Raw genomic sequence first — 60,948 nt, 5'->3', positions numbered from 1 at the left:
TTAAATGTTTTTAAAACGTCGTGAAAAAAATTTGCTGCAAAAGTTTTCTGTAACATTTACTTACTTACTACTCATGCTGCAATAATTTAATTGATAGAAAAAACATCATAATCAAAGTGTGAGGTCTCATAGAGAGAAGACACATCCTGAGAACAGTTGTTATTATGTACGGAAAATGACTTTCATAATTCATCTCCACGACAAATATGAATCATTAAAGTACTTCATAAATTTGACCAAATTACTCAGGTGAAACTTATTTCCACAGTACACTCATTCCTTGTAGGTGGGTTTATTTATCAAATTTTAAAACGATGAATCATCTCTATGTATTAATCATTATTTTTAATGAAATAGGCTTTACTGCTATAGGTAAAATATATGTATGATGAATGATTTCTTGTTTTATCTTACAAAATTAGTAACACACGGAAAATCTTATTGCAACGAGTGTTCATTTGTTTATTATAAAAGTATGAAGCTTTCATACTTATTCAGATAAAAGATACTAGACAACAAAGACATTGGTAACCAATGTCCGACAGTAAATTTAGTAGAAAAAGTATAAAATGAAATGTTTACCGTATTCGCGGGGGCGGGCGAAATGGTTGGGCGCCGCCGCCCTTGCGCGCCAGTGCGCGCCCGCCCAGGTCCGACACTCGACGTCGGCTCGTCACACCACACACCCGCTAATAACGATCATTATTTAATCGGTAAGATCTAGTGATTCCTCGTGCAAGTGTACACAACTTCATTGTGGCTCCAGTGTTTTATCTAGCGTTAGGTGTAATTTGTATTGCCTCTTTAGGCGGTTCGACGGCACGTAAGTTGTACGATGACATAAACAAGTGTGTTTTTATACAGTGGGAGGGTAATAATTTATTTGACAATCGATTTGAAGACATTTGATCGATAATGAAGTTGTTAAGTCAAAATTGATATTATTTTTATAACTGATTAATTTACTTTGTATAAAATAAATAAATAAGTTCGATTTTGAAACGTAACTTCAATTTAGTCTAAAGTAATAAAAAATTGTATTGATAATCTTTCCACGTTGATTTCTTACACAATCTTGACTTACAAAATTTAAGCTAGTTTTTAACCTAATAACAATCTAAGTAATGATTAGACATTGCGTTCAGTTTTTTAATTTATAGATAATTAATAAAAATACATGTATAAAAGAAATTGTTTAGTGTAATTGGTGTTGTACAATATTATAAGTGCGACGTCAGTTATGTGTCAGCGGCTAACATTTGAATGCTGTAAATACGATCCGGCCACTGCGCAGCTATTTTTGGCCGCACACGCCGAGCCAAATTTGCAATATCCACCTATCGACGCGTCTTCAAGTATTTTTGTACGGTTTCACAACCGCATTTTTTACATCTCCACTTACTTACTTGACATTGACTATGTTCTAAATAAGTCGAAAATAAGACAAATCTTGTCATTAAACTTAATTCTCGAACCGGATATAGCATGATGAATAATTTTTAATGTCAAGTTTGCTTTATGTTAGTAAAACATATTGGACGTTTCTAGATTGGTTATAAGACTATTAATGTGATCTATACTCGAACACTTCTGACTGCACGTGAAATCAATATTTTTGACAACAACGATAATGCCAATAGTAATTATGCCAATTATTAATAAGCTGTCGATCTTACGTCCGGAATTTGATGAATGAAGCTTCTGCTTTCCAGGAATAGATTATTGACGCAAATGCGCGGATATTAATATGATAATAGCAAGGCTAGGTCCCGCTTCTGAATAATATTTCGATGCATCTGTTTTCAATAAATAATCATTAAATAAAAATAAAATATAAATTTCTTACTAATTGTAACTATCTTTAATAATCTTTATATGATCCTTAAAATTCAAGTCACAATCTTTTAAAAACCTTGAATTTTTAGTCATAAACTAAGCCTAAGAAATAGTAACAAGGTCGCTGAAAACTTGAAAATAGCCAGAGAATCATCATTTGTGAAAACGAGCATTTTAGTCGTCACTAGTAAAATTGGCGATTCGCCAAGTCCATGGGCCATTCGCCACGGCATCTAGCCATCGAGACGGCTATTCCTAGCGTTCACCTACGTCATTGCTCTATTTACGTGGTCATTGTATTATGTCACCTGATAACCATAAAGTATTATGCGAAAGTAATTTGTAATTGTATTGTTGCAGAAACGAGCACGACAAAGCCGTCAAAATGTTTAAAAATCATTTAGAAATGATTGGGAGAAATGAGACGCCAACGAAGAAGGCCAGGTTTTGGCAGTCTTACGTACGATCTCTAAAAGGTAAACTTTTATTATACTTTGACCTACCTGTCTTTTTAATCAGTTGCTTTTTTTAATACCTTCAACACTTTTTGGAAGAACAACAAATCTGCACTCATTCATTTTTCTCTCACAATATTATGATTAAATCCGAACGTGGTGTGATATGAGATAATAGTTTATCAACGCAACATCTGTTTAACTGTATCTTATACGTTGATCTTTTATTTCCAACAGGATCAGAAGACATTAGGGCTGAAGAGAGATACAGGCCAAGCCGCCGCAGCGTTTTCCCTGAGCTCCTCTCAACCTACCCCTACAGCAAATCCATCTACGACGACCCCGTTGGTGCTGCAGAGAGGATCACAGTCCCTGGATACCGTTACCTGCCTGTCCACCGTGAAGTCTACGGCTACTCCCCGAGGCCTATCTACGCGCACAACTACCCTCGCTCCCTCGAAGCTTACAGGCCAAGTTAGTAACGAAAATGCCTTAAGCTGCTCGAAATTTGATTCCGCATTCTTGCAACATTATTTGTAACTCATTTAAACCCCTATTAAATGCAACTTGTATATATTCAGACGTATATAATTCAAAATTGTTAAGTGTATAGTTATTTACATTTAAATTTAATGTGACGGCATCATTATTTTGATTGTTTCAGCGTCAAAAGCCGGAGCCGTTTATCCTTCCTAATTCTGCATATTGAATATGCTTAAATAAACATTCATATGTACTTAAAACTATGTATATTATTACTATTGCTTAAGCTATCCAATGTCATGTAATGATAAGTTGTATTTTTTAAATAAAGCCATACGCTAAAGTTTTAAGTGAGACCGGTAGAACGCTCGAAGATTTATCAAACAGTTAATGTCTCACGTACACCGACAACGCAGAAAACACGTTCATTAAATATTGTTTATTCAAATCAATGGACATCAAGGTTTTGTGTCCAAGGGTTTTAGGTAAAACAATTCTGTGGCAGAGGCCGTCAGTCCAAGTTGTATGGTCATGATCAATCGTGAGCTCTTAACATCTACACTGAGGTTCACGCTTGCCGCAAAATATTTTTACCTAGGACTCTAGTCCTTTTATTACCAACGTTCATTACATTATATCGGGCATAAATGTGTTTAGTCATATCTGCTTGCTAGTCACAACATAACAGCATGGCACATTAGAAGTCACCTCTACATGAAATCATCTACACTTGTTATAAATAAATCTGACTTCAAAACAGGAGAAAGTATATATAGTTTAAAGTTTAGTAGTTTTTATATAAACAGTATATGTCAGAATGCTCAGTTACCTATGTATTTATCTATATATTTGTCTTGGCAAGACTATCTATACTTTTGGATCTCTTACTTTAAATGGATGCCATATCACTTTTGAATCTTCCGTTTTTGAAGTTAGTTTTATTATGAATAATAATTCAATTTCATTAAATCTTCAAGCCTTCCCCAGGTCACATTTGTTAATTTATTCACTCCCCCTTCAATTCTGATTCATTTTTACCATTCCTTACTCTGAAGTGAGCCTTTAATTTTTTCAAAGTAAGGTTTGTATGAATCAGGGTTATCAAGTCTGCTGATATGAGGTGAGTTCTATGAAAAATATTTATAAATTACAATACAATCATTACTAAAGCTTGCTACGCAATCTAACGTTATCTTAACACAGTTCAATAAGATATACAAATATAAATCTTTTTAAGTTTTGCAATGTTTATATATTATACCGACGTTTCAAGTTTGGCATTTAGATTTATCTTTTATTATATATTTTTTACATAAAAGTCCTCTAAAAAGGACCTTGTTTTTTAAATTCGTATTTCCAATATCTAATTATCTTTAATATAACTGTTGTATTTTTTCGCGTAGTCTACCACGTGCCCAGACGCACCCGACGAGGCGTAGACCCCTTCGACTCGCACAAGGCTTGGCAAGACCATTTGGACAGACTGGCCGCTATCGACCGTCTGTACCCATCCCGTTACGGACTCTACCTGAAGGACAGGGCTTACCCCATCACTGACCTGAGCGCCCCCATTGTCGACCCCTTGAACCCCAAGAGCCTTAAAGGCATCGAATATGAACCCGACAACAAACCCCACTGGGGAACAGGTAAATTTTAATTTATGCACGACAATTTTTGCTACACATTAAGTTCAACTCACGGGAAACTATTAACATTGTAGCTAGCCATTAGGAAAACATATGAATCAGAGTTAGATAAAAATATACCGTAGTCTGTGGAGGCCCTGCAAGCCTTGAATGTAAATAGGATCTCGTGGAATGGACTATTGGAGCTACGTCGTTCGTGTAATTAGTCTTTTTCGGTGTCTCAAAAAGACTAGCGAATGGGTTGTTTCAAGATATTAGATCCGTGGTGCGATTTGGTTTTGAATGCGTCCAAATACGATCAATTTTGGATACATTCCTGCCGAAGCGAGACACGAGATAAATTATGTATTTAGATTTTTAAAGTAATAGTCAATACTCACCACGAAGTTCTCTCGTAGTGAATCACGTGCGTGGACTTGCGTATCTATTATATTTATATTTAAAATCTTAAAAATGCTTTTTTTAAATTTTCTGAACAAAATTTGTATACCGTTCAGTATCTAATAGAATATCTCTCTCATAATTCAAGATAAAAAAATAATTTCAGCAGTAATTGAGATGTTACTATTAATTTACTGAATATATGTAAGTTGTAATATACCGAGTACAAATTTATTTACATACAACTAACCAACCATTTTTTATTAAAATATAAAAGACAAAGTATCGTGTTTAATTTAGTAGTTTAGTACCTACCTTCCTCTCATTTGCATAACCATATCTCTAAATTCTTCACGAAAAATTCTGTCAAGCGGTGGTGTAATTTCATTTACTCGTAACGAGGATAGTTATGGATTGTTGGGTGGTTGCGTTTTCCTATGAGGCTTGATCTACTATAAGAATACCTGCCCAATTTTTACGCCACTGCTAACAAACTCATGTTACGTGCATGAACTGCATTGTAAATATACGCAAGAGAACACTATTGGGAATGTTTAACGCATCGAACAGTACACTCTATAAATATTTATAATTCGTCCCATTTGAGTGGTACTGACCATGAGACTTCAATGAAGGATCTTGGCCATCGCGGTTGTCGGATGAGTTCGCTAAGGATCCATTTTTCGCTGATGCCGAAAAATGGGCAGGTTTCGATCGGTCCCTACGAGGAAAATCGCCTACACCCGTGAAGCCCCGGATAAGTCCCACTCGCGACTGCGAGGTTGCTTTTGATTCAGATGGTAAGGGCACTTTCTCTTCGTCACAACCCTCAAATTCTTGTCTCTTGTAGTTAGCTTTTTACAAATTGGTGAATTGGAGTAAAGACGTCTACATTCACATCTTATTCCTCTGAGTGTACATGTTCATTAACAATGCACGCTAAAATGACACCTAAAAAAATTGTTACTGCTAACAACCATTTGAGTTATTTTGAGTTCTGACTTACACAACTAATTTACAATTATGGTCTTAGAATTTAAATTTTGATGCGCTTTATAACAATAACAATCTTTGATAAAAAATCCATAAATTTTATGTAGAATTTAGAAATATATAGAACTATAAATATAGTATAATTAGCTGAAATAACATTTGATGCTTGTGCTTGATGGTTTGTGGTAAAATAAGGGTGCTGACGAAAAGAGGGTTGCCTGGAATTAATTAGTATACACTATAGGTGCCCCGCTGTACAATGCTGGTGGACTAAGGCGCAGGCCGTGGGCTAACATTTTCAACCCAAGCCCATCTCTGCCCATTACCGCGATCACGAGGGATCCTTTCTGGTACGATTGGCCTGAGCTGAGGCCCATGGCGAGATGGGACCGCAGCCCTTCCTACATCCGCGACTCCTACTTGTCTCCAGTGAAACGCACCTTCCTTTGGGACAAACATCCCATCAGGCCCTTAGGTTAGTGGCTGTCGAAGCAGTGTGAGCTGTATATCGCCTTCTATCTTCTATTCTAACAATGTATTGGTTTATTTAATGCTATTCTCTCATCACGGCAGATTTAATGATGGCTGACATGTTCACTGTGGACGATCTAAGCAAGACAATGCCCTTTGTTCGTAGTCTATAGATTGTGAACATGGGTATATTTCATAGGTAAATTTGGACCCCGAGTAGCTAGATCGTTGTCAGATTTTGGACCCTTTGTTGAATGTTACCGATTAATATTGAGGATGCTTTGTTATTCAGTATTTTCATCTATTTTCTGTCTTCATAACTTGCAATATTTACTTTCAGTTCATGAAAAACTATATTCGTAAAAACCTGTATATATACTTTATTTTCATAAATGTCAAATCATCTGCACATTGTTTATCGTACCCTCACTAGTGATCTCCATAATATAACATCTCACTTATAAAACAAAACGTACTTTTTACATTACATTTGGAATTATATGAAATGCTAAAAAATACTTACCTTATTAACTAACTACAATTTACTTTTAATTATTTCTAAGATAAATGTCTAATTGACAGTAACATGCACGATAAGAAATTTTGTGGTATTTTTAATATGATGCCGCAAAAGTAGCACAAAACCTAATATTTAAGTTGGAATCGCTATAGCGATTTTAGTTAGAGTAAGGTATGTAGTAACAGCGCTGTTAGGAACTAGGCTCCTCTTACTCTCCGAATTATATCTGTAATATATAATTCGGATTCTATGAGATAAGATTGAGTTCCCACCATTTCGGGTTAGTTTCAAAATATATTTCTAGGTAATAATTTTATTTTATTTTTTCAGCTACTGCTTTTTAACGGCCGGTCAACGAAGCCACTATTTAATGTCGTGTTTAAATATTGTGAACACAAAGCACGAAAAATTGTTACACCAAACAGATAATTTCCATCCAAAATATTTTAATATCAAAGACTGCAATAACATAGTTACTGCCACAGTCACAAACTTTGTTAAGTAATTGTTTTTATTATATTTAAATATTTTTATGTACTACAAAACCCAAAAAAATAATAAAAGTTGAATATAACGAGTCAATATTTATTTTGTCCTGTATCGATTATTGTAAAGTAAATAAAAACATGCTTAAAGAACTTTATTACTCATTACAAACAATGTATTTTTATTTACATGAGAAACTTAATATTTACGAATGAGATACACGTCGCCATCAGCCATTCCAATTTGAGTCTACTAGGCTAATTCTGATGTATCTTTAATGCCTTTTTGAATTGGTTAAACGCGCTAAAGTTACGAATTTTAGACGGTATTTAACCAAATAATTGCACATTCTCATACTTAATAGGCTTTTTTCAAATAATTAGTACGCGGCTTAGCAGTGGCGTAACTATACCATCTGGGGCCCGTGGCAATTTCTTTTGATGGGACCCTATCAGTAAAAATCGTCACGTTGTCAGTTTAATTTTAATAAACGTCGAGATTTTCAGCGTACTCAATAACATGTTGTATATATCCCACTATTGCCACAATAATAACTCCTCTTAGGCGAGAGGGAATGGTTTGTAGTCCCCAAAACGTATTTTGATTACGATTAACGCTAGCCCAATGCGTATTGCATTCATCCATAGAACATAATATCTCATTCATCATCTATTCGCTAGCTTTTCGGTGAAGGAAACGTGAGGAAACCTGCATACATTATACAAGGAAATAAAAATAAAAAAAAGTTGAGCTCGCGGCCTCTTGGGCAGGGATCCTCTTGGGTCGGGGGCCCGAGGCATTTTGCCAGCCCTGCCACCCATATTGTTACGCCATTGCGGCTTAGGCAAGATAATAACCTAGTAGTAGTATTATTTAAAATTTGTTTAATCAGATACAGGTGCTATAACATATAGTGGTTTATAGGTCATAATTTTGATTTCTTGGTAGATTTTATTAGTCTGTGTTAAAAAATTATATCTAAATAGTGGTTTTATTCATTTATATTGTAGAGTTTGTATGTTAGAAATTTTATTTTTGCATGCTGTATGCGCATTTCATATATCTAATTGAAATGTAGGAAATGTGGCTTGACTAAACAATTATAAATTAAATGATGTTGATATTGACCAAAATCTGCTTATAAGTGATTTTAGTTTGGTAATATAAATAATAAGTAATATAGATTAAAAATAACCTTCCTGCTATTCGATTCCTGGTTCAAGCACAGTTTTTTATGCTCTCCGCCTGTATTAATGGTCAATGGTGAAAACTCTCGCAAGGCGGGTATAATGTAATATCTATACACTGTGGCGTATGCACTTCCCTGTTCATTACAATTATCTATAAATCGGTCGTATGCTTGGGTAGGAACCCAATACCAATTTGTATCCCATTGAAATTTTGTATAGTTAAAACAGTTCTAATTAGGACCGTAGTTAGATATTCAGTCTTCAGTCACACCTACAGTTTAAAAATAACGCTTAGCCTGTGCCTTAGGTTTCGTGACAATAGATAAATGATTAGATATCAATTCACGCATAATATTTTTCATAATAGGTTTAATCGTACTAAATCCCTACTGAATCCAAATAAAAATATTTATTAAACACAATAATGATAACGTAACGTCACTTGACTACGCGCCGCTTAATTTTTTTTGTCATTTTCTAAAATAAGTAGAATGTATAAATAAATATTAAGTACCATCATAATTACAATCCGTATAGCAGTGAGATTTGGAGTTCAGACCTTTCTTTAGAGACTAACATAAAATGAAGTAGGTATTAGCAACTGACAATGTTAAAATTTAATAATTAAAACCTATATTACTCCAAGCTATAGGTATAAATTATTTAAAACGTTGGGCTCAGTAAAAACGCAAAACAATGGCGCCTTCGTTTTTCATTGGTTTTCAATCAGAATCGCTATTGAAGACATTAATCGACCGTTGCAGTAAATATTAGGTCCTTACATATGAAATTGGCGTTTTGTCGTACTAGCCACTTTGACCTCAAATACCTCCTCTTTGGTTAGGAATTTCAAATTCAAATTTGTACAGCTATTTACTCATGTATTTGTGCTTTGATGACCGTCATTCATTTTTTTTTGCTTCTGTTTTTTTCTGTTTGCGTCACTCATTTTACACATTGGAAAGTATCGCATTATTTACGAGTACGAGTTCCACCGTGGCACTAGTGCTTCGGAAACGACTCGAAGGGTGAATGATGTGTATGGCGGTCGTGTTGCAAAAGAAAACACAGTTCGTTTTTGGTTCCAACGTTTTCGTTCTGGAAATTTCGAACTGCAGAACAAGCCCCGTGGACGGCCTGAGACCCAAGTTGATAATGAATTATTGAAGGCTATTGTGGAAGCGGATCCATTGCAAACCACGTCCGAGTTAGCTGCAAGCTGCGGTGTTAGTGATAAAACTGTTTTAATTCACTTGAAGCAAATTGGAAAGATTAAAAAGCTCGAAAGGTGAGTACCTCACGAATTGACTGAAGCAAACCGGCAAACGCGCGTCGACGGCTGCGTTACATTACTGATCCGGCACAATAATGAAGATATTTTAAACCGAATCATTACCTGTGATGAACAATGGATTCTTAACGATAATCGGAAGCGCTCAGCGCAATGGTTGGATCCTGGCCAGCTAGCCAGTATTATGGACTAGTGCCGGTATTGTTCATTGCAGTTTTCTCAAATCTAGCCAGACTATTACGACTGATGTCTATTGTCAGGAATTGCAAACCATGATGGAAAAGCTAGCGGCTAAACAACCTAGCTGGTCAATCGCTCCACGCCACTACTACTTCACGACAACGCTAGACCACACACTGCACAACAGACGGCTACCAAATTAGAAGAGCTTCAATTGGAATGTCTAAGACATCCTCCGTACTCCCCGGACCTTGCTCCAACAGATTACCATTTTTTTCGAAATTTGGACAACTTCTTGCAAGGGCTAATTTAACTCTGATGGGTCAGTCCAAATCGCCTTCACAGATTTTATTAATTCCCGTCCGACTGGTTTTTTTACTAAAGGGATCAATGAACTACCTATGAGATGGCAAAAGTGTATAGAGAACAATGGTTCATACTTTGATTAATTAAATATATTATATTTAAAAATATTCGACTTTTTGTTCCTCCCATACAAAACGCCAATTTCATATGTAAGGACCTAATATAACTACACATATGACTACGCTCTATGCACGATTGACGCGAAAATGGCGCCTGGGAAGTAAACAAAATGCCGGCCAGGCGCATTAGCAATTTGCGGGTGTATGTGTCGATTTGGCTAGATGTCAGTCGTTGCTATCAATGTCAAAATGAAATTTAAAATATATTGATATTTAACCGACATACATAAACAAACGCTCTTTTTAATTTTTTTAATTGCAATTACTGTTTAGTGTTAGTGAGTAGACGTTTAAAATCAAAAACTTTCCCAAAGGTCTAAGACAAATATGGAAAAAGAAAATATAATTGAAGAAGGCGATGCAAGTGTTTTTCAGAGTACATTTGACAATCTTTTTATTTTGAGAGAATTCTCTAATATATCAAGTAGCTTAAGGTGATTTAAAACTTTATATTAATATGAATTGTATATACTTAAACATAATAAGTTCATGTTATTATTTTTTATTTTAGTGATGAAGAATTTCTGGCAACTGTACCTAAAGAAAAAATTGAAAGTGTTCGTTGGATATCAGTATTCAGATGTATTAAACAAGATATTTTAGACATGATGGTTAGAGAAATGAATAAAATGTGGACTACTGAAGATATGCGTCAAAAGTTAGAGATACTGGAAACACAGAGAGAAAAATATGCAGAAATCCACCCTCATAACTCTGCTTGGTAATTTTACATACTCTTTATATTAGGCAGAATACCAATGTACTATATGTTTGGGCATCACAGTAGAAACAGTATTGTATTGGTTGATAGTGCACTAAAAACCACTTTATATGCCTTTTGAAATAAATATAATTTTTATAGAAACTGACTATACTAATGTAGTTAACATTGAAACTATAAAAAGATTTTGGAAAATATTTTCAACTCAGAATATATTTCTAAATTCTATCAATATTCAGTTCATTATTTAATAAAACTATAGTTTTATTCCAACAAATGTTTTTAATATTTTGTACATATTTGTTTTTATTAAATCTGTTTTAGGCGACCCCAGCATGATAGTGTAAAAAATCAATTAAGGGCTTTAGATGCTGGTATTTTAAGAAATCAAAAAGCATTACTAGAATCTTTATTAAATGAGTATGATGAGAAAGTAAACAAGTTACAGAAGACAGTTCAGGCTAAAAGGCAATATCTCAAAGCTGTCACAATGGATATTCAAAAATATGAAAAAAATGTTGAGGAAGTGATGTCCAAAATATGTGAAAAGATTCAAACTCATTCTGCATTAGGAGAAGAGATTATACCAAAGTTTGATAATGATGTTTGGTTAAGTAAGACCCAAAAGGATGTTGAGTAAGAATGAAATATTCAATAAAATTTATATTTCAGAAAAAATGTACACACTTGAGAAACATAACAAAAATTTACCTTATTCTAAATAAAATTAACATCAATTAGTACTTTGTATTACAATTGTGAAGAAATGTTAAGTGTTTCAATACTCCAAAGCAAATTGCACAAAAGCTACTGCAGTGTTATAAGCAAATAATATCAATAAAAATTAAATTGTTTTATCCTATATAGATTTTTTAATTAGATAGTTTTTTTCTTTGCACACATATTATACATAATTGATTTTGACATAGAATATATCTAGTATAAATCTTGGATAAAGCACATGGTTTAATGCAACTAAATAAAACAAAAATAAACATCTGATTTTTATAAAGTAATATTTATTAAAGATTAATAATTATTGACATTGTTAACATAGCTAAACAATAAATTGTACAATGCAAAACCTGCATATAATTTTTTATTTATAGCAATTGCACTATTGTTGCGAGGACTACACTGCTTTCTACAGTCATAATTTATATCAAGTAATGGACATGAAGATAAAGCCTCTTGAGGAGTTTTGCTAATTTGTCAATAATTTTGAAATATCTACTTATTATAAAGTAATACTGCATGACAATAAACATAAATTTCACTGGGGACATCAGCAAACTCCTATGAAATTGCAAAGACCTTTTTAAATAAACTTATTAGCTACTGGTGAAGATTAATATCATTTCTTAGGCCTGCTCCTCCTTTCAATTTGTCCAAATAAAAGATAACACGAAATATAATTTAGAACGACAGCAGTTTTTAGAAAACTTTGTCGTAAAAACGTATAATTTTTGTTTTAATCAACCAATTTTACTTAAGACCTATTATACTTTACATTATAGGCACATTAGTTACAGAATAAGAAACTCAAACGTCTTCGATCCACTAAAAGCTAAATCTAAAATGCCTCAACGCTTGTCCAATGCCCGCATCTGCCACTTTCACTAAATTTTCCTACGATGAGTCAAAGAAGAGGAAAGGCTTGCATAAGGGACCGAAAAAGCTGCAATCGAGAGACACAGCCGAACTTGATCAAAAAAGAGTAGTTCATTCTCAAAATAAAGGCACATAAAGTGGAAAAATAATTTACTATACAAATTTCGGCCTTGTCTTAGGATTGCAATATAATATTATGATACAATAAAATTATGTATTTGTAGCATCCTTCTCACTGTGCAGCACACTGGATCCCAAACGTCAGTTATTTCTTTTTGGGTGGCGACCGCTGAGGCGTGGCCGGCCTCCCGCTGTTGATGCCATTGTACTGATATTTAGCTTTCTTCTCGGATGGTTTCAGGATCTGTTTTATAATTTCTAAATTGTATAAAAAGTCTTACACCAACCTAATTAATAATTGTAATTATAGTATAAGTAAGTGTTGATGAGTTGTGTTGATCAAGGACTTTAGGTTTAGTATAAAAATTATAAAGTTTAGGTTTACTTATAAAATTGATTATTTTTAAATCTACAAATTGAATTGAGTAATTAACTAGTTTTATGACTTTGATAAAGAATTAAAAAGTAACAGCATGAAATATCCAGGAATAGAAATAATGAAGAATTTTAACTTTGTGAATGGCTAGGCCTGGCCTGGTTGCCAAACTGTATACAACAGACATATATATAGATATTACTCTAGTATGTACACAATATGTTCTATGTCATAGTATTTATATCCATATTGAAACTTTTATTCAAATTAAAATTCATGTGAAAAAACTATTTGAATTGGTTATGGTAATAGCTATTGGTACAAGAAGAGAAAAACAAACCTGAAAAGAGCACATAAGTGTCTCGTCCACAGACATCATACCACCGGCATTGTCAAATTCACCACAATAGTTAGGAGCTGAGAAGAGTGTTACTAGTTGTCGTTTGGCAAAGAATTCATAGCCATCTTCAACCACCTGACAAATATAAATCCTTGATTATTAATACTGTTTTGTGTGGACTAGTTTATATTCTGTATTATAAGTTTAATTTGTAGTTAAGAAATCAAATTATCATTACCGACTTCTGGAGAACTAGGTCAGAATTAAATGCACTATTTTAACTAAATTACTCATGTGTCTGTTTTTAATCACTATGTAAACACAATTCAACAGAAAGAGACAGAGTGCAATTAGACTAGATTTAGTTTGAATATGATTAATGATATGAATATGGGGTTAGCCTCCATATTTAATACAAAACAATTATAGTCATGTACCCCATACCACTTTTATTTAATTATACCAGTTTCACTACAGCAATACTAATTTGTTGGTAATGTGATAAAACTTTATGAAAAATTACTGATTAGTTTGTACATGAAATCACAATCCACTATCAAATAATTTTGTAACAAAATGATTAAAAAATTGTGTTGCATCAAGACAATGCTGTATATGCCATACAATAAGTTAATTTAACAGTATACTGTATCTACTTTATATTAGGTCCTTACATATGAAATTGGCGTATTTCGTACTGGCCACTTTAATCACGATGTTCTGTTTGGTAAGGAATTCCAAATTCAAATTTTTACAGCTATTTACTCATGTATTTGTGCTTCGATGACCGTCATTCCTTTGTTTTTTTCTGTTTGCGTCACTCATTTTACAAAATGGAAAACTTAAAGTATCGCATTATTTACGAGTACGAGTTCCACCGTGGCACTAGTGCTTCGGAAACGACTCGAAGGGTGAATGATGTGTATGGCGATCATGTTGCAAAAGAAAACACAGTTCGTTTTTGGTTCCAACGTTTTCGTTCTGGAAATTTCGACCTGCAGAACATGCCCCGTGGACGGCCTGAGACCCAAGTTGATAATGAAGTATTGAAGGCTATTGTGGAAGCGGATCCATCGCAAACCACGTGCTAGTTAGCTGCAGGCTTCGGTGTTCGTGATAAAACTTTTAATTCACTTGAAGCAAATTGGGAAGATTAAAAAGCTTGAAAGGTGGGTACCTCACGAATTGACTGAAGCAAACCGGCAATCGCGCGTTCAGTAATGTAACGCGCTGCGTTACATTACTGAACCGGCACAATAATGAAGGTATTTTAAACCGAATCTGAATCATCAATAACCTGTGATGAAAAATGGATTCTTTACGATAATCGGAAGTGCTCAGCGCAATGGTTGGATCCTGGCCAGCCAGCCAAATCCTGCCCCAAGCGAAAATTAACCCCAAAAAAGTTACTTGTAAGCGTTTGGTGGACTAGGGCCGGTATTGTTCATTGCAGTTTTCTCAAATCTGGCCAGACTATTACGGCTGATGTCTATTGTCAGCAATTGCAAACCATGATGGAAAAGCTAGCGGCTAAACAACCTAGGCTGGTCAATCGCTCCACGCCACTGCTACTTCACGACAACGCTAGACCACACACTGCACAACAGACGACTACCAAATTAGAAGAGCTTCAATTGGAATGTCTAAGACATCCTCCATACTCCCCGGACCTTGCTCCACAGATTACCATTTTTTTGCGAAATTTGGACAACTTCTCGCAAGGGAAAAAATTTGACACTGATGGGGCAGTCCAAATCGCCTTCACAGATTTTATTGATTCCCGTCCGACTGGTTTTTTAGTAAAGGGATCAATGAACTACCTATGAGATGGCAAAAGTGCAAGAAAACAATGGTTCATACTTTGATTAATTAAATATATTATATTTAAAAATATTCGACTTTTTGTTCCTCCCATACAAAACGCCAATTTCATATGTAAGGACCTAATACCTTAATGTCATGAAATTATGTTTAAGTAAAAGGTTACAACATCTTCAAAAGTTACCTGATGAGCTCTACAGATCAAGTCCAAATCATGTCTATTGAGGAATTTGCTGACAACATCTGGACCAAATGTGAATGATACACCGCGGTCATTCTCACCCCACCCTTGCACATCCTTATCAGGATCTGACCACAGCAAGTCACAAAGTAATCCTGCAAGATAATTTTTGTTATATTTATTTATAACAAAAAAAATAGTATCCACAAACCAATGAAAAAACTTTACACACGAAACAAGCATAAGAAATTAATTAACTACTATAGGCAGTAACAAATAATTCTTAACGCCCCATAACGCCTTCTGACGTTCCCATCAGGCCCATTATTGATGTGTTATGACATAAAATTTACTAAATTAACCACAACACAGTCTAAGAAATAAAATAAATAGTATAACATTGCTGCCTAATAAAAAGCCTGAAAGGCTATGATAAGTAAATAGGGCTCCTCCATTCACAGGCTATATATAATTAAAAGGCTAAGGCTTTGCAAACAGACTTGGATACATACTTGTTAAAAATAATAATAATAAATGTATAATCATATGTATTTTATGAGTAAAATATCCTCACCAGTATCAGGCACATCTGTGGGTCTCATAATTCGTCGGATCTGCTCCATGCCCTGAAGGTCTGGTGAAAGTCCACCATGACAGCAGAATATCTTCTCATCAATGATAGCAGCAATAGGTAGACAGTTGAAGCAGTCCGTGAATGTCTTCCACAGTTTTATATTGTACCGGCGCTTGCATTCATCATAAAATCCTGAAATCATTAAACTATATTTGTAATATATAATCTTGTAGTGTCGTATTTGGTCTCAGATACTCATTGGTTATTTAATTTTAAAAAATGATTATGTTATTTATCAGACGTTATTTAAATATATTCTTTTTATTTAATAAATACTCTCTGGGCATATGGAAAGCTATCAGCTTTTTTAGTACTTAAAATGTTATCTTTATACAGGTAGAATAAACAAATAGTTACCATAAATACGATTTATGCTCGCGCACTCATGGTTACCGCGCAATAGGAAAAAATTCTCTGGATACTTGATTTTATAAGCGAGTAAAAGGCATATGGTTTCGAGAGACTGTTTGCCGCGATCTACGTAATCGCCCAAAAATAGATAGTTTGCTTCGGGCGGGAAACCGCCATACTCAAACAGACGCAACAGATCTGTGTATTGTCCATGAATATCACCTGAAATAATTAACATATTTATATCATGTTGTACTTATTATCCATTAAATTCTGTATCTAAGAAATATTAAGAATATTCTGAAATAAATTTAATGCCACTGTCCGTGAGCACCCGCAATGTCGGTAGTCCTAGGCTATAGGCCTTTAAAACAAATAACCCGATTGAGCATAGGGTAGCTATAATTCTATGTATCCTGCATTGATGATTTTTTAAGGCTTATCAGACTTTGATCTCAACCAATGCAAAATATGTACAAAGTTTAAATTCCCGAAAAAAAATGTATATATGATATATGTATTAACATATATATTGAAGCTACACAGGTATAAACAGGTACAGACCATGTAAGCCATATTGTTTTTATACCTCCCAATGTTGATATAATTTAGGGTTAGGTTAAGTTAGTTAATAATTTCATATTTAGTCCATTAAAAAAGTAAACATGTAAATTAACTATGATGAAAATAGTTATTTTTCTTGGTTACTTGAAAAAAATTCCATTGACAAAATAAAACAAACTGAAGTCCCATTTAAATTGTTATCGACATTTTGGTTTGAATAATAATGAAGGCCATATTACTTCAGTTCTTCTGATTATTATGCAAGAAACTGATCAACTTAGCTTATCTGGTTGAAAATGATTTCATATAGGATTCCTTCATGCAACAAAATATATTACTGAGTAAGTCAACTACTTACATACCTTTAAGTTATATGGTTTGGAGTTAAAAATGAAACCATATAATTAAAATCGAGTAATTATTACAAGTAGCATGTGTATTTTGTATTTGCTTTTACTAAGTACATTTTAAAACATGTTTATTTCAAATGCATATGATAATAACATCTGAAATTTGTTTCTTTATTTATATAATGTTTTCATTTCATAATTTGATTTATATAATGTATAAAATTAATACATATTAATAATAATTAAATTAAATAATAATTTTATTAAATAATAATTTTATACATAATATAAATAATTTAATTTGTGTAAAAGGTTCGTAGTCGAAATAATCTTAATAGTTACCACAAATTTTGAGTGGTGCTTCCAATTCCAAAAGTATTGGTTGTTGTAGGAATATTTCTCTGGACTTGGTGCATAATCCCCGTACCTCGGATTCTGACATCTGCACTGTTTTCCCTGGGCGGCATCCTCGAACTGCCAATATATATAGTAAAGTAATAACAGATAGCCAAGATAGTTTAACATAAAGGTTTGTTATTATCACTAGAAGTTATAATATTATATATACAGGTATTTTAAATATAATTTTGAAACTCGTTCAAAAATAATTATCACCTCATTTTAAGTACTTAACTTAATTATTTTTATTTGAAATATTTATTCTACAATTTTTACAAGCATAAATTTTTACATTACATTTACAATCACAATTGAATTTACCGATCAGCTTGAGTGTTTTATATACAATTATAAGCAGATAATACACAAAAACTAATTTTGTAAATAGACTGTATCAGCAGTATGTATGTTGGTTTTATTGAACTAAATACAATTCAAACTAAAAATTATATTCATGCTATCTTTTTCAGGAAACCTGATAGATTTTAAAAGCTGAGCAGAAATTCTTATGAAAAATAAACAATTACAAATTCTTATAAGGACTCTAAAAATAACATTTGAAAGAAAATTTATTTTACAATCCATAATAGACTATGTTAAATTGAAAATAAAGCAAATGCTACAAAAAAGACATTAATTATACAATTTGAATACACATTTGAAGAACAAAAGTATAACTGAAATATCTAGCAAAGTACAATCTTTAGAAGTCTGGAATTAAACCATACATTCTCCTGAAAAGATGTCTTTGAATTTGCCTTTCCGCCGTGCTGTTTCCTGTTGCAGTCTGAATACTGATGTAACCCATAAAAAGCAGCATGATAAAGTGAAATCAAATAGTAAAGTAATACACAATGCTAACAAAGCACAACAATAAGCCGATGGAAATTGAAGCTATGAATTCCGTCAAAAATCATACGACATATCACTATTAAAAATGGACTCAACCTTCGTAAAATTAATTAGAATATAAAAACATATTAGTTTGCACATATTTTTTTCTATACTTTGCCAAAGTGGATTCATCTAAGAATCGGGATAATCGATTTATATAGAAGTTAAGACTAATTTACTATACCTATACACATAACACTGAATCACATTAATTACGCAATGTAGTACACATTACCACTAAAATTGTTTCATACACTTAATGCCACACGTTTTAATAAAGTTAAAACAAGTATTTATTACGATTATAGTGAATTTTTACCTTCTAAAAGTCTGTGAATAAGACTATCAACATTTAGTTCCTCCGCCATGTTTACTACACCACGAAATATTACGTCAAACGTGAGTCAAGATTCAAGAGAGCTGCTGATTGCTGAGTGATCAAGAGTATGCAAATAATAAATGGATACCATATCCATGAATTGTCTGTGTTAGCTAACAATAATTGTCTTTGGAATTTTCAAGTTTAAAAAAATGAGTTTTTACTGTTGGTTTTTTACCAAAAATATAATGTATTAGTAAATATACTTGAAACTGGCAAAAAGTTAAAACTATCGCCATAATATATATAAATGAAAAAAAAATAAGTAAATAATCTGACGTGTATTCCGTTAATAAAATTTGCTCCAATGTGCAAAATCTTAGTGGTTTCTAACAAAGACTCAAATGTTTTTTATAATGTCAGGCCTCATTTAAAAAATAGTTCAGAATAAACAAGAATACACAAAACAATCTTTCTAGATAAATATTTTAAACATCTATCCAAAAAGAAGATTTCGGTACCATTAATCGTACCGAAGTTGTTTGATTTATCTATAAAGTAACGTTGTAAGTAAATGTTGATTTATTGGGACGTAAAGTAAGAAAAGTTAAATATGATTTAGAAAAATTATTTGTTTGACATTATATTTAATCGCCGCAGACAACGTCATAGGCTTCAACTAGTTAGTAAAGGTACTTGTAGGAATAAAAAGTATGATAAAGTCTATAGCTTTATTTTATTATCTGTAAAATATATCCATAGACAAGTGCATAGACTGCCGTACTTCATAGATTATCCACGATATGCTTTTAAATTCCATTTCGTAAATTGTATGGGCAAAATGTCGCTGATCTTGGTTGTCAAGCTATTTTCTCATCGCAATGTGCCGTTCTGGCGCATAGTATGTATGAAAAATTTCAGTTTGGCGTGTGCGTTGTATTTTATTTTAGACAAGACTTGACGGCTATTTAAAAAACTCCATGGCTTTCTATTGGATACCGCTACATCGTTGGTTCGGATTTTCGTAAACATCGTATACGAAACAAGACTTATTTACAGTCTAATGGGAGTAAAATAGATGTTTATAAGAACTTATTAAACGAGGCTTACGTTAAAAAATAAGTATTTAATTTTGTTTTTGATCGAAGCCGTGATACTTCAGAACCATGGAAGAGAAGGTGGATAGTGATCAAAGTTTCAGTGAAGAGAGTAGCAGTAGTTCTTCAGATAGTTCTAGCGAAAGTTCTGAGAGTGATGAGGAGATTATGGAACAAGTTCGCATATTAGGTCATACATTGGAACTTCCTCAAGACCTCTGTGAAGACCCTGCCTTATTTAAAGAATTCTTCTCCATGAAAACCTGGGACAGTTTGGCTGACAAACACAAAGATCAGCTTAAAGAGTTATTGCCAAAATTTGAAGAAAACAATGAAGAGGAGAAGCAAACAACCCTGAAAATGCTTTTTAATCATGAACCATTTCATTTTACATCTCCTTTAACTTGTTTCTTTAAGAATTTAAGGCAAGGTAATTATAGGCCTGATATTGCAAGGATGAGAAAGTTTCTGACAAAAGCTAGAGCAAAACAACAAAGGCATAAGGTAAATATTTAAATTAAAATCTTTAGTTACTGTTTTTTGTATATATTAATGTTAGAATAATTATTCTTTCAGATAAAGTCATATTATGCAAAGTTGTTGCCTGAAGTACTCATATCCAGAGAACGATTATTAGCAGTGGCTAAGTCTTCACCACCAGGCGTAATTCCACCTATACCATTACTTCCACCTAAGCCATCATCTAAAAACAGTTACAAACCATTGTATGTAAGAGCAAGACACAGGTACTTTGAGGAGTTAACAGCTATATGGAGCGAAGTTGGCTGTCAAGGGTCAGATGATGAAAACTATCCAGAAGGCCCACCTGAACATTTCTCAAAGAGGAGGAAACGAAATAATGCAGTCCAAACACAGGTATTACACATAGATGCTGTTATAATGAGAGCTGACTAATCTGAAAAAGAAAACATGAATATAGTAATATTTTACTATGTTAAAAACTGAATAAGAAACTGGATTGTATGCAGTATAGGCCATTATTCCAAATATATCTATGACACAAACCATTTTCAATGATATTACTGTATTGTTACAGAGTGGTGATTCCAATGTATCTGGTACATTGGGTAGTGGGGAACTGGTCCTTCCATCTTTAGCATGTTTAAAAAATGTTTTGTCCACACATCGAGCAAGGCGACAACATAGGGAGGTAGTTTTAATGTTATATTTATTTCAGTACCTTGAAATATATGACAAAATCAAAGCGTATACAATTACTACAAGGTTCCTTTGTTTCAGACTCATCCAGAACTCAATACCACAGGTATAACATTAGATGATATTAAACAAAGAGTGTCTTTAATGAATGGAGCAAAGAAACTAATGTTTGGTGGTCCTAAAGCAGAAATACCAATTCAAAAAGTTAGAAAAGGCATAAAAAGAGAGCAGCATAGGGGTAAAGATTTTAAACAACCCCAAAAAAAAACAAAAGATGATGAAAATAGTGAAAATAAACTTCTACCACATATAAAGATAAAGTGTGAGCAAGAGGAGTCTGATTCAGAAAGTTCATTCTTTGAACAAACAAGCCCCAGGCATAAGAAAGTTATGGACCATGTCGATATAAAGCAAGAAGTTGATAGTGAAAATCAAAAGTAAGTTTCCTTCTCTTAGACGTAAGGTATATATTTAGTAGAACGTAAAGAATGAAAGAATCATTAATAAATGACTTTATACAGTCAAAACCATTTACGACCACATAGTTTAGAACAACATACTGGTTATATTGACCAAAATCAAAGGTCCTGGCTGAATTCTATTGTATAAGGTTCTTAATAACAACGTCATCGGCCGTTACGGCTATTGGTGTTTACGACCAAATATGAGTAGTCCTTTCGATGACGTTATAACAGATTTAAACTGTATTTTCAAATTTTATTAATTGAAATATGACAGTGCTTATTTTGAAATATTTTTTTATGCTGTAGTAGAATTGCAGCTAGACTTTTTCTAAGCAAGATTACATACTTATTAATTTTAAAAGTATTAGTTTATGCAAAATATCTTTTTTTGATGCAGTCAACCATTTTAGTATTGTTTAATAACTTTAAAATTGTTTACTAACTAATCCCCAAGGAGTAATTTATCAATTTGACATGTTATTATTTTAAACACAAATGTTTTATATTTTTGTCTAAAAAGTATATTTTAATTCCAGCTCGAGATTTGATCTGTATGAGAAAACTATTAAAAAGGAACCACAAGATTCACAAAGCAATTCAAAGACAAATCAGCCTGTACCAATTAAGTTGGAAGATTTGGATGGCATAGGTATACACTTTATTTATACTTTTGTATGCCGAGCTTTTTTGTTGTTAGTGCATATATTAGGCAGATGGCTATAGGAAATCTTTATTATTTATATATTTTTTAAATTATGTGGTTTGAGATAAAATACTACTATATATAAAATAATACGATACTTTGGAAGAAAATAAAATTTATTCACCTTTCAAGTGAAATATTATTAATGGCATAATTTATTTTGAACTAAACTATTTCCTGATATATACCTGATTTAAGTAAAAGAATCATCTCATAATGACATTCGGTTTCCGATAAACTTGTAGGCAAACATAAACAAAAATTCTTACGGAATGAAGCACACATTCTTCTGTCACTCAAATGTTACCCTATTTTATAAAATTCTTTTTAATGGCTGTTTAAACCCAAAGTTCGAAAAGTTAATTCTTCTATAGACATGATGGCGCTCCCAGTGGAGCTTGCCGACGAGTCCATGGATTCTCCGAAGAGTCCAGACGAAGCCCTCACAGAGACCACGCATGCGAACTTTCTGTCCTTGGTCCGGGCATTGTTCCCCGCTAAGTCAGCTCATCGGGCCTCTAAAAGGGAGCTTCAGGCACGGTGTTCGGCAGTTATGAGGTCGCCCATTGCTCCGCTTAATACTTGGTATAATTGTAAGTATTGTTTTTTTTCTTCTTTTTATTTCAATTTAACCGCCAAATACCGACTTGAGAATCACATTTTAAAAAGAGTGTGATAGAATTTTACGAGACTATACGGATCTTTCAGCGGAAGGGATTCGTAATCGTGCAATATGTGTGGTGACCAATATGATAGCTACAACGTTCCGTACGCCCTCAGAGCCCGTAGTTAACTTAATGTTATACAATAAGTAACATGGTTAAATAAATAAATCCCTATAGTCTAGTTTCGAGAAAGTTCTGATCTTCTCTCTGTCTCTCTCGTATCATTTCGTCCTTGTCTCACACCTAGAAAATTTGGTCTAGAATATTCCTTCATCAAAGGGTTATACCTAGGCCTGAAAACGAGTCTCCTGAAACCTGCACCACTCTCCTACACATGATCTGAAACGGACTGAAAAAAGGTTTCAGCTTCCTGAAAACTAGGGTAACATTATGGAAATTACAATTTTCTAATATGTGATTAACCCTCTCCTGAAACGGTCAGAAATCATATTACAGCCTGCTGAAAAGTTCTCTAAGTAGTGGAAAAAAATCTTGAAACATTGCAGTCGACCCGTCTTCGTAACAATATTTTATCAGCGGATCCGACAGACGTTGTCCTGTCTTGACTATGAATATTAATTTCGAATTGGTATAATTAACTATAAATGCTTTATGATATACAACATTCTGTGTTTGGTTTTTTGGCATATATAAATAGTTTCGTTGGTATTCCGACATGGGAACAGGCGACAAAAAAAGGTGGGGGCCATGTGAAAAACATGGATTTTCAAGATTAATGCCACAAGTAATTAGCGACTGTAATTATTTTATATGTATTTTATCAATATGATAACTCCGATCGAAGTATTTGTTTTAAACGATATTAATTTTCCTTTCATCCTCTTTGACGATATTTGCAGCACTGAATACTGACAATGTTATGTCAAACGCCATAAAATTACATAAAAAAAGTTTGAATGAAATGAAAAAAAATTGCTATCTTAGTAAAAGTATTCTTAAATTTTCTAATTTTTCGCCCAATTTTCTTAATTTTTTCTTTCATAAGAACCTTTTCCTCACAATAACAAACACAACAAAAAATAATTAAATAATTAACCGTGACCAAGGGAAGTAATATATACATAAATAAATAAATAAAAAATCAATGGCGCTACAACCTTTTTTAGGTCTGGGCCTCTGATGTCTGTATCTATTTCATGATGATTTGTTAATCTAATAGTAGCTGATCAGTCTTCTGTGTCTGACGCACGCCGTCGACTTTTTTGGGTCTAAGGCAAGTCGGTTTCCTCACGATGTTTTCCCTCACCGTTCGAGCTAATGTTAAACGCGCACATAGAAAGAAAATCCGTTGGTCCATAGCCGGGGATCGAACCTACGACTTCAGAGACGAGAGGCGCACGCTGAAGCCACTAGGCCAACACTGTTAGTTACATATATATCTATATATATATATAGATGTTATGTTGGAAACTTATAACCTGAGAGCTCCCTCACATTGCCTCACCCTACGTTTAAAAATCGAATCCCCTTCCTCTTGAAAACATTAAACAGTAGTGTTCTGTAACATCTGGGAAGATGGTTACATAGATTTATTGATATAGGATAGGTATTTTATTTACACAGCGCGGTTCCCCGACAGAACTCGTAGTGCATGATATTTTCGTAACCAATGCTTCGTTTCAGTAGCGTCTGAAATGTTCTTCAATAATGAGGTGCGCATAGGTGCGCGAGGTTTAGCGCATTACTGGGATGCAGGATTGCAATAGTTGTTTCCGAGGTTGGCAAGGTTGCAATACTATTGTTAGGAGTCTGGGTGATAGGATTGGAGGAACTGCGATGTCTAACACATGGGTGGCTGTTGTTTTTCTATTTAATTGTAATCTGTGCAAATAAATAATATATAAATGTTTCCGTGTAAAATTGTAGCAGAAAAATGGATTCTATAACTGGATGGCTATATTTTTAAATGTCTTATGTTGTGAATTAATATAAAAAATATTACTATTAACAATTGCTAAAAGTACTCGAAACGTCGATTTATGGTGGTTTTAAAGCTGAATTGTTGGGCCATTATTAAAGATCTACAGTCGTTGTAAACGTTATATTATTAAGATTTTATTATTTGACATTGCTGAAGTCTTAATAAATGGCGGCAAATGGCGCTTCATCTGAATTAAAATGTGGCGCCTAATGTAAGATACGGAGCAATGCCGCCGAAGTTTTATATAAAGGACTTGCGTCATTCTTCTATTATATATATACTTAACTGTTTACATTATATGCTAATATTATTTTTACTATTTTAAAAAATATTTTCCAATATTGTTTCTTATTATTAATCTTAATATATATAAATCTCCTGTCACGATGTTCGTCCGCGATGGACTCCTAAACTACTTAACCGATTTTAAATTAAATTGGCACACCGTGAGCAGTCTGGTCCAACTTAAGAGATTGGATAGCTTAGATCTTTAATTATTGTCGCAATTTTATTTTATTGCAAATTATTTGTCTATAATTAATTGACATGATGTCGATACTTTTCGACTAGCTTGAGTAAGTAATCAATAGATGGCACTGCTATAGTAAACCGACAAACGTGTCTTATAAGGTCCAATTCAATATCATGATTACCACGTGTTATTGAGGCTAAAGTATAAATTTAATTTAATTTTATAGTAAACGAAATACCGGGAAATTCAATTATTTCTACTTTTTTAAGACCGAAGTGTAAATCGAATTCAAATTATAGTGACGATAATACAGTAAAATTATTATTTCGTGTTACGTGTTAGTGTTTATTAAGGAGAAACGATGTGCGCGGGGGCAGCTAGTATGTTTATATTTCATTTTCCGTTTGTGAATATATAAATTAGTCTATTTTCCTAAGAGTAATTCAAATCAAATAATTGATTCATATCGGTAACTTAATGTGAAATTGTGAACGTCAGAGAAAATGTATTACATTTACTTTTAGTTCTTAAATTGAGAGCCTAGAACGGACGAAAGGAACTGGTTATAAACTCTGTCTTTATTTAAAATCGACAAGGTTGTTATTACAAAACCTTTGTAAGCACCTACAGACATCATGCTTATATTAAAGCAGTTAATTATTATCATTCATTTAAAAAAAAAACAACTGTTTCACTTTTATCAGCAAGGCACGTTCAATAGGAGCATGCTTCTTACTAATATACCAAAAAACAATATTACATTTAAATTAAAAAAATATTACATAAATCTAACAATTATAAATTATGCATAACAAAAATTATGCTAATCAGACATTATTGTCATTTAATACATATTCGAATATAAGAACTCATTCTGTATTCGATTGAGAATCGACAAGAACAGGCTTCTTGCATCGGCTATCTATGGCGCGTCTATGGTTTGATTGTTATAATGTTATAGTTTATATGTCACTGGCCTTAGTATATATGTTAATGATTTAAATATGTTGGACAGAAAAACTGTGTACAGTTTGTGTTTCCACCACACCAACTTCCTTTATATTAAGATCATTTATACAATAAATAATAAACACTTGCAACGAACACCTACTGCCTTTAGAAGTCTACTAAAGTTACTATTGTCGTCTATTAAAGGGACTTCATCTAACTTTATTGTATGTTTTTTTAGTATCAGATGACTGGTGTGTAGAGTTGAATTCAGCGCTGGATTTCTTGGCCGGAGAGCGGGGACCACATCCAGATGACTTTGTGCCATATCTCCAGTTCATACCAGATACTCAAGTAAGACAATAATTATTCTCAAGCTCATAATAACTTTATTCATATAGGTAACCAAGTACACTTACGAACGTCAATAGAAAAGTTGTTACATTGATTTTAAATTTACGTTTACTACCAGTTCGCAAGTCAAGGGCGTAGAGCGGGTAAGAAATACTGCCAAGAATTTCTCCGCCACTAATGGCTAAGTTTTGAGTCATACAAACTGTTTGAACTGGAGCAAATCAATCTCAAGAATTGGCATCATTTAAATATTCGTCAAATTTATTAAAATCTGTATTGATTAATTTACTTTTAACGAGATTTGAATTTATTCAGTGATAATTCCTTAATCCCAAGCGAAGGGAGTTTGTTTAAAAACAAATGCAATTTCCATATAGTAGTGGTTATCGTCTGGAGCCTGGTTGGTCGTACGCTTAGATATGTTCTGTTTCAAGTATTATATACATCGAAAGTCACAATTTGTTTTAAAAACGTTTTTATTTTATATACATACAACAAGGCTTCAAGAAAATATTGGCTCCGGTCGAATGTAATAATATTTAATTCCTTATACTTATTTATATATATTCACCCTCGAGTCAATAATTTCATTTTAAAAATAAGATTATTTCTCTTGATTCTTCACAATGTCAGGCATTAGCTATGATCTGTAAAGTAATATATTCCCTTTCTATTCGAAGATTGAAACATTTGAATTAGTATACTTTGATGTAGACAATATGTCTAACATATAATTAAGGGCGATTTTTATAATACGGTAAATTTTTTATATGTCGAAATAGTACTGCGATGCGACCTCATATACGCCTGTGGTATAAATCTAGTATATATGAATTTATTTACAGATGTATCAATGGATAGGGGCGGGTCGCGATTGTGATGCGATTCTCAATCGATTGTGCGAGAGATGGATGAGAGCCGCGACGCCTACTCCTCAGCAACCAGATGCACCGCCCCCACCCAGGTAAGGCTTGACGCAATACTGTGTCTGTAATACAAATATATGTGTGACGCGCACACATCCATAAATTGTAAGAGTATTTTTTTAAATTCAACACACATTTTATTATATTTTTAACAAAAAAGCTACCCTTAGATATTACTTCAATGCAGCCACTATTGTCATTATATTACATAAAAAAACAGCACAGCATTAAAAAGTAATCGATTAAAATATTTACAAAAAAGACTACTTCTTACATTTTTACAGTATAGACTTGAAATAAAGACCTTTTGTCAGTTCACTCATCGGACAATTAATAGCGTCTGTTATTCTATGCAGTTAATTAATTGTTTCCATATTCCTTTCCATATAGTTGTGTTATATGTAGAAATAATTAACGTTACGTTAATCTATAATTAAATACAATTCAATAAAACTTATATATAAAATATATATAACAAACACACATGTACCGACACCTACGATGTCGTGTCACCCTAAATCGAGTCATTCCGACCGCTGATATATAAATCGCGGCCTCAGCTACTGGGGTTTTCGGGACAGTCGGTAAGAACAAGGAAAAGGACAACATGCTTTTTACAGAAAATAATAACATTGTCAAAATCTACTTGATTTCTGATGCTTTTGGACAAAATTACAGACCATTAAAATGTAAATATATTTATAGGAAATATACCCTAATATAATATTTTAAAACCAACCAAAGGTTAAGAATAAAATAATCCAATGGCTTTTAGTGGATAGGCAATGGTGCTACAACGCTATATTAGCTTCAGATTGCATCAGTTTCTTTTTTTATGTCATAGACAAGTAGGTGATCAGCTTCCTTTGTCTGACATAAAACGTGCCGGTTTCCTCACGTACAAACGAGTGTTAGATGCGTACATAGACAGAAAGTCCACTAGTGCACAGCTGGAGATCGAATCTACGACTTCAGGTTAACACTGCTCGTAAAAAATAAAAATGGAATTAAACCCTTTACATATTTTTTTAACGCGCATAAAAAAATATAATTTGTATAAATTGTTCTTGCCAGGTATCCAACAAATTGGATAGTGCGACAGCCTACGAATACGGAAATAGCCGAATTTAGATCTCAAGAGCGACGCAGATTTGCGTCTGCATCTAAACCGTTTACATATCTACAATATGGGTATGTATGTCTGTTTTCACTACATATTAATAAAATAGGTTTCTTACAAATTGTTTTATGCAAAAGTTAGATTCAAAGTAAGGTTTGTGGTCTCAACCTTATTATAGAGTTTTGGTCAACGCTTTTTGTGTTGATCTTTTAATATAGGAAGCTCGAAACTTAAGATTCGAGACCTATAACTTAGACTTATGAATTCCGTATTTTGAAAACGTATTGGATTTCTACATATAGAAGTTATACACTGTAATTCTGGATCCTGACTTACCCTTAGGTCCCAATTAGAACGTTATTTGTAATTTTCTTCATCTGCTAAATATGTTCTCAATAAAGGTGAAAAATTATTAATGATATAAATACTTGAAAATTTTCTTAAATTAATAAAAAAAAGTGATTTGTTATAGCTTCTTTATTGTTGGGTTATAATATTTTATCTATAGGAAAGACTCTCAAATGTACTCTCTGTAGAAATGTCTACGACTCGTAACAATTACGAGTCGTATCTAAAACTTATGCTGTTGGGTGTAGATATAGGTCAGTAGTAGGCCCGGCGAGTGGCGTACGTGCTAGCGCGGGGGGGGCGTGTACGTCTCTAGTGACGCCTCAGCGACCTCGCGCTGCGGGATTTTTAGCTCTTCTGAGGGACGCATTAGCCAGACTACCTAATGGAGAGGGTACACGCCGGGACTTACTCATGATGCTTAAGTATGTATAATATTTAGTTAATAAAAGTATGTAGCGATTTAATAAAAAAATCCCTAAGGGGGGGGGGGGGGATTGTTGAAGTATTACGTAACGAATTTTGGGTGGCGGTGATCGAATTACGTTATTGTTAATATTATTTTCGACTTTCCAGTACTTTACACCAAGTAAGTTTTAGGTGTAAAGAGTCACTGGGTATGGTCACGAATCGTTTTACTATTGGATACAGAAAACGTTTCGGGGTGGGGGGGGGGGGGGGTTGTCGTCAAGAATCTCCAAAAATTGCGTGACGTAATAGTTGAACGCTCCCTAAGTTGGAATTGTCAAAAAAATTATAATTAAAAAAACTGTACAACATTAATTAAAAAAAAAACAATAAAATAATAATAACTATTTATATTTAAGAAATTAATTACCCTTAATTCTCCCTAAATTTAGGATTATTAGCGTAACTTTCATATCCTAGTCAATTATTATTCAATTTCAACAGTTGCTTTTTGAAAACATGGAAATTATTGACGGAGACCATAATTTTTCCGCAGGATGTCCCAATGGATTATTCCATGTACCGATCAAGCGCTATCGTCAGCTATTTCGACGGCATTGGACCGACTCGTTGCAATAAAAAGGGATCCCATAGTGAAATACGACCAGAGGACCGCTATTTGGACGTACTTGCATAGAAATAGGTAAGTTTTGTGGATTGTATGAACCAGACCAGGGCAGGGGAAATCATATAGATTTTAATAGAAATAAGTATAGACTATTGCTTTGTGCGCCACAACCCTGATGTTTCTTCTATGTGTGCATTTGTATAAAAATAATTATATCACGAAACCGATCTGAGGCTTTTTTTTAATGTTATAGGAGGCTGATATTAAGTGATACCGCGTTGCCGGCCTTTCAGGCTGAAGCGGTTGTAGCGCCAATGTTTATTTAACATATATTGTGGAACCAGCTGCCCACTGAAGTATTTCCGAACCAATTAGACTTATGGTCCGAAGAAAAGAGCGTACCAATTCTAAAAACCCGGCAGCGCGCTTGCGAGCCTTCTGGCAGTGTAAGTGTCCACGAGTTATGGTATCACTTAACATCAGGTGAGCCTCCTGCTCGTTTGCCTCGTGTAACATAAAAAAATGATCTAGCTATATATATATAATATTGTTAAATATATAACTTTACTAAATATAACTTTCTAGAACTGAAGAAGATTGGCTGAAAAGCAGTAATGCTCGAAATCGGGCGATCAAGTCAATTGCGGCAGATTCCTCGCCATCGCCAAAGACGCACCTCAATGTCAACAATGTACGTATTAATGAAAACTGTTTTTTTGCTGACTTTATTGTTTATGGGTCTAATTTATTCGGAAAGTCACTATTGAGCTCTGCGAAATATGTCAAACTTCATATAGAAAACATAGTTTGACAGCTCTTGAAACTGGATTTAATTTCGATTAGCTTTTTAGATGATGCCCTCATATTCAGATTCGAGACGCTAAGTGTCCAAAAAGATTATCGCGTCAAAAATGTATTTGATTTACGGAAGTCTTACTGAGCACTGAGGCGCTCGTATTCTAGAATGTCAATAAAACTTTGATCTATTTTCAAGAGTTGTCAAACCATGATGATGATGACGATTGATATATTTCACAGCTGAAGACGAGAATTTTACTTGAGACGCGAATTGGAACATACTTTATTATTTCCGATTATAACTGTTTGTAGTTTTAGTTAGTAACAGTTCTGTCTTGGTTGCTATGTAAATATTGGTTAGTATAGCAACCAATATATTTCACAGCGCTCAAGACGAGATTGTGACTTGACATACGGAATTAAACAATGACCTAAGACTCTCAATAGTCTCAACGACTAGTAATGAGTCCTAATTATAATTAATTTATATAACATTTCAGATGGAAGTCGAAGTAGGAAGCGGCGATGATATACATTTAGATGGTTCAGACACTGATGTGGATGTAGATGATAGTGGTTCTTCAGCCAATCTCTGCCAATTATCATCAGCACAACTACTCATGCAGGCCACTCAGGCCCAAACGAAACCCAAAACGCCTTCACCTAAAGCTAAACCAAGTCCTAAACCAAAAATAATCAAACAAATATCACCAAAAGCTCTTAAAATAAATCAGATTAAACAAAAGAGTCTTTTAGCGCAAAAGTTGAAACATTCAAAAGTTATCAAGCCAAATCCTAAATCGCCGAAGCCTCCGATTCAATCACCTAAAAGTTTAACATCCCCTAAACCTACAGCGTCCCCTAAACCGGGCGTGCCGTCCCCTAAACCGAGTGCCGCGTCCCCTAAACCTAGTGTTGCGTCCCCCAAACCTAGCGTCGCCTCTCCTAAACCTAGTGTGGCCTCCCCTAAACCGAGTGTTTCATCTCCTAAACCAATTTCCTCACCTAAGCCAATACAAAAGCCGCAAAGTAAAAGCATGTTATCAAATGAGTTGAATGCAGCACGGACGCCTATTGTCAAGCAAAAGTCTATATCCAAAATAGAGACTTCACAGATTATGGTAAGTTTATTTTTCATAATCTGTTTCGAGCTAAACGACTTAACCACTGGACTGATTTAAATGAAATTTTATTCGTTAAAAAAGCGTTTCAGGCGCTAAAATATCATTGCGACATTTGTAACGATTTTTTATTATTGAAAGGCTGGCAACGCCCTTCGAGCCTTCTGGCAATGTGAGTGTCCATGGGCATCCAAAAAAAAAAAGTACAAATATATAAAATGATTAAATTTACATTTATTGCCAGCTCTCAAAGTAGAGCTCAAGGCTCATATATATTTTAATTAGTTAAATAATTAAGGGAGCGTTCAAGTATTACGAAACGAATTTTTGTGTTCTCTTGTAAAACGTTACGATGTGGGGCGGGGATTAATTACGCGTTATTTTTAATATTATTTTCCACTTTCCAGTACTTTACACCACATAATGGTAAGTTTTTTTGGTATAAAGAGTGCATGGGGGTGGTCACGAAACGTTTTACTATTGGATACACAAACGTTACGGCGCGTTCAAGGGGGGGAGGGGTTCCAAGAATTTCCAAAAATTGCGTGACGTAATACTTGAACGCTCCCTTAATTATTTAACTAATTAAAATATATATGAGCCTAGAGCTCTACTTTGAGAGCTGGCAGTAAATGTAAATTTAGTAATTTTATATATTTGTACTTTTTTTTGGATGCCCATGGACACTCACATTGCCAGAAGGCTCGCAAGTGCGTTGCCAGCCTTTCAATAAAACATAATAAAAAAATCGTTACAAATGTCGCAATGCTATTTTAGCGCCTGAAACGCTTTTTTAACGTATAAAATTTCATTTAAATCAGTCCAGTGGTTAAGTTAAGGTTAAAAGATAGATTTTCTTAATTGTCAGAGTTACGCCCGAGAGTATAGCCAGACGTAGACGCTGTCTTCAACAGTTAGATTGCATGCATTCGTTACATAGCATTTAACTAACATTTTTATTTCGCTTATTTTCTATTGTTGTACGCGACTGTTTAATATCGAGTAAAACAAAAATATTATATTATTTAAAGCACCCTGGTGACCGTACAAACCATTCAAAGTAATAATGAATAATAAATGTTATAATGAATAATAAATGTTATATTGGAGGTTTATAGTACGTATACGTAAATAAAATATTTTTATTGTCTTTTGTTAAAATAGCTTTTACACATTAAGAAAAACACATTTTGAACGGATTAAAGCTATGTATTATTATTCAAACTTATAATTATTTGCGTCACCGTGACCACGCACGTTGAAAAGCACGCGAAATTCGGAAAATTTTTTTAGAATTATGTCAATAATTATAAGTTTTAATAATAATACATAGCTTTAATCCGTTCAAAAAGTGTTTTTCTTAAAATATTTTGCCCAAAAACATGGACATTACAAACCCTTAGTGAACCTTAGTACCGTTAACCTTATATTTTTGTATCTATCGTGTTCTTAATAGTCAAGTAGGTCAGCCTTCTGTGCCTGAAACACGCCGTCATTGGTTCTAAGCCATAACGATTCGTTTACTGTACGAGCTAGTACTGCCGTGATCGAATTCTCTCACGGTTGTGAGTCATACGATTTGTATCAAATTGTATATTTTTATTAAATTAATTGATATATTATTTATATAAAAGTACATTTTGGATTTTCAGACACCCCCTACTTCTTCGACTCTGCCGTCTTCAATTTCCGTGCCGACATTAATACAGACCAATGTAACGACGTCTCTGCAGAACGCTATTATACAGAATCCAAAGGTAATCTCATTATATTATTGTGACATTAATTATGGAGGAGGAGGAGGATTGTTAGGTTATTTTGTTTAAAAAAATGGTACGTGTACATACGTAAGAAGTGAAACTTCTTTATGACCTTATTTAAAAAAAAAATGATCTAATATATGCAACTTTACGGAAATTGGTTAAATAAAGTTAAATTAGATAAAGTTTAACAAAAGGCTTTTATTATTATAGACATGAATACAAATAATACAATTATTTCATTTTACTTTATTACTACTAAGATTATTACAGAATTTCATTAATTGTATTAGAATTATTACGATCATTGTTATCGTTATTATATATTTTTGTTATTAATTGCTTCGAATCTCTTCGAATCAACCGTGGTAGAAACAAGAAAAATATGGCGCGTAACGCGAAAATGTGACGGTAATTTTTTTCCAACTCCGATAAAGAAGTTTTTACTTCAAAAAATCAACATTAGGTCGAGTGGGAATGTTAGGTATTATAAGCAAAGGTATATATGTCGCATCCAACTACCTTATTTAGCCGTTCAATCAACCTAGCCTTTTAACTAAACAGCGCCGTTTAACTAGGCCTGAAAGATATTCAGCCAGTTGATCGAACAGTTAGCCAGATGACTTGGATCGATGACGTTTCATAACTTGCCTAGCCTGTTGACTGTTAATTTAAATTTAGTTCCACTTTCTGGAACTCACAAACTCGAAACGAAACTCTTCAAACTGTCAATATAGCGTCGGCAAACTACAATTTTGCTGGTGTTTTTCAAAGTTTAATGAAAAACAACGATTACAATGGAAGAGTGTATGTAGTAATGACTATAATAATATTAATTTAGCTGTTATAGACTCAAGCAATTTTATTTTTAAAGAAATATTTTTATTTGAAAAGTTTCATCTTTATTTCTGCCACATGGTCACTCTATCGTATGAATGGCCTAAGCATTAGCCAACCAGTTTAGTTACAAATGCTACGGCTGAATATCTTTCAGGTCGTTAGTTAACGGCGCTGTTTAGTTAAAAGGCTAGGCTATTAATTGAACGGCTTATAAAGCTAGTTGGCTGCGATGTATGTACAAAAACATATTTTAAATCGTGTTTTGATCTTTGTGGAGTTGGTATATAAGGTATGCTTTTATCTGCTGACAATTTACAAAATATATTTAATTTACACTTAACAAAACTTATGGTAGTACAGAATTTTCAAGTACATTTGTTTCCGAGGTCCGATGTTTTAATTGCCAAAACAACGATACTTTTCAAAAAGTAATGTAAACGCGCCTTATTTGATCTAGTTCGTTGCAAACGAGGCACCGACTATCTATGCCCGGGGAATCCCCACGTATTATTCAGTTTGTTGTCCTCTGTCACCCGCTTTGTCCCCGAGTTATTCCATTTTGCTAGGCAATTTAGTTGGCGTTTTTTAACTGCTATCGCTAGTAGTATGTTTTCGATACCATAAATAAATAAAATACAGAATTACTAAAATTTTAACAATTTTTATCACTTATTTATTTTAATTCAATAATTAAAATAAGCGTTGGTATCCCTAGTAAAATATTGTTTTTTATAACATAAAAAACGTTTTTTATCGGGTTCTCCTGAACTCCCAGGTGAGGACCTAGTGTCTTATAGAGCCTTTCGTCTTATTACGAAAACTTCACATTAATATTTTTTTCTCATTATATGCTTATTATTGCAGGCCCAAGTGACCCGTTCGTTGCTCATTAGGCCACCGGTGGTGCACACCACGGCAACTGTGACTGCGGTCACTGTATGTACACCTTCCACTCAGGTAAAGATATTTATTTGTCTTTAAAGTACGTAAAAAATATGAAAACCTGGATTACCGTATTCGTCACCATGGTTACGTATTCCATATAAAGAGAATGGTTGCCATGGTAACTAATACAGTACCTTTATCCACATTTGCCAAGGTTGATTTGTTCGTAAATGTAGGTGGTTTCGAGTGCGCGTCGAGGCGTAGTCCGAGTATTGAGTCCGGCCACAGCTGCGGGGAAGTCCCTCATATCACCACGAGCTCTTATGCCACAACGTGAGTTGTTTTAGACTATTTTTCTAAATATTTTTTAGTTCTTATTGAAATGACGTTGTTGAGCAGTGTTAGCTTTAGCGTGCGACTCTCATCCCTGAAGTCGTAGGTTCGATCACCGGCTGTGCAATAATGGACTTTCTTTCTATGTGCGCATTTAACATTAGCTCGAACGGTGAAGGAAAACATCGTGAGGAAACCGATGAACCAAAAAGTCGAAGGCGTGCGTCAGGCACAGAAGGCTGATCACCTACTTGCCTATTCAATTCACAAACGTTCATGAAACAGATACAGAAATCTGAGGCCCAGACCTAAAAAAGGTTGAGCCACCATTGATTTATTTATTAAAATGACTTACGCTAGGCATTATTCAACTATTTACTAGAGTATATTAAATATTTATTGTTGAAGTAAAACTATATAAAATCGTATATAGTGTTGATTTTAATACAGACTTATTATTAAAATTATATATATATATATATTAATTATATATATTTATTATTTTTTGTCGAAATTGAGTTCTATATTTCTTCTAGTCAAAAATAAATAAATAGTGCATCTTGAAGACCTTCAACATCTATCATTGGATTCTTTTGAAGGTTTACGTGTCTGTATTTTTACAGCAGCGACTACAACAGCAAAGAAGCGACCATCGCTGCCTTCGACGGCCGTCGCAACGACCGTACAGGTATAATTTCTGCATTTTCTAAAAATATAGTGATTTTTTAAAATAAATACATAATAGTATTGTAATACGAGTACTGTTATTGTAAGTCAAAAATTTAAAAAAAAGTTCAATTGTATTGTTGACATTAAATCTTTTTACAGAGTACAACAGTCACCAATGTCGTTAGTAGTGTGACTACTCCTGTGACGTCATCAATTACGACTCGTACTGTCCAATTACCAGGAGGTCGGACCGTCCAATTGTCAAACCAAACTGTCCAATTAGCAGGCGGACAGGCTGTCCAATTATCTGGCCACACCCTTCAACTGTCTTCCCTTCAATTACCAACACATAGCGTTCGTTTACCAAGCGGTCAAACTGTCCAATTGGCTTCCCCACAAACAGTTCAAGCGATACGAGCGGTTAATCAAAAGAATCAAAATCCCCGCGCCCAAACGCCAACCGTCCGGCCGACAGTCCAAATACCGGTGTCTTCGGTACAATTGGCGGGACAAACTGTGCAAATAGGCGGGCAGACTGTCCAATTGGGCCAAAGCGTACAGTTAACCGGACACACGGTTAAGCTCCCGAGTGGGCAGAGCGTACAAGTCGCTAGTCAAAATGTGCTTCCAACCCAAAGTGTCCAATTGCCGAGCGGACAAACGGTACAGTTGGGTGGAAATGTCCAGTCGATGCTAAGCGGTCAAAACATTCAATTGTCCAATCAATTATCGACACAACTCGGGGCCCAAACAGTACAGTTAGGTAATCAAATACAGTTGAGCGGCCAGACAGTTCAGTTGCCGAGCGGTCAAACGTTGCAACTGAGTGGCCAAACGGTCCAACTGTCCAGTGGCCAAACGTTACAGCTGGCCAGCGGGCAAACGCTACAGTTGAATCAAACGCCCAAATCCATAGCTCAAGTGAGGACTCAAGCTACGGGTGACAAACCGTCACAGCCGATAGTTGCTAAACTATTAACCAATGCACAGGTAAGATTTATGTGTATTACATATGTACACACAAAGACGTGTACAGTTTGTGCGGAAAGAGAACCGGCATAGAGGTCATGAGAGCTAATAAAAAAAAATAAAAAAAAAATTCATATAGGTAACACAATGTACACTTATGAACGTCAACAAAGAAATACATATTCAATGCTTCGAATTTTAAATTAACCCCACTTTTCGAATCAAGACGTAGAACAGACGAGAATAATGGCAATAAACTCTCCGCCACTTTTTTTTCATTTCATTTTCACAATTTTTTTTACGACTATTAATGTATTAAGACTGGATATGGGTACCTGAATTCCCACGAAGGGACTGCATCCGCACAGACTAACATATATAGGTATATTTTAGTCTGTGCGAAATTTTCAGCTTATAGTCTTACTTAATTTAATTATATTTAACTTTTTGATAAGTTTCTCTTTATTATATTTCATTTGTGGTACACTTAATAAAATGTACCACAGAAGAGCTATTAGCATCGGAATAATTCTTAATAACGTTATTTTATTTTAAAAATATGGAATCGATTGGTTTTTTTTTGAAAAATATATATTATACAAAAACTTTTTTGATAAACATTTTTACTTGGAAAAATATATTTTTTTGTCAGACAATAAAGTCCCTAAATTAAAATTTAAGTATCAGTAATATCTTAACAGCTACGTTGGTAGAGAAAGTACAAACAAAAATTTCAAGAAATACATATGAACAAGGATGACTGCCAAATCAGGTACAGAAATACAATGGTGCATACACCAGACATTTACGTTTAATATAAAGCTAAATCAAATATATAAGTTTAATTTTATTTAACATTTATCGTCTGTTGAATTAATATAAAATTACCCATATTTCAGGGCCAAATGATATCCTTAGAGGGAGTAATGAATCGGAATATGAGCGGGGTGGTGGGAGTGGGAAGTGGGCGCGGTCGGGGCGTGAGAGTATTATCTCCTACCACACGTCTCACAAGACCAGTTTTGTTGACCTCCGGGAAGCCATTGCATAATATTATATTACAGGTAATTCTTTGAGTTTAACTGTTTATCTGACCCTTTCAGAGCCGAATTGCGTCTGAAAGCTGTTACGTGGTGAAAGCTGTAATAAATTTATTTGTCTTTCACTAAATGTTCGACTCAAGAGAAGATTGAGTCTTGAGATACGATCAGAATACATGCCTATATACATGAATACATACTATAATTATGTCAAAAACGGATTCGATGGACAAATCTTATTTGAAAAAATAAAATGTTCATGCGTAATCAATATAGTAACCATGCTTGTGATAAGTATAAATTTATATGTTATACTAGCGGACCCGAAAGACTTTGTTCTGCATGATATTCCACGCGATTAGAATTTTAAATAAAGTATGAAAAAAATACAGCGCCATCTACCGGACTGATTTGTGAATTTAAACCATACAAAAAAATTGATTCAAATCAGTACATCCATTTAAGAGGAGTTCAATGACATACACACGTACAATAGAATTATATATATTTAGATTAATTTCATATTATTATGACGATTTTATATTACAGAGTGACGGCAACGCAATACGGGTGCCTGTCAGTAGCGGTGCGGCAACGTCGCAGACAATTGTTATTAGTAATATAGGTGAGGGTTTAACTGTTATTGTTAAACATTGAAATAAATGTAAAATTTACTAGTATATATTGTATATATTTTACAATTAATTGATGTTTTTATACTTTAAGAGATATATGTAATAATAATAAGTGGCGCTACAACCGTAACTTTATCTTAAGATTGCATGCGTTTCTTTGATAATTTTGTTTATTTCCCCAGGATGTTATCGCTTTCACCGTACGAGCAAGTCCTAGATGTCCAATTAGAAAGTTCATTCACAGCCGGGGGGGATGGAACTTACGACCTCCGGGATGAGTTTCACACGCTAAAGCCACAAGGCCCACCGCTTGTTATAGATATAAAAGAATATTTCACGTAAAATAATTTGTGAAACCAAATCAATATAGTGGCTTTAGCATGCAACTTATCCTCGAGGTCGTAGGTTCGATCCCAGGCTGTATACAAATGAAATTCCTGTCTCTGTGCGCATTTAACAATCGATCGGTGAAGGGAATGATTGTGAGGAGACCGGCTTGCCTTAGACCCTAAAAGTCGACGGCGTGCGTCAGGCACAGAAGGCCTTATTAGATTAACAAATGATCATGAAATAGATACAGAATTCTGAGGCCCAGACCTAAAAAGGTTGTAGTGCCACTGGTTGGGTTTTGTATGTACATTAAAAGTTACAAATTATGGTTGGATTTAGCAGCACCATTAAACCATTAAAATATGGTGAATTAGTTTTTTAAGAATATATACTCATTATTGGCACTATATATATTTGACATTCTTTATTTTAACATTTCAGGTGCTCAATCAGCAAATACAACAACGACTACGGCTCCGGTTCTGAAATTGCAGCAGGTATGTAACCAGCTTCATTATTAAAAAAATATAAATATTTGCTTTAAATAAATTAAAAAAAAAAATTGAAATAATGAATTCAATTTGTTTAAACAAATTGAAATAAGTGGATTTTGACAACAAAAACCCACTTATTTCGTAAGTTCTCCAATCGACAGCCATTTTATAAAAGATGGACTAGATATAGTAACGTGTTTGTTACCATAGTTACGTATAGAAAAAAAATTACTCAATAGTTTACAATAAGGCCGTTAATATTTCGCCCTATATCCTAAAAAATGTTTAGTTTTGAAGTGAAACTTCTTTATCGGCGTTGTAAAAAAATTTATCGTCACATTTTTCTGTTACGCGTCACATTTTCCCGTTACGCGCCATCTTTTTCTTGTCCCTACCACGGTTAATTTGAAAAGATTTGAAGCCATTAGTAACAAATATATATAATAACGATAACAATGATAGTAATAATTCTAATACAATTAATGACATTCTGTAATAATCTTCGTAGTAATAAGATAAAATGAAATAATTGTATTATTTGTATTCGTATCTATAATAATAAAAGCCTTTTGTTAAACTTTATCTAATTTAACTTTATTTAACCAATTTCTGTAAAGTTGCATATAGTACATCATTTTTGAAAAATAAGGTCATAAATAAGTTTCACTTACGTGTGTCTTTTGTACACATTTTTTAAAATAAAATTTGTATTTGTTACCATGGTAACGTTTTGACGACATAAAGCCTGCAGCTAAGAGAGACGTGTCCATACAAAAATGGTCTATACAGATTTTTAATAAAACAATTTATTATAGGTGAATCCAATACAACAAGTTAAACTAGCGCAAGGAATAAAAATTCAACAGGTGATAATTCAATATTTGCATGGGTTTTTTGCACAATTTATATACATATCAGTATTTGTATTAACACAAAAAAAAAATAAGTGAAATATATTTAGTCAGAAAATGCATGCTAATTATATTAATGAACTAAAACTAAAATATAAATATAAAACAGTTTAAAATAATGTAATATGGTTTTTTGTAAATAAAAAAAATAATATAGTTATATATCATATGCACAATAATGTATAAAATAAATAAATCAATGGCGCTACAACCTTTTTAGGTCTGGGCCTCAGATTTCAGTTTCTTGACCATTTGTTAGTCTAATAGGTAGGTAATCAGTCTTCTGTGCCTGACGCTTTCGATTTTTTGGGTCTAACCTAAGCCGGTTTCCTCACGATGTTTTCCTTCACCGTTCGAGCCAATGTTAAATGTGCACATAGAAAGAAAATCCATTGGAGCACAACTGGGCATCGAACCTACGACCTCAGGGGTGAGAGTCGCACGCTGAAGCCACTTGGCCAACACTGCTATACTCAATAAAAAAAATATATATATGTCAATATCTTTATGAATTCTGGTTGCGTGTTATATTGCGTAAGAACATATAACTTTGTATGCTTTAAAGATATTTTTCAATGAATTACGTTTAATACGTGTTGGCTTTACGTTAAAGTGTTTTACAATAAATATAAAATATCGATCTCTATATTATCTGGATTTGACATTTAACTTGGTTAAAGATATTTTCAATATGGATTACTCTTATAAAATTTGTATTTTGTTTTTGGAGTTATGTTATATTGGGAATATTTTCCGAGCATAAAATATACAATTATAGGAGCAAGTTATATTTTAAATCGGTTCTGATTCAAATTTCGGTCATATTGAAATATATATTTTACCCTTTTAATGATAAAACTTAGTTTTGATTAGCTGAAGATTTGTCTTTATCTATATTTTTGTCTATAAGGTCGATATATCGAACGGTATATACACCTGTCGACATTATTTTACCAAAGTCATGTTTAACACAAGGATATTCTCCTTTAATTAATATATTGTAATACTAATTTAGTTTTTATGAACAATATGAAGGGTGTGAACAGTTTTCCGTTTTTCTTTGCAATGCATTTTCAAAAGTTAATTTTTCGTTAAATTTACCAAACTTACCATCCAAATGCAAATAAGTCATTATTTGAAACTTTAATAAATACACTTACACATTACACTATACAATACGTTTAACAATTTTTAACGGCTTTTGTTTAAATGATTGATTAAACTATACATATACGTGCCATTTTACTATCAAATGTCATTAATGTAACATATCTTTAAACAAAAAAAATTTCAGGGCGCTGTAGCAAACGCATCAGTGGCGACATCCAGCGGCATTCGAAGTGTACTAATGGATGGACAGCATTTGAAACTCGTTGGCGGGAGACATGTTTTGGCGAGACTTTTGAGACCTGCGAACCCGCAGCCGTGATAGTGCTTTAGTTTTTGGAGGTTTTCGAAAAATATTGATAAGATAAAAATCCAATTGGAGAATGAAAAACAAAAGCCATCGTTCTCATAAACAAAAGACAATCGCGGTCTAAATAAATATGGAAAAAACAAATCACGTGGTTAGACGTAGGGGTTTGCATTATGCCTGGTCCGTTATGACGTCATTAAGAAAATACATTATGTTTATTTGGATTTGTAGTTTAGTTGTTGAAGTAGTGGTTTACATAAGGATTGTAAGAACAATTTCTGATGTTCAATTGTGCATAACAGTTACTATGGAGTCGTTTCTTCATGTCTTTTAGTTGGAGCAGTGATTTAATATAATTTAAAAAAAAAACTTTTTTATATGCGCGTAATTATAGTTGAATTAAATTAGACTGAATCTTATGCGTAAAAAGGTTTTTTTAGATTTTATTATATTCACTGATCCTAATAAAACGTCCAATAGTAATAAACGGAAGACAAATGAAGAATAAAATGCCGAATTACGGATGACGTCTTGTATTTTCAGACTGATATTCTTATTCTTATGCACAAAGCTAAATGGAAATGTTTTGTCTCTTTCATAGTCAATAAGCCACAAGAGTGACAAGGACAAAACTATAGCTATTGGACTATATCAACCTCCTGATTGTATATACCTGTAAATATCGTGTTAATCAACTTAGATTAGATAATCTTATTCCAAAACTACTTAACCTAAAATTTTATATCGAGTAGTGAATGTCAAAATTTGTAAACAAAAATGATATCGAAACTAAATTCTAGTTTGATGAAATTTTACAAATATAAATCTTAATTTTCTAGTGCATAAAGACCGTTGTCAAATGAGTATTTAATAATAAATACAAGCAATACATGAAAACTCTATTCGTACGTATTGATAGGTAACAGCACCGGTACTCTGTAAATTAAAATTGTGAGTTCGAATTTTTGTATGGAGTTTTCTCGATTTTCGTTGTACAAAAATTCAGCTTTACAGCTTCACCGGCGCCGTGTAAAGTACTAGACAAATATCGTATTCGAACTCGAGAGCCAAGTCGAGTTTTATAAGATTGTAACGGGATTTCTTTTTTTTTTTGCTAAATATTTCCATAAAAAGAAATATCCCGAATAACTGTGATCTCAGAGTTTCTACTTGTATGACGTGTAAGATCAAACAGAGCTGTCCTTTTCTAACACTACCTTAATGAAAGAGACAACTATCAAAACTGAGTCGTGAGTTGACAAAATATTGACTTAAATCTTTTACAATACAAATGTCGTAGTTGTGTTTTAATTTTTATTAATACACTTTAATATAGCCATATTGAAATTTCAAAGATTCGTCGTGGTTCAAATAATTTTTTGAACAATGTAATGTCAAAACAGTATTGCTTGCTAGTGGAACTGTTATAGATCTTCAGTTGTTTACTAGCGATATACTCATATCACTGGACACTGTTAATTGTTTTAGAAAAGCCAAATTACTAAGATTAGTTGATAGAAAATTTAACTGTCAGTAGGTGCTATATTAGAAAAAAACGAGAATGAACCCAGACCTATAAGTATCAATATACAATTTACACTAGACAAGACAATTTAATCTTTAAGAAAATTAGTAAGGTCGTGTGATCAAGTGTGGTCATGTCTGAAGCGAATAATTCGTCTAATATGAATATTGTCATACTCTTGTGATTCGAAATTTGAATTCCTATTGAGCCGAACATAAACGTGTTCGTATTACGATTCATACATCTCTTCGTTATCAAGGCTCATTCTCTTAATTAATATAAACAAGCAATAAAAATGTTTTCATAAATTTTTTACATTTCATGTACGTTAGGGAGTAATATAAGAATGTCTTTTGTAATTCTGTGATAGATTAAACAAAATATAGTATAAGTGACAGCCCCAATGACGTTTGTGAATTTCCTAATTAAATTGTTTGGCGAAAAAGAAACTGGCATGATACTGTCATGACACCAATCAATATTGTTTGTAATTTCAGCAGTGGTACTCTGTAACAGCCGATCTGTTGGGTCTTGAATCGGAGCTTACGTCCGGGTCGTGATAGCTATCGTTGTTGGAAGGGCCGTGCTGCAATTGAAATTGAATACACCTTCAGTCTTATAGGCGATAATTATTACATTTAGTTCTGTTAAATCAATTTTTATACGTAAGTAATAATAAAATGTATCTCTTGAAATGTATTACTCATATACAATAGGCGTATTCTACGTTTCTCAACTTTTTCGGTTTTGTGTATTTATACGGGCCTTAGATACCTTTGTATGAAGTTCTAGATGCTAAATTGGTGTTTTACGCACACGTGGCCGTACGTACGTGCAACGTACATAGTGGGCTAGATGAATGTTAATATTATTTTAGGAGTCAACCAATGCTGTGCTTATTTTTCCTGCAAAAGGAATGTTTATGACTTTGACATATGACTTTTAGTAGATCCTATTTTTATTGTAATTGTAGTGGCGCTGTTCCAGCTATAATTTAAACATTATTTACAGGTCTATTTTTGATTTGACGCCAAATTAATAGTTGGTCATTATTTTGAAGATGCGAAACGGAACGTGTTTTAAGGAATAATTTATTTTCACCCGCTTTTTACGCTTACAATTTAATATTGTATAATATAAATTATTATTTAAGGTGTACATAATCTAATTTTGTTTTATGTAGTATGTTTTCATTATTTCAGTTAAAATAAACTAACGTCAATTAAGAGTTTGTTATTTTTTTTAACCGATCCAACGCGAATTAATGAATTTATTTTGTCATTGAAATAAAAAAGTAATTTGGACCATCCTTAACTCCGATACTGTACTAGACTAGTGTGGTCATTTTGTATTATTTTATTTCACACATATGACAATAATTACTATGACTGTTTCTCGCGGCAGTCTTTATATATTAGGTCCTTACATATGAAATTGGCGTTTTGTATGGGAGGAACAAAAAGTCGAATATTTTTAAATATAATATATTTAATTAATCAAAGTATGAACCATTGTTCTCTATACACTTTTGCCATCTCATAGGTAGTTCATTGATTTATTTTAGTAAAAAAACCAGTCGGACGGGAATCAATAAAATCTGTGAAGGCGATTTGGACTGCCCCCCAATCCGCTGGTGCGTAATAGCATCAACTATTACCCCTTCCCGACAAAAAGGGCTCGTAGGAGGCCCCGACACATTCTAACGGATCCGGACGATCCAATTACTGTAGCTAACAATAAATTAAATGCCGCCCGCGCGGCCAATAATAAAAATAGAAATTCACAGATTAGGGTAAAAAACCGCCTTCACCGGGGAAGGCGAGGACCTTTACTTCGCACTTCGCTCACTCCAGTGAGCTTCCATCCTGCCCTTCAGGCGATTGACCACCCCGCGACGGCCCAAGCCGAGGTTCGAGTCTCACAGGAGACGCCCTTACGCTAGCCGCGGGATAAAAAGAACGCCATTCTGGCCGAGCTACGCTCGCCAAAACAGCCCGAGCTGAGCTGTAAAGGCCCTTAAGGCCAACAGCGAGATTCCATTCAAAAAAAAATGGACTGCCCCATCAGAGTTAAATTTTTTCCCTTGCAAGAAGTTGTCCAAATTTCGAAAAAAATGGTCATCTGTTGGAGCAAGGTCCGGGGAGTACGGAGGATGTCTTAGACATTCCAATTGAAGCTCTTCTAATTTGGTAGCCGTCTGTTGTGCAGTGTGTGGTCTAGCGTTGTCGTGAAGTAGCAGTGGCGTGGAGCGATTGACCAGCCTAGGTTGTTTAGCCGCTAGCTTTTCCATCATGGTTTGCAATTGCTGACAATAGACATCAGCCGTAATAGTCTAGCCAGATTTGAGAAAACTGCAATGAACAATACCGGCACTAGTCCACCAAACGCTTACAAGTAACTTTTTTGGGGTTAATTTTCGCTTGGGGCAGGATTTGGCTGGCTGGTCAGGATCCAACCATTGAGCTGAGCGCTTCCGATTATCGTAAAGAATCCATTTTTCATCACAGGTAATGATTCGGTTTAAAATACCTTCATTATTGTGCCGGATCAGTAATGTAACGCGACGCAGACGCGCGTTTGCTGGTTTGCTTCAGTCAATTTGTGAGGTACACACCTTTCAAGCTTTTTAATCTTCCCAATTTGCTTCAAGTGAATTAAAACAGTTTTATCACGAACACCGCAGCCTGCAGCTAACTCGAACGTGGTTTGCGATGGATCCGCGTCCACAATAGCCTTCAATACTTCATTATCAACTTAGGTCTCAGGCCGTCCACGGGGCTTGTTCTGCAGGTCGAAATTTCCAGAACGAAAACGTTGGAACCAAAAACGAACTGTGTTTTCTTTTGCAACATGACCGCCATACACATCATTCACCCTTCGAGTCGTTTCCGCAGCACTAGTGCCACGGTGGAATTCGTACTCGTAAATAATGCGATACTTTAAGTTTTCCATTTTGTAAAATGAGTGACGCAAACAGAAAAAAAACAAAGGAATGACGGTCATCGAAGCACATATACATGAGTAAATAGCTGTACATATTTGAATTTGGAATTCCTTACCAAAGAGGAGAACATCGTGATTAAAGTGGCCAGTACGAAATACGCCAATTTCATATGTAAGGACCTAATATTTAATGCTTCACCATTTTCTTTAATTCCGTGGATAGCCTATACAATTAGTTGCCGATTTTAATTTGGATGGCGATGGCACGCTTCGTTCTTTCGCAGCTTATTTAGGGTATATTTTAAAATGATAGAACGTACCGGTGGTAAAACAATTTAATTTATGTACATAGCACAAGATTATGACAAACTATTGGACACAAAAGCTTGAAATTAACAGCTAGATATTGTGTGCGACACTTATGATATAAAATTTCGTATGATTTAGCGTGTTCGGCACTTGTAAAACGATGCCATGCTATTCCTTTCATTCCATCACAAACCGCTCATGTCCTTCATTGATGACACACCTTATTCTAACGAAGCACAAAAAATACCTAGTGCCTTTACAAAAATAGGTTACTAATCGGTCTTTACCACTAGAAATTAACAAAAACGCTATATCAGTCTTATATCTATTAAACAAAGCAATTTTGTGAATGTAGGTACGCCGGTACTTAATCTAGTCCAATATATTAAAAAATAAATGTCCACGCCACATTTATTAATACTGAGATTTCTTAAAATACTTTCAGATATGGAAAATGCGTTTCGGAAACAGCTAATATATTTTTGATAGTGTCTAAAAGCTCATGATAGCTAAAGATTATATTTTATGTTTAAGACGTTATATTAATATAAATAATCATTTTATTAAATTCAATAATATTAGGTAGGAAATGGTAACGGAATGTAGCATTGATGGTTGGCAAATGATGATTTTAAATTTGGCAATTATTCCTCTCATTCAGTCTAAAAGAATTTATGAGCAAAACCATAGATTTAAGATAACAGAGCATTGTGAACTTTAATATATTCTCTATGGTCACAGACTTAAATTTGCAATAATTAACATTGTATATGGTATATCGATCAATGAGATAGCATAGACATTAGGTTGTTATATGATAGATTATGTAAAATTTAATTATCATTTAAGGTCTTATGCACGATTAGGAAAATTACTCATCAAAAGGTATTTTATATGTATGCGGATATGAATCTAAAAATCATGAAATTTATATTCAAAAATTTTCCTTAATGTGCATATGACTAAAAGCAAAATTAAATTACAATTTCACATCTCCTCCTCACTCACTCCTCGACTTCTTCCGGATTTTCAGCCGTCAATAAATTAGTGTTGTCATCAGTTTGAGATTCGGCGGATAACTTCTAGAAAAACCAAATAATGTCCTCATCACTACGTAAAGGTTAATCATATAATTTAAATAATTTTAAAAAAATATAACGGTTGTTATGACAACGGGAACAACGGGAAGATTCATTTCAAAATTATGTTTGAGTATGGTTACTGCATGAGTAGAACAAAACGAATCACAATAGACAATTATTAAAGATGACTATTATATTATTATTATAGTAACAGCATTTGATAAGATGTCAATAATATTCTTTAGCGTCTGGCTGTTAGGCGTCTTAGTACTTGTATTAAGATCGTATGAGAAATATATTTTGCTGAAATAAAAGCATATTCGACGCATTTGAACGCTAGCATACCACAATTGAAATATGTATATACTAAAACATATACGTAACGTAACGGAACCACTTTATTTATTTAGATACTAAAAAGAGTTGGGCAGGCTAAAACTCAAGAAATAAAGATATTTTAGAGAAATTTATATTCACTATATGTGTATATTTCTATTTAGATACGAGGCAGGTGTCCCGCTTATCGATCTAGGTCCCATACGGCGTCTACAACACCATTCGCGCTACAATATTAATGCGACAGGACAGGATATATCGATCGATATGTGCATCATTGGTATTATGTTGGTATTACACCATGTAAAACCGCTTCGTAAGTGTTTATCTAAAAAGAGTAAAGGTAAATTCATAGATAATTATCCTATCCAACAAATATATCAAAAAAGAAACATAAGTTTCACGAGAAAAACATTTATTTGGAATTATATTAACGTTCTTAGGAAAGAAAATGGCCTCAGATTTCTGTAGGATTGCTTTTTGTGTTATATTATAGATCAGCCTTCTGTAGCCCTTTTTTGTTCTAAGCCTAGTTTCCTAACGATGTCTTCCTTCACCGTACGAGTGAATATTGAATACCCACATAGGCAGTCAATTAGTGCATAAGAATCAACCCTTCAATGGGATGATATTCACACGCTGAAACAACTGGACGAACTCCAGAAATGAGACCTGATACATAATTAACCTTACCCCAGTTGGAGCGCAGTGATGGCTGGTACGTTTCCTTAACTTGATCGCAAAAGCCAATAGTAGCACCAGAGTCATCGACGATAAAGCCGCTGTTAATAGTGGTAGTAAGATGCCATCATTGGGACTCTGTGGAAAAGAATTTTTAACATACCAGAATTATGTACGACTACGACTTATTTAAACCTGTAATCATGTAAAAAGTGTTAAGGACTATAATTCGTCATTATAACAAAAATCCTAATGAACTCTTCTTCTTCAAAGCAAAACATTGCCATCCCCTAGATTAAGGAGAGATTACTAGTAAAATAAATACGAAGGATATTTTTATTCACTTTTATGAACAAACCAAGAAATCGAGATTTTCCTTTACTCCACCTGTGCAATGTTACGACGAATGACCTGCAAATTTACATTTATAGACGATATTTTAGACAGCTTTGTCCCAAGTAAACCACTTCTTCAGGCAATGCGGACTAATATGAAATATTATGAAGACAAAAATATTTTGTAAATTCAAAAATTGTTATAGAATTTAATGTTTGTTGACTATTATTGTGGTTTGTTTTGTGATTATAATGTTCGTAACAATATCGATAGGACATTAAATGAAATTCACTATCACGAATCCATAGTTATCGCAATACTTACATTCACAGGCCATTGGAAGTAAGTTGAGGAATCCACAAATGGCCATTTCTGGCCGTACCAGCCATTTGTAGTCTTAGAAACTGTAACTTCATCTGAATCCGACCCCACCGCTGTATCCGGTTTTAGTGGTGGTAAAGAAAATACTTCGTCTTCTTCTAGGGTTTCCTTTGCCTCTTCATCGGTATCTGCGGATAGCAGTGTGTCTTTTAGGTCGTTGAACTTTGATATATCACTCGCAAAAGCTTCAGTAGTTGCTATGTTCTTTATCGTAGCCTTTGTGGTGATCAATACATCCTCGAATACTTTCGGACTATCCGTAACAACTTTCTCTGTAGAGTGAACGGAATAATAGTTAAAAACATCTCGAATTGTTATAGGTTCTGAGGTGACGGTTGGTCTTATTATAATGTCCTTATCCCATGGCCTCATGGACATGTAATGGTCTAGAAGACGCACACTTCCTGAGGGTGTACCAATGAGTGGAATCCGTTCGATCTCTTCTGTTGGTAATTGTGGTAGTGACGTCGATGACGCTGCTTTCCAAGACCTTAAAGCAGGCATCGTCCAGGGTGGATTCGTAATCTTATCACTGGTCACAGTTATGGGGACAGGTGTTGTAGTAGTAGTAGAGGGAGTAGTGGTTGTAGTTAAAATGTCCAATTTAGGTTTTATGGTAGTTTCAGCAGACATCCTCAGTTCCTTTTTACGGGAACGTAATATTTCTCTCCCACCAGGAGTGAGAGCTGGCGTTGTAGTATCATGGTGATCGAATTGCATTCTTCGAGCAAATATAGCACCGTTCATAACGTATAGAGGAACAGAAGCCAATGCTAGGGCTATTACAGTTCCAAATATCACCATTAATACATATTTGAGGGTTGATCTTCGCCTGGACCGCCTCACGTGAATTGACGGGCTGTAATCCCGCCCTTTCCCTTTAAGTCCACTGTTGTTAAGCACTTCTTCGGTCTGCGGAAGGATAGTATACTGAAGACTATTTTCACCATGGCGCACCGTTTTATACATGATTACGTAAAAACCACTGTTAGAAGTAACACTAGCAAATCACATGCTCGTTTTCACTGGAATTGGTATAAAATTAAAATATTACGAGATTTAATACTCCCGACATTTGGTACGACGGGCCCTAGAGTTTCCTGCTTTGTGCTTCGCTCAGGGATTATGATATCTGTAAAAGGGGCTCGGCGCATGCGTGACAACATTGAGCGGCTGCGTGGTCCCTTTCTGTCTTCCTAGTTGCTTCTTGGTAGAAGTTGAGGTTATAACTAAGACGCCGGCTTTTTAGAATTGATTCCTTGAATTAACATAAGGTTCATTAACCTTTCAATAAGCGGCTTACTTATCTAATATTTCTGATTATATTATAATTATTTTATTTGATAATTATTTTGTTCTCAAGTATTTACTAGTTTACTAGTTAGTCACGTTATTATTGCACGTAGCTTTCGAACAAACTTATATTCATGCACTATTAGCATAACATTTTTGTGAATAAATAAATAAGTAAAATATTACCAGAAACATATATTTGAATAGTCATTAATTTTTATAAAATAAACTTTAATATCGCGTTTTACGCAATATTTACACACAGATTTGCACATTAAAAACACATTCTACATAAAAAGTTATGTTAGTTAGTTAAGATATAAAGATATCAGTTACTAATTTTAAAAATACCAATATAAAATTAAAGCTAAACATTTTATACAAAAATATTAAAGATCAGTCCTATGAATCACTTGTCTGGTTTCGCCGAATTTGACTGACTCACATTTCTCGCAATTCCACATTGATATCGCCTGATCAATTTTAAAAGCAAAATGTCTTTCTACTTGTAACTGCATCAAAGTAAGCTCTCTCATTAATCCTATAAGCGGATTGACACCTACTATATAAACACAACATTTTAAAATCACGACACGAGCATCACGATAGCGATTGCATCCTCTTTTTTATTCCCTCATCGTGATGCCATATATTTTTCAAAATGTTCATTACTAAGATAAACATTCGTTTTAAGCTAAGATTTTTTTATAAGCAATGATATCTTTATCATTTATAAAGAATATCTTTTAAATAATGTATTTTATCGAATACATAATTTAAAATAATGAAGCCCGCAATGCCACAATATGGCAGGCTCTTTTCTACTCATTCACTTTTTTATAGCCATGGAATAGCTCTTCTGCGTTCAGGAAGTAACAAACATTGTTTTGAAAATCGAATCGAAGTTAATCGTTTAGTTTATAGAACAATTTGCTTGTCTACAGGGTCTCTGATTCTGTATGTATAATAAAAAATATAGAACACGTTTACAGTTGAGTATTAAAAAATTATGTGAAAACAGAGAAGGTAAGTAAATAAAAACTTTTTACTTTGAACTTGTCAAGAAACTCGTTAGAGGGATGTCGCCGCTTTGGACAGTTTATTGCAGTTTTCAGAATTTAATAAAGAAAGGGAAATTCGATTAAAAAAGTTCGGGAACAACAAAGTCAAGAATTTTTATATGATGTTGAAATGAATTATTTTTAGGTGGAAAGATCTGGCCTAAAGACACACTTTTGCCGAGTTATGTTAAGTTTAACTCGATTATATAATCAATTTCGGTGAGTACAAATAACGAATTTCATATTGAAAAAAGAAATAAAGAAAAAATATATTCACCAAGAAAAGGTTATATCATATATAATATATATTCACTTTAACATGACATTATTTTTTATGACATTTACCATATATTTTTCGCTTTAAAAGTTTTAATATACCGTTGGTTAAGTTTTAATACAAACAATTTACAATTACATTAAATATTCGACTTTACATAATGTGCTTATTTATATGGGCATTGCAAACAACAAACGCAAGTTTTTCACTATATTTTATGTAAGAAATCCTAAGTATATTAAGAGCGAACATTTAGATAAACGTCGCAAACCTTCAACGTTTTTAATTTAGCTAGAAAATTAAATAAATATTCTCACGGGACGTAAAAATTGATTTTGTCCTAACCTTCGATGTATCGCTTTAGGCTTATTGCTAGAAAAAAATCGTCAAGTCGCATATTAACAAGTTTTTGCGTCCGGTCAAACGAACACATACGAATACTAATTTAGTTGACCTTGGAGGGAATCACGTTTCCTTTCGAAATTTATTTCGAGTGTAAGACTAAAAAGGGCTCACGCTTCGTCCAATTTTTTGCTGAGACTATCATGTGGTACAGGCAAGTATTCCAGAGTTTTTAAATTTATATTTTGTACAGTCTGATTTAAAGAAAAAAATGTTATGGTTTAAAATATAGTTTACACTCTGCGTTAAATTTAAGTTAAAGTGGTAATATTGTATATTCTATCAAAAAGTATCGAGAATTGTATATAAGTTCAAATTCAATTTAATGTTCTTTTTTAAACAGAATTACATGACATTTTGGCGCGGAGTTTGAATAGCATCTGTTATTTAGATTGAATCCACGCTATTCTTAGGTAGGTCATATCTATAAACAAAAACATCGAACAAGGAATATGTTTTTCGCTTTTACTTTGGTTAAAATATTAGTGCAAGACAAAGTATTGTACGGTTCGTATGTGTAATGTATGGTTTTAAATATTACAAACATAAAACTTATTCACGTTAAATATCAATGATAATTTTGTACATATTTATATAAGATACATAAATGTGTATTTATAAATGATAATGGTAAGAAGGAACACGCCATGTTATCTAATGTACTCGTAATTGATATCCTGTAATTATAGAGTTTTATAATTTCACGATAAATGTATTTGATTGAACAGATAATCCAAAATCTAATTGCATAGAAAGAAAAACAACCATATGTAGTAACAATAATATATACTATGTAGAAATTATATGTATATTTTTACTCTGTCGAGACAAATTGCAATAAATGTATTGCGTAGTTTAAAAGGATTTATTTTAAGAAATTTGTAAGAAAACCGTAATAGTAGTAACTGATTTCTTATTCCTCGTTAATTTCGAAAAAGATTTTTCGGCAAGATGTTTTGTGACATTGTTACATATATTTCAGTAATTTTACATAAAAACCTTATTCATTAATCACACTGTGTATTGGTAATAAACCGTACAGCGTACCCAACTCCAGACGTACAGACGAACGCGAGAGTTCCTTTTTTAATATGTAACGATTTACACAACAAAAGCTCTCAAAATATGGAGTTATACAATTTTTTTAAATATATTTTAATACATTTAGTAAAAACACTCTTTCGGACAAAAAATATTACTTCTGGAGAATTCCACAATCACCCAAATTGGTACGAGAACAAGGCAAAAATTTCCGCAAGCGTTGATTAAAGCAGCATCAACGACAAAGGGATATAGGGCTTCCTTTTAGTACAATGACATCGCCAGCTATTTTAGTTGTCTGGAACTTCGCCAGCACTGGTAAATAAATGCATATGACACATGCACCCTCCGTTTTGAATTATTCCAAAAAATATAGGAAACTACTAACTTTGTCACAAAATTGGGATGTACCTTTTTAATATATGCAACCCTGGATTTAGGGTAACCGGGGCTACAAGGCCTCTACAAAAGATACTTTAATAATAAAATAATCTATGCTTGGTTTCGACTGGAAAAAGCCAATTTTATTTGGATAATAATTTAAAAACCGGCATTTTATATAACTTATATGTATTGTCACAAATAAGCAGTGACAACTAATATTATTATAATTTTACGGGATTACACCCTGATGATACAAGCGAAATTAAATGATGTCCGAGCAATATATATAGACACTTTACGCGATATGATCCATTTATATTTTCATACAATTCGCGTGTTAATATAAAAATCCTTGAAGGTTCAAAGCAGCGTCCGATATCGTTAACGAGTTGCCTAAACAAACATCTCACACATCTGTTTGGCCACTAATGTTAGCGAACCAATGCCCCTAAGGTTATGTGTGTTTACTTTAAAAACATACGCATACGGCCACAAACGCCTAACCGCCTTAAAGATAATTTTTCTTTAACATAGCAAACTGTTGATTTGAACAACTACCATCGCCGTGTGCCAACACGCGCAAGCGATTTTCGTTTTACAGTGATTATGTATAAAACCTACGTAATGCAAGTGGTAATGAACTGCTAAACGTGACCTTTCGTTTACTGGCTTTAATGACCTCTTAAGGAGAAACACTATTTTTACTTTCAGTTGTAAAATCTACAAAAATACCATTCATACTGTTGGTTGAAGATTGAAGCTCTTCACTATAGAGTTGGTAATGTAGTAGGGTAGCGTGTTTATGTATATATTATTCCGGTTTTCGAAAGTTTTCTTTTCTTCCAGGTGTAAATTTAAGTTTTTAAAGTCTTTTTTTTTTTCGATTTTCTTATATCTGTATTACGTTTCTGGAATTCTTTTTTGTTTATCAAATCCAATTTTTTTCATAGAAAACACAAACCGATAACGCCTTGAAGCCCTTTCGTATTTTTTCTAGTGGTTTTAGACATTGTGTAGGGTAAAAGTAAAATCTCTAGCAAGCTTCAAACGAAACTACCTGCATAGTAAACAAAACTTTTTGTGTTGTTTTTTCTAAGTCCCTTAGGGTTAGATAAGTACTTGCTTATCTTATCCTGACAGTTCTTAGCTTTAGATAATGAACTATTGCTATGTAAGATACGAATTTACATAAATGTGTGAAGTCTTAGCAATGATATAAGATATTTTTACTGGTGTAAAATTGGAATGTTTATTATTAAATATCACTTGGAAAGGCAGGATGTCCTTTATTTTCCTAGATTTAACTAAAATGTGTTGCGCTGGCTAATTATTATTTATGGTATTCGATCTATTCTATTAACATTGTATAGTTTAATGAACTATTATTTTTATATATTTAACACACATTTACTAGACTAATACATCTATGTCATAGTAATAAATGTTAATAAAAAAACCTTTTTATGACACTTTACATTATATGTATATTATGTAATATAGTCGGGATTACCCAATAATTATGTCAAATCTGACATTGGTTACGGATTTCTAGAGTCATACCCATTGTTACATAGTTATATGATGGAAGTGCATCGTCCGCTCATGACCCTGGCTGGCCCATTGCCACGACAACACGGGCACAGAGCCAGCTGAAACCTTCCGCATCACAATTCGTTCATACTTTAATAGTCATCATGTACGACGAGAAAACATTTACGACTAGCTGACCCATCTAAATTATATTATTATTTTGAATCTCATATAGGGTTTTAAACAGAAACTGTGGTTCCCGTATTGTGATGGAAGTCCTTAAAACAATTGTCTAAAAATAACGTCAAATTCAAATGAATTGATTTTTACTTAACTTGATTAAACTCTAATCATTTATTACTGTATAATATATATAGATGAATTTGACAGTGGTCTTACGAGATGGCGATTGTTTACTTTCTGTCATCTGATTTTAATACATATATACTATATCATGTAAGTTAATTAATTGATAATTATTGGCAGATTGCCTTGGTGTTGGTAACTTTGCTTTTAAGTATAAATTTAAATTTCTGACTGCGACTAAGGATACGTTATGGAAATATGTAAATCGACTTGACATTTATATTGCTCCACCATCACAACCTATATGCGGACCTACAAGCTACAAAACTTAGCGATTTCAATGGCTTCTCAATTTTAGGAAGGAGAGAATAAATATTTATCTTTGACAGCTTCACCCATTATATAAAACATACTAAGAAAAATGTTAACGATTTAAATTAATTAAAATAGAAAAAAAACTACCAAATATGAGACAATGCAACTAAATCACCAGCATACATGACTGTCATTCCAAAACATAATTTTTACATTTTATCTTGAAAGACGTAATGCCGTGGATGTCGCGGATGTGACATGTTCTTCCATCATTTAGTTGCATTGTATCGGTAATTACCGTGAAGAGTCGCTGTTCTATCTTTAGGGACAATAAGTAGTTTATTTGTCTTTGACTTTTATCGAAGCCCATTTAACCTTATTATATTGTAGTCGCGATGTCGAATAACACCAAACATCTTTGAGAAAAGATTTTACAAATAACTCTAAATACATTATCTAACAAAACCCAATATCGTTATAGTTCGATGTCGGTAGCACTGATAGTTACTTAAAAACTTTGCTAGTCGAACAGTTTCATAACAAACCTAAATAAAAATAATAAATAAACATACATAAAGTCACAATTTATATATAGATTTCAATGGCATTGAGCGAGCTAGGACGGTTATTCAACTGTTTGTCTATTTCTGACATATGAGAACGTACCTGAGTTTCCGAAAGTGAAATGGAAGGTTATAAAATTGAACGTTTTTGGACAGAGGCCAGGCGATCACTCAAAAGTCGAACGAGTTAAACAGCCACGCTAACTGGGTCCGTTTGACTGCTCTCGGTAAAAACGAATATTTAAATAATAAACAAACTGATTTATTATGCGCAGCCGCACTGTGCTGTAGATAAATGCGAAGAATAGTTCGTCAATAACGTAGTATTTTAATAATACACAAATATAGAGGACTTACAACATTCTTAACCTACACAATAATAATAATAATAAAAACTGGATAAAAAGAAAACTAAAATAAATTTAAAATGTTTAGTCTCTGTGTACCTTTAATGCTGACAGCACTGTATTACGGTTCTGTCTTCCAGGTGCCAATTTAAACTTTTAATACCACCTGTACACTTGAACTCCAGACTCCAGGAGTTAGATCAAAGGGAACAAAATAAAAGTTGGAGGAAAGTCTCTTATATCCGTTTATTATTTTCTGCCTGAACTGTATATGCATTGACAATAACGTCTTATTCCTTCTTAGAATAATATATAAAAAAAACAATTTGATTAGACTTAGGCATATACTCGCGTATTCATAAATTGGTCTTCTGAACGTGGTTCTAGTGTAACTAGGAAATACTATAATGTGAAAATAAACTGACTGTTGGCACTAGGCACTGTATTTACGATTTTTCCTCGAAACATGACAAATGACGGTATTACTTTGGCTCAGACATCTATTTCATATAATCTGTGTTGTATAATGTAATCACTTCGTATGATCGTACGTCCGTCATAAAATGTGTTGTTAATAAAAATTTAAGCCAGCAACGGAAAAACATCTAATAATCTTATATTATTTCTCATTATTTTGATTTAAAACAAAGTATAGTTTTAGTCAGGTAACACTGAAAATGTTTAGAAAATGAAAAACGGCTTTATGTAGAATGTTGCCAATATTTTTATTGTTTTTCGAAGTAATCTCCGTTCCTCTCTACACACCGTCGCATTCGAAGTATGGGGAATCCATCTGGTACAAAGCTTCCTGACGCCTAAATGTTCGTGTAATATTTTTTGAACTTGACTCATACCAATGCCTAGGCTTTCCCGTATCTGCTGATGTGTCACTGTCTAATCTTCCTCTATCATGCGTCGCACAGCACTGATGATCATTGAGATTTCTACGTCAACGCTTAAACTCGTTAAACCAATTGTAAATAGTGGCACAAGAAGCGGCTTCATTTAGAAATGCTAATCGCAGCCTATCATAGCTTTGTTGTTGAGTAAGCCAACATCGAAAGTCATAATAAATCATTGACTGAAAATTTTCTCGCCTTAGGTTCATTTTCACGTGTAACAAGAGTTTTAGATTTGCCGCCGATTCACAAAAACAAATTACAAATGAATTCAACATACTACATTAGGTTACCAAAGAGTTCTAAAATTGAAATTCATAAAAAAGTTTTCATTAGCAATGTTTCTAACTGGCCCGTTCGAAACATTTTCAGTGTTACCTACGTATATATGGTGGTGACATTTGATAATTCTCTCAGTTCGAAATCACGGACCATTTCTGTTAGCGGAAAAAAGTTTTGTATGTAAAAATATTTTAGACTATAAACAAAAAAAATGTTAACATAAGCCACGTCACTTTTATGGCCCAATTTATCCTTATCGTCTTTATTACAAGATTTGTAAGGATTATGCAAGTTAGCCAACATTGCTTTAGGTTTCTGATGCATTTGTGGTATTTATATGTTTCAGGGTACAATGATGAACTACTAAACTGGATTTTGAGCTCAAATTGTCATCTAAGGTAATATAAGATTTGAAATAAATGTTTTATTGTATGACCATTGGACAGTAGTTTTATAGAACTTAGCATTAATTTTAATCTCAAGTCATTCTGGGCGATGTTTATTTTGGAACTGATATTAGTTTTAATAGTCATTTAGTTTGTTTTTTTTGGTTCCTGTTTAGTTTTGTCTTAATAACTATGTGTATTATGTATTTTTGCACTTCTTGCTTATCTAATTTAATACTTTTTTTTCTCTTCTCACAGTGGTTGCCTGGAAGAGATCGCTCGAAAGCGATAAGGCCGCTAGTTGCCCTCCTTTTAATTTAATTATGTTCATATGTATATTATGTGCAACTAGTGGTAATAACTAAATCTTTGATGTATTTTATGTAATTCCGATTTACAGTAAGGAACCACCTAAGGAAAAAAATATTTTTTAAACTATATTTTGGTCCATACAAAAATATTTTCTATATGCAACTGCTATAACCCTACATAATTGATTTTTCGAACAAACTCATAACGTCATTTACCCTTTTATAAAGACGATCAATTTTCATAGAATTTCCCGGACATCTGGCAGTATAAATTATTAAACAAAAATTAAATATTATACGCGTATTATGGTTAAGATAAAGCTGCGCTCCATATGTGCGTCTGCGACGTTCCCACGACTCCCCTCACCCCGCGAAACACCATGTGGTGTCGGCCAGTTAAGGTGGCCTTTTTAATTAACGTTGTTCAAACTAAATATTTCTGAAATGAGATATATAGAGCTCTTATTAGGGTGGTTACCTCCCGGGTTTGTGCATAGGGCTTCAACGACAGCTTGACGATAATTGATAGACGCCTAATTGATTAGAATTGATTAAATGAGATGAAAATCCCGCTTCGTTTAAAAAAAACAGTTTTTTAAATAATCAACTGCTTCCGTAGTTGAACACGCAATACGTCGTACTAAGGTCGGGTCCTGGGTCCCAAATGCATTGCGATTAAAATATATTTTCTATGCGAATATGTAAAATGACATGGCCCTACAACAACTGCGCTGGTGCAGCGTTCAGTAGCCATAAGGTCTGTTACAAATGAAAATGCTTTTTTTTTACTTTTTAATTACTTTAAATTTAGAATCTTAATTTACCTTGCACAAAGTGGGTATGGAGTCGTCGGTCATATTCCAGACACTTCAAAAGGTTGGGATCAGCTGGATGTTCGTATATTATACTATCAACAGATACAGATAAGACCAGAAAATATCGGGGCGGCTGCGTGCTGTTAGAACTACAAAGGCTGTTATGCTGAAAAAGAAAGAATTCGTCGAAACCGAATTGGGAAGAAAAAATCTTATCGCGAGAATGAATATTTCCGGTAGGACTCTGATGCGTGTTATAAAACAAGACCTGAAGCTCGGTGCTTATCGTCGATATACAGGACATACATGGACATTTAATCAATATTAGCAGTTAAAGAGAGTGGATCGATCAAACGCCTTCTGTCGCGATACAGCAGAGCACAGAAATATCCTCTTTACTGATGAAAACTTCTTCACGATTGGAATACCTTTTTAAAGGCAAAATGATAAAGTGTATGCTCACAGTTCTAAAGAAGCTGCTCAAGTGGTCTTACGGTACAACATGGTCATCATTCTGCATCAGTGATGGCTTCGTGGAGAGCGTCTTATCTAAGAGTCACAAAACTACATCTTTGTGAAATAGGAGTGA

General features: G+C 33.7%; 5 protein-coding genes across 14 annotated transcripts; 3 read left to right on the top strand and 2 right to left on the bottom strand.

The window, feature by feature from the left end:
- Window positions 1-581: 581 nt before the first annotated feature.
- LOC123712659 lies at window positions 582-7,362 on the top strand. Of its 5 annotated transcripts, none has more exons than XM_045665883.1 (8): window positions 582-713; window positions 2,197-2,312; window positions 2,529-2,765; window positions 4,178-4,420; window positions 5,437-5,601; window positions 6,039-6,269; window positions 6,368-6,464; window positions 7,116-7,362. In XM_045665883.1, the coding sequence occupies exons 2-7, from the start codon at window positions 2,222-2,224 to the stop codon at window positions 6,436-6,438; spliced, it is 1,038 nt and encodes a 345-aa protein (XP_045521839.1). In that variant the 5' UTR covers window positions 582-713; window positions 2,197-2,221; the 3' UTR covers window positions 6,439-6,464; window positions 7,116-7,362. The 5 variants fall into 5 exon arrangements, with proteins under 5 accessions (XP_045521839.1, XP_045521848.1, XP_045521841.1 ...); XM_045665884.1 differs by having other exon boundaries at window positions 687-823; XM_045665892.1 differs by lacking the exon at window positions 5,437-5,601.
- Window positions 7,363-10,510: 3,148 nt separating this feature from the next.
- Window positions 10,511-13,116, top strand: LOC123712707. Its single transcript, XM_045665926.1, has 3 exons — window positions 10,511-10,851; window positions 10,929-11,138; window positions 11,463-13,116. The coding sequence occupies exons 1-3, from the start codon at window positions 10,745-10,747 to the stop codon at window positions 11,776-11,778; spliced, it is 633 nt and encodes a 210-aa protein (XP_045521882.1). The 5' UTR covers window positions 10,511-10,744; the 3' UTR covers window positions 11,779-13,116.
- Window positions 12,214-19,222, bottom strand: LOC123712699 (serine/threonine-protein phosphatase PP1-beta catalytic subunit). The gene is made up of 7 exons (XM_045665914.1): window positions 19,099-19,222; window positions 17,829-17,960; window positions 16,579-16,794; window positions 16,162-16,353; window positions 15,591-15,742; window positions 13,586-13,720; window positions 12,214-13,113 (listed from the first exon to the last, which is right to left on the bottom strand). The coding sequence occupies exons 1-7, from the start codon at window positions 19,145-19,147 to the stop codon at window positions 13,015-13,017; spliced, it is 975 nt and encodes a 324-aa protein (XP_045521870.1). The 5' UTR covers window positions 19,148-19,222; the 3' UTR covers window positions 12,214-13,014.
- Window positions 19,223-19,972: 750 nt separating this feature from the next.
- Window positions 19,973-45,215, top strand: LOC123707967 (nuclear factor related to kappa-B-binding protein-like). Of its 6 annotated transcripts, XR_006753563.1 has the most exons (24): window positions 19,973-20,699; window positions 20,772-21,071; window positions 21,253-21,366; window positions 21,456-21,811; window positions 22,375-22,487; window positions 22,901-23,134; window positions 26,810-26,922; window positions 27,768-27,886; window positions 28,923-29,039; window positions 29,565-29,741; window positions 30,281-30,427; window positions 30,938-31,043; window positions 31,651-32,271; window positions 33,924-34,028; window positions 35,736-35,828; window positions 35,993-36,089; window positions 36,713-36,777; window positions 36,918-37,748; window positions 38,627-38,791; window positions 39,317-39,392; window positions 40,174-40,229; window positions 41,042-41,092; window positions 42,432-43,229; window positions 44,580-45,215. XR_006753563.1 is itself a non-coding variant. In XM_045658377.1 (23 exons), the coding sequence occupies exons 1-23, from the start codon at window positions 20,265-20,267 to the stop codon at window positions 42,564-42,566; spliced, it is 4,608 nt and encodes a 1,535-aa protein (XP_045514333.1). In that variant the 5' UTR covers window positions 19,973-20,264; the 3' UTR covers window positions 42,567-43,526. The 6 variants fall into 6 exon arrangements, 5 of the variants coding, with proteins under 5 accessions (XP_045514333.1, XP_045514317.1, XP_045514305.1 ...); XM_045658377.1 differs by lacking the exon at window positions 44,580-45,215 and having other exon boundaries at window positions 22,916-23,134; window positions 36,716-36,777; window positions 42,432-43,526; XM_045658361.1 differs by lacking the exon at window positions 44,580-45,215 and having other exon boundaries at window positions 22,916-23,134; window positions 42,432-43,526.
- A 2,128-nt stretch (window positions 45,216-47,343) lies between these two features.
- Window positions 47,344-51,245, bottom strand: LOC123715680 (cell wall protein DAN4-like). The gene is made up of 3 exons (XM_045670908.1): window positions 50,091-51,245; window positions 49,443-49,568; window positions 47,344-48,413 (listed from the first exon to the last, which is right to left on the bottom strand). Exons 1-3 carry the CDS (start codon window positions 51,114-51,116, stop codon window positions 48,336-48,338), a joined length of 1,230 nt encoding a protein of 409 aa, XP_045526864.1. The 5' UTR covers window positions 51,117-51,245; the 3' UTR covers window positions 47,344-48,335.
- Window positions 51,246-60,948: the final 9,703 nt, after the last annotated feature.

Source organism: Pieris brassicae, chromosome 1, assembly GCF_905147105.1.
Source record: "Pieris brassicae chromosome 1, ilPieBrab1.1, whole genome shotgun sequence".
In the NCBI taxonomy this organism is placed as follows: Eukaryota; Metazoa; Arthropoda; class Insecta; order Lepidoptera; family Pieridae; genus Pieris; species Pieris brassicae.
The sequence above is the reverse complement of the archived record's forward strand: the minus strand, read 5'-3'. Positions and strand labels throughout refer to the sequence as shown.

Coding starts and splice junctions, on each gene's coding strand:
- LOC123712659 (XM_045665883.1), top strand. CDS start 2,222: ATGTTTAAAAATCATTTAGAAATGATTGGGAGAAATGAGACGCCAACG. Junction 2,313..2,528: donor TTACGTACGATCTCTAAAAG/GTAAACTTTTAT, acceptor TATTTCCAACAG/GATCAGAAGACATTAGGGCT. Junction 5,602..6,038: donor GGTTGCTTTTGATTCAGATG/GTAAGGGCACTT, acceptor TATACACTATAG/GTGCCCCGCTGTACAATGCT.
- LOC123712707 (XM_045665926.1), top strand. CDS start 10,745: ATGGAAAAAGAAAATATAATTGAAGAAGGCGATGCAAGTGTTTTTCAG. Junction 10,852..10,928: donor AATATATCAAGTAGCTTAAG/GTGATTTAAAAC, acceptor TTTTTATTTTAG/TGATGAAGAATTTCTGGCAA. Junction 11,139..11,462: donor CACCCTCATAACTCTGCTTG/GTAATTTTACAT, acceptor AATCTGTTTTAG/GCGACCCCAGCATGATAGTG.
- LOC123712699 (XM_045665914.1), bottom strand. CDS start 19,147: ATGGCGGAGGAACTAAATGTTGATAGTCTTATTCACAGACTTTTAGAA. Junction 17,961..19,098: donor TATTCACAGACTTTTAGAAG/GTAAAAATTCAC, acceptor ATATATTGGCAG/TTCGAGGATGCCGCCCAGGG. Junction 13,114..13,585: donor CACTTATGTGCTCTTTTCAG/GTTTGTTTTTCT, acceptor ATTATAAAACAG/ATCCTGAAACCATCCGAGAA.
- LOC123707967 (XM_045658336.1), top strand. CDS start 20,265: ATGGAAGAGAAGGTGGATAGTGATCAAAGTTTCAGTGAAGAGAGTAGC. Junction 20,700..20,771: donor CAAAACAACAAAGGCATAAG/GTAAATATTTAA, acceptor TTATTCTTTCAG/ATAAAGTCATATTATGCAAA. Junction 21,812..22,374: donor GTTGATAGTGAAAATCAAAA/GTAAGTTTCCTT, acceptor TTTTAATTCCAG/CTCGAGATTTGATCTGTATG.
- LOC123715680 (XM_045670908.1), bottom strand. CDS start 51,116: ATGTATAAAACGGTGCGCCATGGTGAAAATAGTCTTCAGTATACTATC. Junction 49,569..50,090: donor ACTTCCAATGGCCTGTGAAT/GTAAGTATTGCG, acceptor TCTTTTCCACAG/AGTCCCAATGATGGCATCTT. Junction 48,414..49,442: donor ATCACTGCGCTCCAACTGGG/GTAAGGTTAATT, acceptor TGGTTTTTCTAG/AAGTTATCCGCCGAATCTCA.